This window comes from Setaria viridis, chromosome 5 (assembly GCF_005286985.2).
Source record: "Setaria viridis chromosome 5, Setaria_viridis_v4.0, whole genome shotgun sequence".
Taxonomy (NCBI): domain Eukaryota; kingdom Viridiplantae; phylum Streptophyta; class Magnoliopsida; order Poales; family Poaceae; genus Setaria; species Setaria viridis.
In genome coordinates this window covers 31206276-31277584 of record NC_048267.2, presented here as the reverse complement: position 1 = coordinate 31277584, position 71309 = coordinate 31206276, and the positions used below count along the sequence as shown (strand labels likewise).

The 71309-nt window shown below is 47.3% G+C and overlaps 5 protein-coding genes across 5 annotated transcripts; 3 read left to right on the top strand and 2 right to left on the bottom strand.

Annotated features, from left to right (window-relative positions):
• The first annotated feature begins 15383 nt into the window (after nt 1–15383).
• On the top strand, nt 15384–16822 carry LOC117858796 (receptor-like protein 52). The gene has a single exon (XM_034741928.1). The coding sequence runs from the start codon at nt 15394–15396 to the stop codon at nt 16609–16611; it is 1218 nt and encodes a 405-aa protein (XP_034597819.1). The 5' UTR covers nt 15384–15393; the 3' UTR covers nt 16612–16822.
• Nucleotides 16823–37010: 20188 nt separating this feature from the next.
• Nucleotides 37011–39212, top strand: LOC117855140 (uncharacterized). Its single transcript, XM_034737424.2, has one exon. It carries the CDS (start codon nt 37994–37996, stop codon nt 38933–38935), a length of 942 nt encoding a protein of 313 aa, XP_034593315.1. The 5' UTR covers nt 37011–37993; the 3' UTR covers nt 38936–39212.
• Nucleotides 39213–51060: 11848 nt separating this feature from the next.
• LOC117858355 (inorganic phosphate transporter 1-11) lies at nt 51061–53632 on the top strand. Its single transcript, XM_034741412.1, has 2 exons — nt 51061–52687; nt 52793–53632. Exons 1-2 carry the CDS (start codon nt 51519–51521, stop codon nt 53316–53318), a joined length of 1695 nt encoding a protein of 564 aa, XP_034597303.1. The 5' UTR covers nt 51061–51518; the 3' UTR covers nt 53319–53632.
• A 7422-nt stretch (nt 53633–61054) lies between these two features.
• Nucleotides 61055–62074, bottom strand: LOC140222724 (arabinogalactan protein 16-like). The gene is made up of 2 exons (XM_072293631.1): nt 61492–62074; nt 61055–61243 (listed from the first exon to the last, which is right to left on the bottom strand). Exons 1-2 carry the CDS (start codon nt 61595–61597, stop codon nt 61137–61139), a joined length of 213 nt encoding a protein of 70 aa, XP_072149732.1. The 5' UTR covers nt 61598–62074; the 3' UTR covers nt 61055–61136.
• A 542-nt stretch (nt 62075–62616) lies between these two features.
• On the bottom strand, nt 62617–65509 carry LOC117856426 (uncharacterized). The gene is made up of 2 exons (XM_034738797.2): nt 63924–65509; nt 62617–62996 (listed from the first exon to the last, which is right to left on the bottom strand). The coding sequence occupies exons 1-2, from the start codon at nt 65507–65509 to the stop codon at nt 62816–62818; spliced, it is 1767 nt and encodes a 588-aa protein (XP_034594688.1). The 3' UTR covers nt 62617–62815.
• Between the last annotated feature and the right edge of the window lie 5800 nt (nt 65510–71309).

Below are 71309 nucleotides of genomic sequence, written 5' to 3'. Positions count from 1 at the left end.
GATGGCCACCATCCTCCTTCTGGCACGAATGGTGAGGTGGGCATCCTTCAATTTCTTGGAGTGCCGATCCTCAGCCTCCTTGAGAGCCTCAACGGCAATGGCCTCGTTGCTTTGGGCGGCTGCGGCTCGAGCTTCGGCGGTGGCTAACTTCACCTGAAGCCTCCTCACCATAACCTCTGCGTCCTCAGCCCTACGAGTCTGCTGCTTCAACTTAGCAGCCTGGTCGTCGTAAAGTTCGTCCAAGGTGAGAAGGTAGGCAGCCATGTGGAGTACAGTGGGGTCGTCCTCGCGCTGTTCACGTCCTTCCAAAGTTCTCACCCAGGCCAGCCATACCGGGCGGTTCTTCTTGACAGGCGGGTAGAACCTCATCGGAGTGCGGTCGATGTGCCTCTCGTAGATCTGGCATAGAAACCGGAGGGCCTTCCAAGCTCCCACTTGATAAGTATCCTTGTGCCGGAAGCCGGTGGCAGTCACATTACAAGGCAGGATGTCGGCGTAGCGGCTACTCCGCCCGATGTAGATAATCATCTCACATCGAGGGGTTCCGCGATCCTCGAACTCCCTGCTGGTGTACTCCGGACGCTCGTAAATTCCGAGGCGGTCCATGCAGGCGAACAGCAATCTGGGAAAACCTGGCTCCTCCAGGCAGTGGCTGTTAAGCCATCCTTCTTCGGCCATCTGGAAAAGATCCGAGGCACAAATTAGTTTTGTAATAGAGCAGAGGTAGGCAGAAATTTTGTAAATCTTTTATTTTGGTCAAAAAGGGCTAATCCGGTCCTAAGGTCGCGTCCTATAGCCAACGACGACTCTGATACCACCTAAAGCGTCCCCACATAAGAAGATACTAAATGTGATACAAATATCAGTCCTAGGAGGCTGATAACACAATTATTCGACAGATAATTCAATTACCGTACAACTTCCGAGGGAGTGGGCGTGAGAGCCACGCGGTGATAAGAAGTAAATAAACAACGGCGGCTAACCAAGTGACTGTCAAAAGACAGCACTTGGGACTACCACGGCAGCAGCAGCATCTTGGAAAGACCTACACCACAGGCAGCGTTGGGTGCGGACACAACCTCTACTCAAAGTCTTCGGCGATGAAGTCCGGGTCTTCCTCTGTAGTAACGAAGCAAGGGTGAGTACGAACGTACTCAACAAGTCCAACCCCATCCACGGAGGGGGATACAAGCAAATATATGCATAGGATATATCAAGGAAAGGCTAGAGTCCATTTGCGGGAAAGCTAGATTTTTAACACATGCATGGGCTTATTTTCAAACGAGTTTTCGAAAAGCTGTTCTTTAGTAACCGAAACATGGAGTGGGGTTGATCCTACACAAAGGATCCAAGTTTTATCACTATGGGACTCCCCGTCCGCCATAGCACACGGCACAACTGCCGGACACTTCCAAAATCCAACACACACGCACACACACACGCGACAACCATGCCCAAGTGCTAGTTATGTGACCAAGCCATAACTCGTCCAATGCCATGGACACGGCTACCCGGATAGTTTTTAATCCTGCAGAGGTTGTACACTTTACCCACAAGTAGGGTACTGCAGCACGATCACCTTAGTGCCGGTGCGGATCCTTACAACGCCATTACCCACCTTAGTTGCGACTGGCTAGTCCTCCCGGAAGCACCCCAAGGGGTTCACGGCTCATCACCAAGACCGTAACCGGGACCTAAGTCACCAAGATCTTACTCCCTTTCCATGGGCTCCGTTGCTCACCAGCACCCCTGAGGACTAATAGTTTAGCTAGTGGGCTTTATGCTAAGCCGTTGCCCGTACAACGGTCGAGTGGTTGCACGATGGTGGAATTAGGCAAGATGACACATCAACTCGGTCCTTAACCATGACAAGATGGATATCTCCCGACATTGCTCAACCACCAAGGTACGAGCACAACATCCTGTCATTTCACACAAGAAACACCCATCCATCTCGTCTACACACCCCTTTCCGTCGAACCCGAAAAACCATCTTCCCAATTGAACACACACACACACACACTTATTTTCCAAGTAAACCATTGTAATAATGATAACAAGGAATGTTCATAACAATCAAGGGGTGGCTATCCAACCATGTCTTGCAATAAAATAAATTATATGCATTTTATAAAACATGCCAATAGATTGTGTTTGAAAAACTAGGTATTAAGTATGCATCAAAGGGTGAGATTGAACTTGTCGTCTTCAAAGCCTTCCGGGAGTTCCAGCTCGTGCTGCTGGTCCTCGGGCTCGGGCTCTCAGTCATACTCCTCCTCGGGCTCCTCCTCGGGTAAACCGCGATCTACGGCACACACAAACGGACACACAAATAAATAAAAGGAAAGCGGTTTTTAACCGTGAGCTCCGAATAGAAAACGTGAACGGAAAATAGGTAGAAAGGTTTTTTTTGGGAAATTTGGATATGGATCGGTGAAAGTATTCCGGAGGAGGACGTGGTCGACTTTGGGATTAATTGGGGGAAGTTTGGCGCATGAAATGACGAGTTAAGCATGGATTAGGGGCTCAAAAAGGAGGTTTAGGACTGATTTGCGAGGAACCAGGGACCTATTTATAAATATTTTCAGGAGTAGAGGGGCTGATCTGCGAGAATCTCTGGAGACTGGTGGAGGGACTCGTTTGCGAATAGGAAGAAAGAGGGGGTCAGATCGGAATTTTGGGGAATCTGTCCCCTTCTTCTTTCTTGGGCCGGCTTGGAGATTGGGTTGGAGTGGGGGGCGACGGCGGCCGGCCGACCGGCCTTACCGGCGGCGGCATTGGGCGGAGGAGGTGGAGGAAGGGGAGGGGGCTCCATTTTGCCCCTTACCTTGGGGAGTGGATATGGGAAGGGGGCGGCCGGCGATGGCTCGGGTGGCGGCGGCGCACGGGAGGAGCGGCGCACGGGCGGCGGCGTACGGGCGGCGGCGGTGCTTGGCGAGCGAAGGAGCAGGGCGGCGTGTGGATGGGTGGGGAGAGGAGCCGGGCGGTGATGCCCTTTTCTAGGCCGGCGAGGGTGGCCGGCGGCAGGGGACCAGGCGGTGGCCGGCAGGATGGCTCGGTCGGCACGGCACCGGTGGCGTGCGGCGGCGCCGGAGGGGAGGTAGGGGCCGGCAGGGCGGCGCAGAGCGCGACCGGTGGTGGGGCCGAGTGCTGGACGGCGCAGGAGGGGCGCGCATGGGGCCGAGGTGGCCGGACGCCGGAGCGGCGGTGCAGGCGACTAGGGGCCGGGTCGGGCGCGCGGCCTGAGGGAGGCGAGGGCGTGGTCGGCGCCAGGCCGGGCGGCGGGCCCTAGGCGCGCGGAGGCCGAGTGGCGTGGTGCCAGTAGAGGTGGCACCGGGGGGAGTTAAGGAGCTGGGGCCAGTTGTGCGGGCGCTAGGAAGAAGAAAGAGGAGGAGAGAGAAGAAGGAAGGAGGAAGAAGAAAGAAGAAGGAGGAAGAAAGGAAAAAGAAAAAAAAGGAAAGGGGAGGGGAAAAAGAAAAAGAAAAAGAGAGAGACCGGCGGCGTTCGCGGCACGCGGTCGGAGCACGCGCGTGGCGTCAGACGACGGCACACGGTGGAAAATACGGGCACGGGTAAAGATGATGGCTGTCGGCTTAGGTGCCGTGAAGGCAAAATCGCAGGGAAGATTTTAGATTTCCGGGAGCTCTGCGGTAAAAGATTTTAAAAGCGATTTTTAATGGGTGATTTTAGTTGGTGATTTTGCGGGTGTTACATCTTGCTATCCCCAAAAGGCGAACAACTCAAATATGTCTTACAAATCTTCTAGAAACTATCCAACAACGAAGCTGAATACGAAACACTTCTGCACGGGCTTCGCCTGGCAATCTCGCTAGGAATCAAATGATTGTTGGTCTACGGCGACTCACTGTTGGTAATCAATCAAGTCAACGACGTGGGATCACCACAAGGAGAATATGGATGCGTACTGCCTGGAAGTACGCAAGCTAGAGAACAAGTTCTCCGATCAAGAGTTCCACCATGTAGCGCGTGACAACAACATTACCACGGATGTCCTATCTAAGCTTGGATCTACTCGTGCTTAAGTTCCAGCACGGGTTTTCATCCATGAGCTAGACAAGCCATCCATAACGGAGCCGACACCATCAACAACCACCAATCGAGGTCACGACGCACCAGATCAGGAAGTTATGATGATCGACTTAGACTGGAGAAATCCTTTCATCGTTTACCTCAAAGAGCACAAGTTACCTCCAAACAAAGCAGAAGCAGAGCAGGTCTCACGGCACGACAAGAACTATGTTCTAGTCAGAGACAAGCTTTATAGAAGAGGCGCATCATCGGGAGTACTCATGAAGTGCATCTCACGACAAGACGACAAAGACATACTGGAGGAAATTCACAAACGCATCTGCAATAACCACACATACTCACGTACAATCATGGTCAAAGCTTTCAAAGTAGGGTTTTATTGGCCTACAGCTCTTGCTGACGCCGAACAACTAGTTCGCCGATGCCAAGGATGTCAATTCTTTGCAAAACAACAACACGTCCCTGCCTACAAGTTAATCACCATACCATCCTCTTGGCCCTTCGCATGCTAGGGCATCAACATGATTGGCCCACTGCCCACGGCGCCTGGAGGATTTAACCGAGTACTATGGTGATTGACAAGTTTACCAAGTGGATCGAAGTGAAGCTAGTAACCTGCCCCAAGGCAGATAGAGTACTCGACTTCCTCAATGAAATCATCCACCGCTACGGCTTCCCCAATCGCATTATCACAGACCTGGGCTCCAATTTTAACAATCACGAGTTTTAGGAATATTGCAAGAATAGCGGGATCGATGTCTGGTATATCTCTGTTGGTCATCCGCGGGCCAATGGCCATCTCGAGCGCGCTAGCGGGATGGTACTGGAAGCTCTCAAGAAAAGATTGCATGATATTGGAAACACGAAAGGGACAAGTGGCTCAAAAAACTACCCAATATCCTTTGGGAGCTCCGTACCCAGTCATGCAAACCTACAGGACAATCACCCTACTTCCTGCTCTATGGATCCGAAGCTGTCCTCCCCACCGACGTCATGTGGAAATCTTCAGTAGTCGAGCAGTACGAGGAGGGCGCAATAGAAGAAACAAGGTGTCTAGATTTAGACAGCCTTGAAGAAGCTCGCTGTGCAGCACTCGTCCAGTCAGCAAGGTACGTTGAAGGAATCTGCCGCTATCATGATCACAACATCAAGGAATGTTCGTTCAATATAGGCGATATGGTCCTCAAGCATATCCAAGACACCACGGGACTTCCCAAGCTAAACTCACCATTAGGCAAAATTGCCTACATGCATCTTGGAACAACAAGTCTGCAAAAACTTTTTGAGTTATTCAACTCACCAGATAAAATTGTTTAAATGCAACTTGCAAAGACAAGTCTGCAGTAAAATTCATGAGTTAGTCAACTCATTGGACAAATCTGTCTCTTGGCAGCTTGCAGAAAAGAAGTCATCAGCATTTCAGGAGTTACCTACACTACCTGAGATACCCTCCACTAGATAATTCTATCTAGTCGCGACTTGTAATAACAAGCTCGTAGTTCCAGGTGTTCAAGAGCACAACATCAATACAACCCAGAGAGGTTGTAAAGATAGGCTCTAGTCAAAGAAATCCTGAAGGGACTACTCGCCTGAGAGGTCTAACTACCAAAATGCTGTGAGTACTCGTACTCCACAGAAAGGAGTCACATCCTAAAGGCTCATCAGAGTAGCCTTGTGCGCAGACACTTACATCTACCATACGAGCAATCAGAGTAGATCGTAAGATGCACTAAAACAACAAGTCGAAAGCAATAAAAATTACAACAAGACTTAGAATTATTTATATTTCAGAGCATTCATATCATGTTTACATTACAAGAACTAATGTTTTGTACAGGACTACTCAAGGTCTAAATGATTTTCTACTTCTTCCTTGATAGGGTCCATCTCTTGCGGGTACTGCTGGAAGAGCTCATCTAAGCAGTCCTCCGCTATACCTTCTGCAACAGGAGCTAGATCAGCTTGTGAGTAGAAGAACTTCATGAAGCTCAACAGCTACTTAGAGATAGACTTTGCTATCCTCTGGACGTAGCCGATGAACTTTGCTAGCACTTCCTTGAGTATTTCAGATAGAGGGCGGGGCTCTACACCCTCAACTGGGGGCTCCACCATGTCTGCAATTGGCTAGGTTGCTTCGAATGTTTCCTTCAAAGCAAGTATCGTAGCTTTCAGCTCGGCCTTGCACTCCTGGAGGGTCTTCATGGCATTGACCAAGTTGACCTCACCATCTTCGCGCATCTTCTTCTCCTTCTTCAGGTGATGGTCTAGGTTCTCATATAATGTAGTCAGCTTATCAGCTGGTCCATCACCCGATAGTAGGAGTTCTTCCAGTGTGGTAGAACCATTTGACTTAAACTGACTTAAGTGTGCCTAATTATTGTTGGAACAGTAATTATCCAAAACGCACTTAAAACAGTTTAAATCTAGTAGCCAGTCGAGTGTTCCCAGGACGCCTCGAATCATCCATGACTTGAAGCTTAGCCATACATCAGGATTGCTTCCACGATGGGAAAGGATCAACAAACATTACATTTTTACATAAATACTGAAGGTGCGATTTATTACAAACCATAGATTGAAATAAATTTAAAGTGCAAGTTAAATCATTCTAAGAGTTTCAAATTTAAACAAGACTGGGAAGTCAAGTAATTAGACAACTAAGTTAATTACTAGGGTATTATGAGACTCACAAAATACCCTAGTTCTTCGGGTCTTCCTCTTCACCAGACTGTTGTGCATTGATAACAAAGAATTGCGGCGATCCGAACCGATTCACATCCTGCAGGAGATACCCGACTAGCAACCATGCACAACTGTCCGGGTTGCACATAACAACCTTTCTATTAGCCGTACCCAAAGATTGGGAATATGACTACTCGAACCCAGGGACGCACCCCCACATGGGACCCCATGTCTGGCCTGATCTCCATGTGAGTTTCAAGCTACGCCCCTGCCTTTCCACTGCACGCCAAGCATGGGTACGAAATATTCCCGATCAGAGAGCCAACTAACCTACCGTGCTTTGCTGGTCCCATACATAGTAAGGAACTAGGTAAAATCACTTGATCAAAGCTTAAGACAACGAACGAGCTTTAACCAAATTAACTTAGCAGACAGAACTACCATCTCTAGCTTCTGTCCACATTTCCAAAATTCCAAGCTATTTTCCTTGATTAACATGTATGACAAAATTAACCTTAGAGTTGAGTAACCAAAGTTACTTAAAGGATAGTTACTAATTAGTTGAACAGGTGGCAAAGATGTCCTCTATACAAGGTAGGATCATGCACAAGAGTGGTTTGCAATCAACTCCTAGACTTAATGCATCCATAAGAAAATAACCAATAGACGGACTCATGAATAATAATTTCTAAAATTAGATAGGCTTAGATGCACCGGGGCTTTCTTGGGATCAAAAAATGTTAGTTTCCTCGGAAAACCATTCAATGACTCCTCGAACTCCTAACGATCTTTGGATAAATCCACGAAATCCACTTCAGGAGCTTCAGATTCTACGATATGATGGAGGTCACAGTTAGAATATGCAAAACTTCCTGAAACACTGACTATACAACTTCTCTTCATAATAAAGTTGCAAGCCAACACTAAACTACTCATAAAAGATTAACCCACAAATTACTTTCTTAACTAACATAACTTAAGCCTTTTCTTTTATTTAAAAAAGTATTATAAATAATTTCTAATCTCAAAACCTAATTCCTATGGATTAATGAGCATTTGTGGATAATAAAATATTATTCAAAATTTTATACATTTTATAAAGGTTAACTATTTATTTAAATTCCTTAAATAAAGGTAGTAAATAAATACCTAATTTTATTATCTTTTCCTAGGGTTTAAGAATTTTAATGAATAAAGGAAAATAAAACAAACATAACAAAATTGGTTTCACTATTTTTGGACATTTCTATAAATTATACTGAGTCAAACATGAAAATTGGATTTAAAACTAATTTCTAAATACCTTAAACCATTTTCCCAAAAAAAAAACCCTGGAGACCTTTTTTCCTCACCCGCACTCCTTCCCAAGAACACAGACACACGGGCCCCCTGGTCAAGCACAGCTGCCTGGCCATTGACCACGGGCGCGCAGCGAAAGCTTGCTGGCGGCGAGGTTCCTGACGGCGGGACTAGCCGGGGATGCCCTCTAGGCTCTTGCGCATCCATTGGTGGTGCTATTGTCCAAGAGGACGGGCTGTGCACGGGCTCTCGATGGCAGCGGCGGGCACGGCCGAGACATGGCCGGTACGGGCGGCAACGATGGCAGCTCTCCAGCCAAAAGCTCGCTCACAAGCTTCTACAAGGCCTACACACGCGCTTAGGACTAAGAACCTGGGCGGAGAGGGGTGACACAAGGGGCTCACCGGAGAGGTGGCTACGGCGGCCAGCGGACATGAAGAAAGGCAGGGACAAGCTCGCCAGCGCAAAGCTGCAGAAACGAGGGGCAGGGAGCGATGATTAGGTGGTGGTGGAGCTTTGAGCACGAGCGATTAGAACGGGAGGCAAGCAAACTTGAGGAATCGAGCAGAGGCGCGGCTCTGTTCTTGCAGTGAGGAAAAGAGACGGACGACGACAACAGCTCAGTTTGTAAAGGTTGGAGGAGATGATAGAGGGTAAGCGACCAAGGTGGTGTGCGCGCAACACGTAGGGAGCTCCGGTGGCGAGGTAGTAGTTGCATGGCGGCTAGGCGAGGTAAAGCGGCAACACTATCAGCAAGCAGGCATACGGACTGCTGACCAAAGGCGGTAATAGGCAACATTTTTCTTTGAACCTGGCTTGTTCATCATCGAATTCCATCCAAACCGATCACCCAACTACCATAAGACTTTAACCAAAGTTGTAGAGGATCATGTGCTCTACATTTGATTGATTTGCATCGAGATCCACAGATCACTCCATCACCTTGAATTTCAGCCTCAAACATGAGCTAGGGTTATGTCAGTCTTGAAGTGAATCGCCCCTTCCATTCAGTTTCGTCAGAAACTTCAAAATTAGCCCGATGCTCCACTTTAAGTCCAAATTCAAATGTCCAAACTTAATTTATTTTGCCCAACATCTATTGGATCTTGTTAACCATATGAAAGGGGTTCCATTTTGCATATAAAACCCCAACTCTTACATACATTTTTTTCAAAAATCTCAAGCTAAAAATCGCCATTTTGCACTATCCTTAGGACTGAATGGAGATAGCCTTTCAGTCTTTGTCAGTTAAACTGACAGTGAAGGATTCCAACTTTCAGCTCCTAGAAAAATTTGAATCCTTCTCTTTCCTTGTCCATCAGCATGCTCAGGGTGATTACTGGTCATCATAGCTCACTTAGGATCCAAAGTTTTTTAGAGTGTAAATGAAACATTCTCCAGAATTGAATTTCAAAGTGGCCTACTCCACACCGTTTTCAGACTTAACTCAGTTTCAGCAGCTAAGCTGAAAATGGTACCACATTCAAACTTTGAACCCCATTTAAACTATGGATTCTTTGTTTTCTCTGGACAGCAACATACCCAATAGGTTCACTGTAGATCAGAGTCCACTTGGGTTTCAAAACATCTCCTAGCTTCAATGCAAAATCTTTCAGAATTTAATTTCAAAGTTGGCTAGATGTTACTGTTTTCAGACTTGAGTATTTTCAGATAGTGAATAGTAACTCAAGTCAATCCATCTTTGACTATGCAGTTGAGGTGTCTATGACCTGAATTTGACTTCAAACTTGATTCCTTTGAATTCTAAATACCTTCAACGCTTGATTTTACATTTTTGTCAAATTTTTCCAAATTTGAATCTTAAATTTGAATTTTTTGTCAAATTTGACTTTGGCCCATAATATCTCCTTTTAATCCAAATTTCATCATTAACCTCTTAATGCCCTTCTTAGGCTTCTAATAACACTAGGTGTTACATCCAGTCAATGACTTGGCTTGGAGATCCTCTTTCGATTCCTCGAGCACTGTAGGAATAATACACAAGAAGTTTAGTATTGCAAAGAAAAATTAGTACTCGAAGACCAAGGGAGAAGATCAATTACCTCTTAGTTGCTGGTTCAAAGACTTGTTGCAACTTTTGAGATGGTCCTTCTCCTCCTTCAACTGCTAAATGCGGTTCCTATACTTGGCAGCTTGTCCGTCATACTTCATCAGCAGTCGGGAGGAGTACTCCATCTCTTTGGCAAGCTCCTTGGCAAGGGCCTCAGCACAGAGTACTGAATCCTCATAGCCTTACAGCATCTGCGATTTCCACCGGGAGCACCTGATGACATCCTGCACCACAGAATACGTACTCATGTCATGGTCCGAGTAATGATTTCAAGTTATGGAATAAGCAGGATTAAAGCATACCTATACATATACACCAACACGGCAGTACATCTCCATCATTCTGGCCACCATTTCCATGTCTAGCAGCAGGTCGTAGATCAACTGAATGTCTTCAAGATTAAGTTCTTCAGCTGCCGGCGAGTCCCCATGTGTCTCAGCGTATGCCACGCTGAGTGGAACCATGGCACGACTTGTCGATGGACCCAGCTCAGAAGATGGGACGGCCGCCACGACTTCCAGCACTTCCGCTGCTTCAGTTTCTACCCCTGGCTCAGGGGCTACGAGAGTAGCCATGGTGCCAAAGGTAGTTGCCATTGCGGCCTCGGGCACTAGTTGCTTGGGGGCTGGCACTACAGCGTTAGTCAACAAAGATATTACATTATGTGTCAACGCTGCTATGAGAGATATGGCACCTGGGTTATTTAGCGGTGCAGGATGTTCTTCTAGCTGTGGACTTGTTTGAGCTGGGGAGACGTCCTGTACCGAGTGGCTACTACCATCGGTCACGAGCTTCAAGCTCGGCCCTCCAAGTTCCACATTAGAAGATTTCCTACATAAGACAAGTTCTCAGAGGCATACAACAAGTCGATCACAAACTGCAATTAGTACTCAAAAGAAGTAGCAAGACTTACGTTGAAGATCTCCTCAGCTTTAGACAAGGCTCCCTTATCAGGCGCGGTGGCTTGACAGTCAGGGACGGCTTCTTTGGCACGGCTTGTTGGGTCCGAGTGTGATCATCGCTAGCCTTCGATGCCGCCTCTGTTCCTCGAGTAGTTCTTGCGCCGGCAGGGCCTACCCCAGCAACGAGAGGTTCCGAATCATCTTCAATCTCGATGACCTCCTCGATGGCTGGCGGCTTGTGTTGCACGACTTCAGTAGTCGCCTTCTCCGCCTCGGCCACCTCCCCGACTACCTGCAAACCACCAAGGTCATATTGAGTAGACATGGTGGTATTGGATTTACTTACTGCGAGTACTCGATCCTTAGAATCTTGCCCTTCCTCATAAGTTATTACCACTGGGGGTATGTCTTCTGCAGTGAGAGGCTTCCTCACGGCACGCTTCGCAGCAACGGTCTATTTCTTCGGCGGAGCAAGCGCAGCTTCAAGATCATCTTCAGATACATGCTTCGATGATCCAGAGGATGACCCAGCCTTATCAAATGGCCGGTGTTGGTGTTATGAATCCGGCAGTCCGCTAGGGGGTTACCCAGGTAGTTGATTTGTAGGTGACGGCGGTCACGAAATAAGGAACTCGATGGTAATCACAAGAACACGATGGAACACGGGAGTTTTAGACATGTTCGGGCCTCCAAAGAGTAATACCATATGTCCTGTATGCGTGGATTGTATTGCTCGGTATGAGAGTCGATTTGATGATCGTTGGGATCATTGCCCTTAGGGGCGCCCTTAGCTGCCTTATATAGTCCGACGACCAAGAGTTACAAGTTAGTTTGAATCTAATCTACTCGGTCTTTACATGGAAAGCAATCTAAATCGGATTGCAATACGCGTTCCACAATGTTCGGGTAGATTTGGACAGTCTTGATGCCTTGTCGTGTACTCCAAGTAACTTCAAGTTCTCGACCCGCACGTCCTAGTCGGACGAGCCCACTTGTCAGGTCCGACTGGCATCTTGGTCGGTGGGGACCCGTGGGGTACTATATCCCTCAGCCAGGCCTTGTTTTCAAAGTCCCCAGCAACTTCAAAATCAGAGCTGCTAGAGGCCTCAACTTCTTCTTCTTCTTCCTCTCATCAGCTTCACTCTCCACACTTTGTACTGTGTGGACACGATGAGCAGCTTCGCAAATGTCTTCTGCCCCGGGAGGAGGAGGAGTAGAGCAATACAAATGTACATCTTCCTGCACAGACAAACAAGTTAGTACACCCGAACATTACCAAAATGAGTACTCGGGGGGCTGCGGCCACGAGTACTTATAGCTTTGGCGGGTTGGCAACACAGAACTCTCGCATAATGGTGGGTATTTCACCTGCATTCTTAAACATATGCCTCAACCGTGCCATGACTTCATCTGTGCTAAGTTCCTCGTGAGACATTCTTGATGGATCATTAACTCCTTAGTACTCATAACCCCAGCGGCATCGCAGCTACAGGGGTTGATTCCATCGCTTCATGAAGCTAAATGCTACTCCGACTCCTGTTAATCCTTCCTGCTTCAGCTTGGATATCCTGTCCAGGAGTTCGGATAGTTGCAAGCAGTCTCCATGGGATGGTTCATCCAACCATCTGTTGTTCTAGGTTGGGTGATGTCCAATTAACTTGGGGAGCTTGGGGTTGCCGATGTAGCATAATTTCTCATTCCACCTGGAATATGAGTCAATTAGCTCATAATCTAAATAGAGGCCCTTGAGCTTCTCCCTCATTTGAATTCCGGCACCTTTGAATACCTCAGTGTGTTCTCTCTTCGGTTGTGGCTTCACTCGGAACAACTTCCGGAACAGTTGGAAGTGAGGTTGGATCCCCAAGAAAGCTTTGCACAAATGCACAAAAATCGCAGCGTGCAAAATGCCATTGGGATTCAAATGTACAAGCTCCAATTTGTAATAATCCAAGAGACCCCGGAAGAAATCTGACGCCGGTAAAGCAAGACCATGCTCAATGAAATGCGCGAAGATTACCGTTCCTCTGGGTACTCCTCTAGTGGCCACGGGTTGCCGAAGGCGGGTCTCCAGTTGATGACATCTTTTTCTTGGACTAGGTTGGCAGCCACAAGATTCTTGATCTCCTCCTCCTTCAGAGTAGATCGTTTCCAAGCACACGCAGGGGATCGTTTCCAAGCACACGTAGGGGTTGGCGGCATAGTTTGGTTCGTCTTCTCGTACTTGGGTGTCAGAAGTTGAAGCTCCTTCTTCTTGTCCACCTTCTTCTTCCCTCCCTCGACCGCCTTGGATGCAGCTGTTTTCTTCCCCATTCTGAATGTCACGAGTGTTTTCTTTCGCATGCGCTCGAGAGCTGAGTGGTGGGGGATGGCGGTGCTAGCGCTCGAAGATTAGGTGGCGGCGGCGCTAGGGATACAGTGTGGAAGTTGAAAGAGCAGATGGCAAAGGTAAAATGGAAGGGATGTTTTCCTCTGTTATTATAACTGTGGCGTAGTAACAGGAGCCGGAATAAAGGAATATTCAGGTTTAATGGACCCGAAAATTTCGCACCTGATTGACAGTTACCTCAATTTTCAGAAGAGATAAGGTTATTATTCAAAGATGGTCACGTTGACCAAAGGTTGACCTTTATACCCATCAAACTAGTTGGTAAAAGGCTCGGGGCTGTGTGCCACGTGTCTATCGGCAAAAATGTTTTTTCTTTTAGGTTTTAAGGGGAAAATGATGCAAATTACAGATTGACCCTCAGCTTGATTCTTCGATTCAACCTAAGGTTTGGGGCTACTCCATATGGAGTGCGACTTTTGTCTCACTTCCATATAGAATTCAGAGATGAAGGATTCGAGACTAAGTTAAATGAGACTTGAGCACATTCTAGCCGCATGGCAGTGCTCGCGTACCTTTGAAGAGTGAACTCAATGAAGTACTCAAAGAGCACCAAAATTAGTTGGTGAAGTCTACAAAAGTACTCAAGACTACTGCATTTGGCTAAAAAGTACTGGGGGGCTTGTCGTATATACATTTATGGGCCCACCAGAAGGTTTGGATATTCTTACATACAGGGTTGGACACCGAGATGTCTCTGACATGGAGACTATGGCGCAGGACGGCATAGTATACGTGGCAAGACAGGAACTAGTCGAGGATCAGGAGAAGTACTCGTAGCATTCAGAGTAGGACTCACCTAGTCTAGTATTCTTGTAAAATAACTGACCTGTAACCCTACTCCTAGCAATATAAGGAGAGGCAGGGACCCCCTCCAAAGCAATTCAATCCAACCAACACACAGGATGTAGGGTATTACGCAATCTAGTGGCCCGAACCTGTCTAAATCGTGTGTCTATTTCACCTTCGAGTTCCTGATCTCAGTGAGCCCCACAAACCAAACACTACTCGGGCACCCCTCTCGGTAGGTTGTCAGGTCTAAACACCGACAGGAGGAGTTATGATTTGAAATTATTTTCATCTGGTTTTTCTTTGAGATTGATCAAGGAGTGGAGATCATGAGTACACGGAGTCAGATGCAGTTGAGCAGTTGTGAGCTATTTTTGTTGCACATTTTTTATGTTTCAAACGTTTGATATCGATGTTGCATATGGCACTTTTCAATGTTGAGATGGGTATATAGTTTGGTATTATGAATTCAATTCTTTTTGGTGCACATGATACATGTTTCAACTGAGTTTTGGCACTAAGCATGCCTTGTGGAGGAGGAATTCATTGGAGGATTGCTCGCGCTCAAGCTTGTGTGCCTAGATCAGGATGACCGGTGACCAACCACAACATCATCATTTTGTTGAAGCTGGAATTTCTGATCTGGTCCGGACGCTAGCAGCTCCATAAAAAATAAAGTTGGAAGCTGAGCTGACCACGTCGTGCCTCGCGCATACGCTCACACCAAGGATACCACGCTGTCGCCTATTTTTTTTTTATATATATAAGCGTAGGGCTAGCAGCTCCATAAAAAATAAAACCTTGTTTAGTTCACCCCAACTCCCAACTTTGGCACTATGCAAAAAGAAGATTTTCCATCACATCAAACTTGCGGTACATGCATGGAGTACTAAATATAGACGAAATTAAAAACTAATTGCACAGTTTTATTGTATTTTGTGAGATGAATCTTTTAAGCCTAATTAGTCAATGTTTAGATAATAATTCACAAATACAAACGAAATACTACAGTGTGCTACAAATATTGTAACAGTAATTTGACACCTCCAAACTTTTGGCAATTGTTAGCCAAAGTTGGAAGCTGAGCTGACCACGTCGTGCCCCGCGCACATGCTGTCGCCTATTTTTTTTATATATATATAAGCATAGGGCACTTATTATTTATATCCTCGTCCCTCCGCTCAGATCACACGCCGAGGAAGCTTACGAGAAAAATAATGTCAGGGTCGAGCACCAGCTGCCGCTCCCCCCTGCTGCTCATCTTGCTTCTCTACCCCCTTGCCGGCGAGTCCCAGCACACCGCCGCGGCCGGCGGTGAGTGCGACACGCTACTCGCCGTAAAGAAGGACTGGGGCAGCCCTACGCAGCTCGCGTACTGGGACCCCGCCACCGCCGCCAACCACTGCACCTGGAAAGGCGTCAGGTGCGCCGGCGGCGGGATTGTCACGGAGCTCTCCTTCCCGGGCCTAAACCTCACCCGCCCGGTCCCGGCGTCAGTGTGCGCGCTCAAAAACCTCACCCGCCTCGACCTCTCTTACAACACCCTTACCGGCGCCTTCCCCGCAGCCGCACTCTACGCCTGCGCGCAGCTCCGTTTCCTCGACCTCTCCAACAACCACCTCTCCGGGCCCCTCCCGGCCGACATCGATAGGCTCTCGCCGGCGATGGAGCACCTCAACCTCTCCACCAACCTCTTCATCGGCGAGGTGCCGCCAACGATAGCGAGACTCACGGCGCTCAAGTCCCTGCTGCTCGACACCAACCGCTTCAGCGGTGCGTACCCGGCGGCCGGGATTAGCGAGCTCGTCAGGCTCGAGATGCTCGCGCTGGCCAATAACCCGTTTGCCCCGGCTCCCGTGCCACCGGAGTTCGGCAAACTGACCAAGTTGAACTACCTCTGGATGAGCGGCATGAACCTCAATGGCGAGATCCCCGAGGCGTTCTCCAGCCTCACGGAGCTCAAGGTGCTCCGCATGTCGTCGAACAAACTCACCGGCAAAATCCCGGCGTGGGTGTTGCAGCACGGGAAGCTCGAGTACCTCTACCTGTTCGGCAACGGCCTCTCAGGTGAGCTGCCGCGAAACGTCTCGGCGGTGAACTTGATTGAGCTTGATTTGTCCATGAATCATCTCACCGGAGAGATACCGGAAGCCTTCAGGGATCTCAAGAAACTCACATTGATGTTTCTTTACCAAAACCAACTCACTGGATCCATCCCAGCATGGGTGTTTCAACACGAGAAGCTCGAGTACCTCTGCCTGGACGAGAACGGTTTCACGGGCAACCTGCCGCGCGATATCACGGCGACCAACTTGATTTTGCTTAATCTGTCGAGGAATCAGCTTACCGGAGAGATACCGCAAGGCTTTGGAAATCTAAAGAACCTGAAAAGGTTGTTTCTTCAGAACAACAGGTTCACCGGCACGCTCTGTTAGTAGCGAGTGGCTTGACTGAAGCCATCTTATTGCTATTTTTCGGTTGCCGTTCTTGTCCCTTGGAAACCGTGCTCCTAGTTGGGTGGGAGATAATTTGACTGGGAGTTGACGATCATGCATCTTGCCCAGTGGCGGAGCCAGTGGGCTGGCAGAGGCCATGCCCCCCTAATGATCCAAAATGTTTATAAAATTTCTACTTACTACTTAACAAGTACTCATCTAGCTAGGTCTTTTAATGATGTGTATTTTTAAAAATTAGACTAAGTATAGTGGAGATGCAACATTTATAGCAAAGGATGGTCCTTATAGCAGCTACTCCCAAAGCAGGAAACTGTCATGATGTATATTTATTTTATAACTATGTCCAATCAGTTAAGTATGTCTTTTTCACTTGACTTAGCTCGGCTCCTAAGTCTAATTCCTAGCTCCGCCACTGATGTAGCCGCCTTCAGAGCAGCTCAACCTTACCATGATGGATTGCTGGTGAAATTCACTCGTATCTTGTACCATCAGAGCAGCACAAGCTTGTGAAGGCGGTGGAGCTCACGGCAGTTACCCCTCTCCCTCCAACTCATTCCCGCAGCTCGAGCTCCTATTGCTGCCGCTTAAGCATGGACGTGGGAGGAGAAAAAAAAATAAAGGATCGTTTCAAAAAAAATAATAAAGGAGAAAATGATAGGAGATGTAAGACTGAAAAGTGGTCCAGAACTGCAGAATATCAAATGGTCACTGAATTAGTATCCATCTACCAGTATTTACTAGATACATAATAATTTGCTAAATACGTAGGTGGTCTTTTGAAAAGAAAACTCATACATGTCACTATGTACACCACGTCCTCCAAATATGCATGATTAATGAGCTAGTAATCATATTGCCATAGTCGGGTGAGTTTAATGGTCACAATTTACATTTTCAAAGTATGATGGTCAAACCAAAACACGCTAACACGTATTGGCCGGTCATGCATTTCACTTTTTTCCAAAAAAAAAAAGAGAAAGTCATGGAAACGTATTTCTTCTAATTAACCCTGCAAATGGTTTGGGCTGAAATAACTTTAACAGTTTGGATTTTACTTTGGGCTTTCTTAGCTTGGGTGCTGATGGGCCAACACTGCTAACAAATTCACTTGGTTTGGGCTCCACCTCCCTAGCAGTTTGGTGTGGTGTGGTGAGGGATAGTTATTATTGGAGTTCTAATGGGTCGTACCCGTGGGTTCCAACTGCTAAAGAATCCGCCGACCTCCGCCTCCGCCTGACCGCCTCCCTCCCTCGCCTCCCTCCCTCCCCCTCCCGAGATCCCACCGCCGCCACCTCCGCCTCGCCTCCCTCCCTCCCCATCTCGAGATCCCACCGCCGCCACCTCCGCCTCGCCTCCCTCCCTCCCCATCTCGAGATCCCGCCGCCGCCACCTCCGCCTCGCCTCGCCTCCCTCCCCATCCCGAGATCCCGCCGCCACCACCTCCGCCTCGCCTCCCTCCCTCCCCCTCCCGAGATCCCGCCGCCACCACCTCCGCCTCACCCATAACAGCACCAGGCCACGCCTCCCACGGTCCCACCCAACCTCGGGAAGATCCAGCAGTGAAGGCTCTCAAGATGCGGCGGCGGTGACGGCAGTGAAGGCGGCGGCGGCGGCGGTGAAGGCAGTGAGTTCTCTATCAATCATGTGAGTTCTCTATCAATCATGATCTGTGCAGCTGCGGGACAAAAAAAGAAGTAGGAAACTTAACTTTCAGTCCACGAATGTCAAGAGCGGCGCATCACTTCTGATGGAAAGTCTTCGATTTTGTGCTTAGTTTGCTAGGTAGCTATAGAATGAACTTCAGCTAAAGTATAAACTCTGATTCATTTGTCTTTATGGAATATGGATACCTGGGATGGGATGATATATCTTTTTTTATCAATATTTGAACAGAATCACAACAGGACATGCTGGCATCAACACTGAAATCTTTAATGGTGAATTTTGGATGTCCACTACTTCACTGTATATATATCTGCTTTTTACATATTGAATTGTAGTTTTCCTCGAGCAAATGAGAGCTAATTGAAATCTTCGGCAGATAGCTTACCTATATGTGTACATTCTTTTACATTCGTGTCGATGATTGTAACATAAAAATGGCTCAAGTTAATATGCATTCGTGCTTATGTGCTGTGTAGATGGGGATGGCACATCTGAGGAGTTTCTTTCAAGTCCAAATGAAGAGTCCTCGGACTGAAATTTGATTCTGGATTCCACTCCCGCATGGTTGGGCAGACAATCTATTGACATTTCTATATGCTGCTATAGGTATATTCTTGCTTTAGGTGGTAATTTACTTTGCAGTGGTTTCATGTATTACCATCTATGTCTGCCCGTGGTTGACTGGTGAATTGATTTATAATCAAATCTCTTCTTCTTGAACATATAACCAAACCTCTGAACATGGCTTCTAGAAACCTGCATATGTGTTTGTTTTAATTCTGGTTAGTATATCTGATTATGTTCCTAGTAATAGTTTCGGAAATGATGGCAGAATCAGTCCAGTTACTGCTGAAAGGAATTAACTCCTGGACTTAAATAATCAGTACTCAACCTGTACACAAGAAAGGCATTAACTTGTAACCATAAGTATAAATCAAATCTGCAGCTAATCATTTCTCTAATAAGTTCTGATAAGTCATAAAATTATTAGGGATTCTTCAACATGTCTCTTAACACATCAGAAAGCTCTGATGACTCTAATTCAACTCAAACACGTGCAAAAAGGTCCAAGGTGTGGGAACATTTTGAGCAGAATCTTGTGGAAGTGGATAATTATTTTAGAGTTGTTTGCAAGTATTGTCAAATGCAGTTAAGCACCAAATCTGGAACGAGTAGCCTTAGAACCCACATTTCTCAATATTGTCATGCAATTGGGGAAGCCGAGAGGAACAGATTCATAGCAACCTTAAAGAAGCCCATAGAGAATTTTGTGTTTGACCCTCAGTTTAGTCGTGAGCGTATGATAGAGTTTGTCATACATGCTGAAATCCCATTTAACAAGTTTGAGGATCCATACTTCGAACCATGGGTTCAGTCCATGCAGCCAACTCTAAGTGTTGTGGGACGACAAACTGTTCGCAATGATTGTCTAAAGAAGTACCAAAGAATCAAGCAAGATATTCAGAATAAACTTAAAAGCCTAGACTCCCATGTGTGCTTGACATCGAATTTGTGGACATCAATTCAAAACTTAGGCTACATGGTTGTAACAGCTCACTATATCACTCCTGACTTCAAGATCAAGAAGAAGATAATAAGTTTCAAAGAGGTCAAATATCCACACTCAGGGTTTGCTATCGAAGAAGCACTTGTCATCTGCTTGACTGAGTGGGGCATACGAAACAAATTGTTTACTCTCATAGTGGACAATGCTAGTAACAACAACACTGCATGTGACCTGTTGGTAGATACTCACAAGTATGAGTTGATGCTTGAGGGTGCACATTTGCATGTGAGATGTTGTGCGCATATCCTGAATATTTTGGTTCAAGATGGGATAAAAATTATTCATGAGGGGATAAAGAAGATTTGGGAGCTCTTGAAGCACATTGTCTCTTCGCCCTCAAGAATGCAAGCTTTTAATGAAATTGCAGTGGTGAATGGTCTTCCAACAAAACGTGGTATTGCTCTTGACATACCCAACCGTTGGAATTCCACCTTCAAAATGGTTGCAGAAGCAATAAAGTACAAGACCGTCCTGAATAGCTATGCAAATCAACATGCAGAAATTCCTCCAAATGAATAAGAATGGAGCACAGCTGATTCAATCTGTAAGTTTCTTAAAACTTTTGAAGAGGCTACAAAAGCAATATCGGCTCATAGGAAACCAACTTCATACATGTTCTTGCCTTTAATTGTTTCAATTCGGGATGCCTTGGATAACCCTTCTTGGCAGACAAGTGTGACACTACAAGACCTGGCTGCAGCCATGAGGATCAAGTTTCAAAAGTATTGGGGTAGAGATTTTGATGAGTCAAACCAGCCTATTGCTCGCAGAAATAAAAAGGATTATGATGTCAACCTTGGAATTGTTATGGCAGCAATGTTAGATCCGAGGGGAAAAGCAGAATATGCAGAGTTCTTCTACCAGAAGATTTGTAGCAATATAGATCAGATTGATTCAAGTGTTGATGCTGCTCTAGTTTGGATGAAAAAATACTTCCTGGAGTATGAGCAACGCTTGAGGAGAGTTAATCCATACTCTATTACATATTCAAGTGAGGGCAGCATTTGTGTGGGCTCACCGGTGCTTGCGAAAAAGCAGCTAGGATCAGAATTTGCAAACTTCAAGTCAAGTCGGAGAAAGACTCATCCACCAAAATCTGAATTTGACATCTACTTTGAAGAAGATTGTGTGGAAGACATTGAAAACTTTGATATTTTGGCTTGGTGGAAGGCACATGCTGAGAAGTTCCCAATCTTATCAGTTATGGCATGTGATTTCCTCGCCATTCCTCTTAGTACCGTTTCTTCCGAATCAGCCTTTAGTCTTAGAGGTAGGATTCTTGGGGAGTCAAAAAGCTCACTAACTCCAAAGATGTTAGAAGCCCTTGTGTGTGGGAAAGACTGGTTATTCAAGGAAAAAGATGCAGACAATGAAGGTATACCCTCATTCTATTTTGGCATGTGTGCATATTTCCATGTTCATTTACTTACTATATGCTCATTATATTGCAAGTCAACAAATTAGTGAAGATCAGACTAGTGAAATGGTCACCTTTGTCACTCCATCAGGTTTTACACAACACATACATCCTATTTTAAACTTCCTTTATTTCTGTTTTAACATGCTTTATTTCTGTTTAAAGACACACTGAATGGATGGACTCATATATGTTCTTTTTTTCACTGTTTGCTACTACATTTAACAGTTTGAGTGTTTTTTTAGTTGCTAAGTATCAGTTGATCTATATTTGCATCTTGATGTGCTGTAGGCCTCGTGTAGCTAAAAAGCCTGGAGCTTTTAGACACTGAAGTTGGGAGCAAAAGTCTCTCAGGTTTGTTTATGCTAGCAGTATCACAGGTTTGAGTTCACTGGTCTATTTGAGTCTTCTTTTTTTTCTTAAATAAAAAAGGAACAAGCAGGAGTTCTGCTGTTCATATATTAATAAAGAAGAGGAGCAAAGGTCTATTTGAGTCTTGAATAGTTGAATGCATATTACTAGTATGTTGAATTTAAGAGGAGGTCCATGTTTACTCGAAATAGTAGATATTACTGCTGATTCTGGCTTATATTGCAATTCACCCTGTGAGTTGGATGAGAACTTGGTCTATGCAGCTAATGGAGAGCTCATCAGGGTGATGCTTATTGCTTATTCTGGTTTTAAGTTAGTTGTTTCTAGTGTCCTGCAGAGGGGAGAGCAAGATGCTTGTAACATTATTTATCTTTTGGTCCCTGTACCATTGTTTGTGTGTCTGTTTAAGAGCTAATATAGAGATTGTTGTTACCATTGTTTGCGTGTCTGTTTAAGAGCTAATATAGAGATTGTTGTTAGGCATGTTGCCAGTTTATATTTTGATCTCATTTGTTTTGCCTAATGTCATATGTCCTTCTTAATTACTTGGTCTCATTTTGATCTGTGTTCCTCTCCAGTTTGGTCGCACTCTGCTGCTGCTGCGTGCTGGAGGAATGTTGTGGCCTCTTCTGAGATTTTAACTCTTAGCTACTCCTAGTCTTGGTACTTGGCATTCAGTCCCAAGCAATTGATGCTAGCACTATGGAGCATCGTCTGAGTATAGAACCAGGCAGTATTGTGTCTTTGTCTATGCTTTGTAATAAAGGCTTTTATGCATCCTTTGGATTGGACGTCAGGTTTTTGGAAGAACATCCTGGCTTACTGTGGAGTGTAGCACCAGCACCCGATCAGAGAACAAGCGTGAACAGCCTGTATATATATGTAACATAGGTCTTTGCAACTTGTTTGACTACTAGTAGCTATCTAATGGGTTCTTATTGGGTTGTAACCATATTTGGCAAGCAGTTTGTATAACTTATGCACTGAAAAGTTTGAGGTGGTATGGTGTGTGATGGTGGAAGTTTGATTTGGAGTGGGTTAAATTTATATATTTGTGAGAATGGGTTGGTGGGGTTACAGTTTGGGTTCCAACCCAATTAACAGGTTGACTTCTAATAAAGAAGAGCGGTGGTCAGAAATTGATCAGGGTATCTCCTCCAACGACCGCGTGTGCGGATTAGCATGACCCATGATACTCGTATGTAGGAGTAGCAGTCGATACCTTTTCCATGGCAGCTTCCTTCAAACGCCCGCGCTTTGTTGGCTTCCAGGTGGTGTTGTCTAGCCCACTTGCTCCTGACCGTTCCAAACCCTTACCTTTATATTCCCTCCATTCCAAATTATAAGTCATTTCAACTTTTTTCTAAATTATAAGTTATTTTAATTTTTTTGAGAGTCAAACTATTTTATATTTGACCAAAATTACGAAGAGAATCATAAAATTTATGGCACCGAATAGATATACTATGAAAATATATTTAATGAAGAAACTAATGGTACTTATTTGGTATCATGAATGTTAGCACTTTATTATATAAATTTGATCAAACTTAAGATACTTTGACTTTTAAAAAATTATAATAACTTGTAATTTGGACGGAGGGAGTATACGACAACACCGCGAGGATCAGGACCTGGACTCCGTATAACACACGGTGCAAGTGGCGCCATCGTGCCGGACCACAAAATTTGAGGGGCCTCCTAATCAGCGATTAGCCACACAAGTGCTTGTTACTTTCCACGAATCCACGTCCCGCCAAAGCAGACGCCGGAATCTCGCGACAACACCTGTGTTATTGGCCTCGCTTCTTGCTTCCTAGATATCTGGTCATCTTGTGATAAATACTCACCCTTAAATTCTATTAACCTTGAGTCATCACATTTGCAGCAAGGTTTGATTACAAGGAAAGCAAATTGTCCCTGTTTATTAGTTATCGTGAACTTCATCTTTAAACGTAATTTAGCTTTGTTCTATTTGTGAATCATAATTAGGGAGCTTCATTACTTTGATAGATCTTTTTGTTAGTATGAATCTTACGGTACTTCTTATAGTACTATGAAACACATAAAGTTACATAATAAAATTGAAATATGCTTTGGTTATTTGTTTTCCTATATATAGGGTCCCATTTCGTGTTTCGCACCGGGGCCTCAGAAACTTTGGTACGGCCCTGCTTGGAGCCAGCGCCAGAGCCGGAGCCGGCGCCGCTCCGTTGCGTAGCTGGATCGGGCCTCGACATGTCTCCTTTCGTGTGATGGATCTTAGTTTTGCAGCGCATTTGAACTCTGTGGTGCCGAATGTTGTGATTTTCTATGCTCAATTTGTACAAAACATGGCTCCATTAGGTTATAATTTGTGATTTTGGTGATTGAATAACAACATAGTCCTTGAGACTAATGGTTTTTCAAGCATATACCTTGTAGGTTTCATAGATCTCAAGAATGCAAATCAAACCATGACAAGATCTAAATAATGGTATATAGAATTATTCTATGTTATCCATGCGTCCATATGATAGTTAAAATCCATATGTCCAAATGATAGTTAAAATCCAGAGAAGCTGGACCTGGAGTCCTGGACGTGTCTACTTTGTTCGATCGTGTGATGTGTGATGAATCAAGTTGGGTTTGCAGTGCAGTGCGCTGTGTGGTGCCGAATGTTGTATTGTGTCACTTCGAAGCAGTAATTCTGAACGTCAAAAACTGGTGTTTGGAATTTTTTTTCGTTGGATGATGTTGCCATGCAAGTCCTTGTGTTTGTGTCCTCTTCACCATATGCTGGGGGGAAACATGGCGCAATACGGTAATTCCATGTTTTACTGCGTGGTAGACAACATATGTCACTGAGAGCCTACATGACTACATCACTGGCGGAACAGAACAGCTCGTGAAGGCCATGGAAGTGGAATGGGCCATCGGACACGTCTCGTCTGTAAACTAGGATACTATGGGGCCACAACTAAAGGCCCACAATTGAGGACGAAAAGCCCAATAAGGGCCATTTGCAAAGCGGTGTCATCGAGTGGGATTTCAGGATTCGGATGGCGGAGGCCGGGGGCGCCGCGGGCGTGTGGGTCGGCGGCATTGGAGAGAGAACCTGGCGGAGCGCGGCGGCGGCTCGCGGCCGCGGCGGGCGGCGGCCGGCTAGGGGCGCAGCGCGGGGCCTGGGCCCTTGCAGTCTCTGCATCCTGCTCCGGATCTCCCGAGCTCCCTGGTTGGCTCGGCCACTGTGCCAGCAAGATACGTTTCTGTATACCGACTCCCGTGACCCATCCCATCAGTTTCTGCTGTTGCTTACAAGACAAAAGTTCAGCTCGTGCTCCTTGCGTTTGCAGATGTTTGCCCATCTCACATGTCAGGCAGATGCATATTCGATCGTATCTTATCCTTAGGAAATTCAAAATCTATCTACTAGTGTTGGTTTATCTCGACAGATGGTCCATGAGCAACCATCCACTGATATGAAATTATAAGCAAGATGTTTAGCGGTCGTTTGGTGCTGTGTTGTCGCATGGCTTTGTCATTGATCATCCTTGGTATCACCATTAAGTAATGTCCTAGGATACGATGATTTTATTAGATCGAGTAAGCAAAACCAATATGCGAATGGGCAGCACGAGGAGGAAGAGACACGTGCAAGGAAGTGCAGTTCGTCAGTAAGACAGAAGGTCTGTTTCCTATGCATGATCTCTAATGCCAAAAAAGGCTTTCGGTAGCATTAAGTTTACAGTTTTTCTGTTCCTTTCTTCAGATATAGGCGAGCAAGGAAGTGTAGAATGGAGATAGTATGCATAAGAACCCTATACTATAGTAAGAGCTCCTTTGGTAGTGCTCCGGCTTCTCCTGCATCTCCTGTTGGAGCTCTACCAAACAAAGAAGTCAAAAACGGCTCCACGCATGGAGCACTAGAAGAGCCGGAGCCGTTTTGTATTGAGAAGCTGGAGAAAAAAAAATAGTTCCTCCCCGTTTTAGAAGGAGCCGGAGCCCTACCAAAAAAGACCTAACTTAGCGCAGAACTGCAGAAGTGCAGATCCAGTTAACTTCTCTTTGATCCAACAAGTAAATGAAACATAATGACCCTTAGGAATACTTTATTTTTAATTGATGACTTGTGAATGTCTAGCATACAAGCACCGTGAGTGGTATTCTGAGACACCCAGTGCCAGTTTTGGGCAGCATTGTAAACGGCTTTGCCTTCTTATCACCAGGACTCTCTAATATACTTACAAATGATGAAGGAACAAGATAACACGATAAAGTCAAATGTGCATCTTAGTTTGTGAAACATTAAGATGAAGAAAATGTATATGCTTTGTAGAAGGAAGCTGAGGGAGTATAAGTAGGTATATAAATGGGTGAAAAAGGTGAACAGCCTCGTGCAACAGTACATTGCAGTAGCAGATTGGCATATGCAAATCCAGGTGAACCATGATTGTGAATTTGACGAGTATTTTTATAATCTTCTTTTAGATGTAATTCAATAATATTTGCTGCCCATTGAGCTTCGTGATGCATCATGCGCAGTACTGTACATGCATATGGATGATGCATATACATGTCTTTACTAACTCTTAACATGTTCATGTAAAGTAATAAATTGCTGGAATTTTTGGAGGAGGCTGCCTTTACAATTGCTCTTGTTTGCAACATAATTGAATCGTGAACTAAAGCCTAATTGTTCAAGCAAGGGTTTCCTTTGGGGGTATTAGTTTAGTGCAATTTGATTTTACTTTGTTTGAACTCTAATAGTTTAATTGTAATTTACGTTTCTCAGCAAATCAACTAGCACAAGGATGTAACCCGATGCAAAGGATGGTTTTAAAATAATACAAGGATGTAGACTTGAATTTTCTTCCGGCTCATATCAATACCCATGTTGGCAGTGTAAATCTTAATTGTCAGGTCCTATGGGTGAAACCATGTTCCATTGGTGGCAACAATGTACTGGTCCATCTGATAGCCCATATGCTGCTGGTGGAGTCTGATGCTGACCTTCCTCGTGATTATCCTTTGAAACCACCAAAGGTATTGCAAGTGGTTAAGAATTTGTGTGATGATCTATCAGTACATTGTTTCAATGCATTTTCCCTCTAGTACACTGATAAGCCCGAATATTCAACATAATATATGTTTGAAGTTTGGACTCTATTGTGGGCATTTTTCTTTCCAATTCTCTTTGGAAGTGGTTGAGCGTCTTAGGCAGTAGTAGAATTTAATGCCCACAAGATGCGAACAAGACTATTGGTGATTGTGAAGCCATTACTTACACTGGCTGAAAACAATTCAATGCTTTAGGGTGAATTAAATTGTGAATGGAAGCCATTCATGTGAACTGGTTCTATACAATAGGCTAAGCTTGAGTTAGATTCTTATTTCCTCCGTTCCAAATTATAAGTCATTCCAATCATTTTATGTTTGACCAAAATTATAAAGAAAATCATAAAGATTTATAGCACCAAATAGATATACTATGAAAATATATTTAATAAAAAAACTAATGATATTTATTTGGTATCATGAATAGTAGTACTTTATTGTATAAATTTGGTCAAATTTAAGATGATTTTACTCTAAAAAAGTTAAAATGACTTGGAACGGAGGTAGCAACTATCAAGTTGCAATACCTTTGCATAAGGCATCTGCATCATCAATGCTAGTGTTAACATAGTTTTAGGGAGCTTTGCAGTGGGCTACTGCTACCTGTGTTCCTGTATTTCAGTAGATTCTTCCAGGGTTTGGTATTCTGATGTAGCAGGGTTTGGTATTCCGTGCAGTACTGTTTCTCATGGTTCGTCAATCTTTCGCAGCAGGGCTGAATTTTTTTCCGGGGGTTGATGTCCGTCTACTCCCTACTGACTGATTCAAACCTTGACGATCCTCTAGGCCCAGACATAGGCACATAGCTCATCTGTACAATACTGTTATACAGACAGGGACAAGTACGAGGATGACAGCAAGAGTATACTCGAAAGTATGCCATGTAAAGTCTTATCATTGGAGCCGACGTTGCCGGATATCATTCACGGACGTGTTTCTGTATGTATGGATTAAGTTTCTTCTTCTTTGTTGAATGGCTGTACGGATCAAGTTGGGTTTGCAGTTAACTGTGGTGCTGTTCAATTGTCTTAATTGTGTCATTTGATGGACGGAGTAATTCTGAACGTCGAATTGGGTGTTGGGTTTGGATGTCTTGATGTTGCCATTTCAAGTAAAAAGAAAAGAAAAAATCAATGCAGTAGTACTTGTTGGAAACTCCAATGGCTCATGTGCCCTTTCTCTTTTGTCGCTTAAGATCTTGAAGCTTTTCGCTGCCTGTGCTTCTCTGTTCCTCTTCCTCCCACAGTTCCAAACTCCAGCACCAGCAGAAACGTTGGCCATCAGTGCATCGGCGTGCGCTCGCCTGATTCGCAGCCGTACGTACTCCTCTGACGACTAATCAGCTGACTGCAATTGTGCTGCGGCTGAGCTAGCATACGGGTGAGAATTGCTGTGCAATTTTTTTATACCTTAAGATAAGGTTGCGTAATTATTTTTTAACTGAAATTGCATGAGCTGCAAGCTGCAGTCGAGCAGCTTGCGCTGTGTAGCTGCGGCAACAGCCGCAGCAGAAGCAGAACGCTGAGTACGCTCATAATATTTCTTCCGGCGTTTTAGAGAATCGAATCGATCGATTACTGTACTCTGCGTTTGCTTTGCGATGATGCGATGGTTGGTTCAAAACGCCAAAGTTGTGTTTACTTCGAGAAAGTAGTAGGTGAGGTCACCGCAGGTCTTTAGCTGTAAATTCAGGAATGTTGCCGGGATGCTGTGCTGTCCTCTGATCCTGCACGCGATACCCATGCGTTTTTACTGTGCAACGTACCAACTCCAATCATGCGTCCCCATTCTACGACAAGCAGCTGGCAATCCACAGAGTCCAGAGCGTTGAAGGTACAGTACAGTTCAATGTTCAAAGTTGCAAAAGGCAGGAAAAGGAAGAGAATTTCGACGCAGTCGCGCTTTTGCCTTCCATTTCGTTTCTCCTCTTTACTACTAGCGCACTTCACTTTTACTGTTACCTAGTGCAGGAATTGAATCTGCTCGGTCCTACCTAATGCCACCGGATGGCCTAAAGTGCCATGGAGCCTGATGACAGCGGTTGCCATATCAGTGATTAGCCCTTCGCTTAACTAAAGGCCGTGCGTCCATCCGGATGCAGGTGAGTCATCAGTTGTGGCTCTTGTTACTGCCCTGTGCTGCTGCCTTGTCCGGGACTTGATCCATTTCAGTGTTCGCAGCCACCCTGACCCGGTCATCACCATATGGCAGCAGAGACTGGTACTATCAAATCTGGATGCCGGAGCAATGTCGAACCTGAAAACGTGTCATGAAACCAAAAGGCAAGAGTGCAAGACCCACAGTACCGTCACGAAGCCCTACCCAGGCCAGGCCCAACTTTTGGAATGGCCCGGTTTGATGAGAGGGAGAAAGAAAGGGAGGTGGACGGACATGCATCTGCAGGGACTGTGCTGGCGCTGCAGCCTTGCGAGCGACGGAGTGAGGTGTGGTGTGGCCTCCCGTGCCCGGGCAATAATACCGGCGGCACGGGCGCTGTTGGTGGTTGCGGCACCCCAGAAATGAGCCGGTAATCATGGCGTGCCGCGCTCACGTGGCCGGGCACGGCCCCGCCCCGCCCCTCCGCCCCGTCCTGCAGCTTTCACTACCGGTGGCGTGGTGGAGTACGGTGGGCCGTGGGCGTGCGTAGGGCGTAGCGTGAGCGCCGGCCGGCGACGGAGATCGATCTCACTCAGGCTCTGGGGCTCAGCTCCACCCGTCGGTCGCGCGGGTTTGGTGACCCGGGCCCTGCTGCCCTGCGGCCTGCAGGTCTCCTGGGCAGGACGGCAGGCGTGGGATCCTCCCGTCCGGAGGAGGGGACGCCCGAGCTGCAGTGCAGTGTACTCCATGGCTTTTGACATCCGATCGCAGATGGAGGGAGATAGGACGCTGTACTGTGAACTGCCATTACCCTGATCGGTCACGTTTGAGTCAGGAGTCGATCTGGACAGTTGATGCGGGTACGGTACGAGAGAGAAACTCTGACCTACCCTCCGGTCAGGCCAGTTTAGCGCGGTTTTCTGCTTGCTCTGCGTCGTGGGAACGGGTCACGATTTCAGCAAATGAATTCGCGACTTTTCCCTGTCCTCTTCGGGGCCTCCCCTGGTTGGTACGTGGTAGGTGAACCAATCAGGGGAGCCCTTGTGCCGACGTTGCGTTCGATCCCGGCCAGGTAGGTCGACTAGGTTGACGCACGCGTCTTTCTTCCCCATCCCCTTTGGTCTCGTACCCCACGCTGTCAGCTAGCCAAACGCACTATCACTAGTTAGCCTTAACGAGGTTGCGTGTCTTGTCTATCATCGCTGAAGGGAGTGCTAAACATCAAACACCGCCGATCAGGCCATCCAACATGTCACCGCGATTGCCAAACTCGCGCTTCACGGCTATTTTTTGTAAAAAAAGGTAGCACAGCGTTCCCAAGTGCCCGCCAATCCCAACACGAGAAAACAAAGCGAGCTCGAGCTGCTCTGCAGCGAGCAGCTGGGGCAGGAAGCGGCTATCCCGGCGCGCGCCGCGCCGCCCGAGAGAGCCGCGACGAGGAGCGAGCAGCGCAGCAAGCGGAACAGGACGAGCACCGCCCCCGTAAACCACGCGACGCCGGCGCGCCCGCCCACGCCCATGCGGCCATGCTCCGGGCCGGGCGCAGCCGCAAGGCTCCAACGCGCGCTACCCAATCCACCAGGCCATCAATCCATGCGTCCGCCCCTCCGCCTTTTCCTTCCCGGCTTCCCCCTCGGCCCCTCACTCTCCCTGGCAGCCCGTGCACGGCTGGACCAGCGCCCGGCTAGCGGCATGCGGCACTGCGGCTGCGCCCGGCTGCGCGCAGTTCTTTTCCAAGGCGTCAGCAGACTCGTACTAGTCAGTCCCCATTCGTCCGTGGCCCGGATCGAGGTAACGGAAAGTACTCACGGGCCACCGGACACCGGTGTCCGGACTCCTGAGCGTACTCGCGTCAAAGCTGCGCCTCTCTGCACGGCGGTCCTCGCATGCCGTCCGCTTTGCCTGGCGTTTTTACGCTGGGCCAGGCATGGCCATATATGGCTACTGTACCCAGTAGGCCAGCAGCTACGGAAAAATATCTACTTTTGGAGTACTAGCTTCTACAATCCTACAAGTAGTCGTAGTACCTATCATGTCATCTCCATTGAGATTTGAGAGGGACTCGATTAGATGAATCATGTTTATACTTTGGCGTGTGTCCTTGTGCCGTGATATATGTGCAACAAATAGGAGTGTTTCTCGTCCATTTGACAACTTTTGTACGGTAACGAATGGGCATCAGGAGAGAAGGAAAGTTTGGAAAACATGTACGTACCTCAAACAAAATTGGTGGCCGTGTTGGAACTTCCTCGCATTGATTCTTCGGGCTGCTCTTCAAGGCGAGTGATATGATCAAAAAGCCTTTGTCGAGGGACATTAGTGCTTTGATGGCTGAATTTATTTGTTGTTGAAAAAATCTCGGTATGCCCGAGGGCATGTAGCACCGCAACGGAAGCTCCGGGTGCTTGTGTCGATGTGTTGGCGACACCTGGTTCTTTGCACTAGATGGACTATCTTTGGATGCTGGTGTCCAGTGATCTTCCGGGTCCAACAAATTAATGGAGAGTGGCGTCCCCTTTCAAAAATAAAATGCTATAGAAAAAAGTGGGAAATCACCATGAATTTAAGAACTTAGGAGTTGCAAAATACATTTATTGGTTCATGCTCAAGATATAAATTTTGTCCCATGAGGGTCCTACTACTGGGCAATAATCACGAGCGTCCCGAGCCTTAAACTCCACATTTTTAGTCCCATTAGGGCTTGCCCTCAAATAAATTTTGTTGCCTCTCACATGTCAAGCCGCAAAAGGGGATGCGCCTAGCTTTTGTTTGCCTATGAAGCCCTTTAGATTAGGGATGCTATCCAACATGTGTACTTTGTTGGACCAAGTGTGTGCATGGAGCCTGAGTGGGTGCGTGCATGTAGGGTTGGTATGAGTAAGCATATGTTCAAATCCTTACACATTTTGGTTTTGACCATCGACATCTCTTTGAATACTTCAAATTAACTTTTGGAAACATTACAGCTACATTCATCTTTAGACCACAGTAGTTATTTCAAAATATTACATGAAATATTTACTATATTTGAATGTATTCAATCCTATTAATTCATGGTCTAAGCAATGCCTTGATGACTAGACCTCAGCATTTTTGGCATAGACCCGAGCAGCCCGACTGACCAGCTCGAGGCCGTGACTCTCGTAGGGCTTAGCTTGGGCAGCAAACCACAAAGCTTGAAAAAGATTGGGCCGGCCTAAGCTATTAATTTTATTTATTTTTGAACTGGAAAGTGTGGCCTCACAAGGTCGTGGGTACGAAATTTATGCCTGAAACTAACCGGGCTTTTTTCATCCCAATCCGAACCTAGCCAGGCTCGCATTTTGCTAAATTCTATCAATGATCTTGTTGCTGGATGAAATAACAATTATTTAAAGACCAGAGGGAGTAGCATTTCATATGAACTTCATGAAAATTCCACTGGTTCTAAGTGGTGACTAAACGAATTACCTTTTCCTTGCTCATGAAGACAGGGTGTGAAAGTATGCAAGAGAGAGAGAAAAAGAAAAACATGAAACTGTTCCGAGCATGCACTTCATTGAAGATAGATGAAACTTTTACTACTATCACTTCATTGAAGTACTACTCCTGAGAGAGAAAGTTCCCGCACAAAGATCATCAGCACGTCAAGCATTAAATCCATCGTACCGAGCACATAAACACCCAAATTTAAAGCTTGAGCTGCCAAGATCTGGGGCGCGCTCGAGATCTAACCGTGCTAAATTTACTTAACCCCATGGTACGGTACAATTGGATGCATCCACTCCACACCGCTTCCATAGCTAATCTGCGCGGTGGGGAGGTGGAGTCCGTGGCTCCATGCATCCATGGGCACGGAGTGAGGCAGGAGCACAAGAATTTAAAAACCGTTAAAGCCGGAGGGCTGTACGGACGGGCAGGGCCACCATACCATACGGTTTGTCCCCTTTTCAAGCGTTTAAAGGTTGCTTGAACCATTTTTTTTTTGAAAAGGAAGAAACTTGATTTAGTTTGGAGGGACCTCAAACCGTAGTAGATAAAACTCGATGTGCACGGATGAGTTCATGCATCTAGCCTATCATCTGCACACCGACGATGGGCCTGGCCTTTTGTGGCGCAGCACAAGGCTCACTTTGTCAGCCAGTGATGCATGGTAGGGTACTCCCAGCAGGTTCCTCTGGCAAATGATAAAGAGTTTGCTTTGTACTTAGGCCCGGATACTATGCCTACACTTTAGTCCCTGTCACATCGGATGTTTTATACTAATTAAGAGTATTAAATAATGGAGCCTAATTCGCGAGACGAATCTATTAAGCTTAATTAGTCCATGATTTGATAATGTGATGCTACAGTAACCATTTGCTAATGATGGATTAATTAGACTTAATAGATTCATCTTGTGAAATTAATTTTATAATTAGCTTATATTTAATCCTTTTAATTAGCATTAAACATTCGACGTGGCAAGTGTTTTAACCCGAGGATCCAAACACACTCCTAACAGGCTAGGTCTGGATAAAGAAAGGCCGGCCGGGCGGTCTCGCCGCCCTGGCCTGCGTGTGCCACGCGTGTTGGGAGGTGGAGCCCTGATCACCACTCGCCCATCATCATCAGCTCATACACATTGGGACAGCGGCCTTCTTCCTAATCTTCCTGCTGTCCACCGATGTTAGCGATACCGGGACCTTGACCGTCCTATATGGAGTATCCTATTGCAACAAGCTCAAAAAAGACAGCGCTAGGCACCTACAGCTAGGCAGCTACTGCTAATAGGGATCCTACAACGACTAGTCTGCAACTGTTTCGAAGCTAGTGTGGACATATGTGCATGCACATGGACTGATAGACAAGTATTTTATGTGCAAGCATGTTAATGACGCAACCGAATGTGAAATGTTGAGCAACATACAAGTAGAGAGACATGCACGGACTGGCGGACATAGATCTTGCAGCGAGAAAGCAATGTCCTTACAAAGCAGCTGATTTCAGGAGAGTACTGAAATGGTTTATTCTTGGTCTTCTTGCCTGTGCGGGATTAAGAAGGAACCCTCTCTCACGCTCTTCAGATCCAAATTACGGCAGGTAATTGCTTTGCTTCGGCTGTAAGCATATTTCACTTGGTCTCTCTCTGTGACGATGATTGTGTTCACTCAGCTCTCGTGCTAGGCAGAAGGCGGAGATCGATTATGGAGCATGCATGGTTGGAGGCACGTACGTAAAAGCGGGCGTGGAACGTACGTGGCCGGGATATGGTACGCCATCACGCGTAAACAAAGAAAAGGCAAAGCGTACGGGGGCACAGCTTTGGTCCAGTAGTGTTTCGAGCTTGGGCCTGCAGGTGCAGTACGCTTTGTATACTCTTCTGGAATCTGGACTAGACTAATTAAGCAGTGCGGCATGCGCTCGCCATGTGAGCCGGGCGTGCACGCGAAAGCTAGATGAGAGAGCGATCGAGCACCTCAGCCGATGGAATGGAACACGACGGCACACGTGTATGGTCTATACGCGCACCGCACGGGTTCGGGGGGCATGCGCACAGGGTGCGGTGGTGGACCTGAGTGAGGCTCACGTGCCACGGTGCCACCAAAAGATCTCTGGGACGACGACGCAGTGGCGGTGGAGCCGAGCGAGCTAGAGGAAACCGTGCAAAATCCCAAACCCCTGCAGATCACCGCCCCGCCCGGACATCCGGTCGGCCGCCTAGTATCCTACCCAGTTTTCTCTCGCTCGAAGCACTCAGCATTTCGTAGTTTCCCCGGCCCGCACACCATCAATCCATCAGCCTAAAGGTACTAGTATTTGTTTCTTCCCATTTGCTTGCTTATTTGGGTAACTTCCCCTGTAGCAGTTCCTTTTCATTGTTCCCTTCGTTTTGAGCAGGATTTTTTTTAAAAAAAACAAACTTCCCAAATAATCTTGACTATTAGACGAATTTAATCATGTACATGCTTTGTGTATAGAAATTGTAGATCCGTAATTCTAACTTGCTTATTTGGATCCTTCTCTTACCTAGCAGTCTCCTTTCTTTTTCGTTTTTTTCTGCAAACAGCAGAGTTTTGTCGTGTGCTAGAGGCTTAGGCTGCATAATACGACACACCTGCAGATAGACCTGCTTGCTAAGCAGCCCATGATGCGCCCTCTGCCCTGGACCCGAACTACCGTGTCTAGCAATGACCCATATGAGGCCATGACCATGACCGTATAGTAGATGGTTTCAGTAGCAGTGTCACCGCTGAGTCACTCCAGATGCGTACAAGCAGGCCGAATTGTAAACTGGCTCGACAGTATCAGACTAAAAAAAAATCCAGTGGATTATTCTAGGCGCTCAAAGGCTAAGCTAAAGCGCCCCACGGCACCGCACGCAGGCATGCATGCATGTGTTCAAACTGCACGCAGATGCTGCTAAGCTAGCTATAGTATATCGGCGGTGCACGCTCGCTTGAATTCAAACGGGGACCGCACCATCCCCCGAATATACAAGACAAATAAAGCAGACAAAGATCTCTCTCTGAATTTAACTATCGGGGTGTGCTCACGACGTGGGTGCTCCGCGTAAGTTTGCTGTTTGCCCCCAAAGATATCATGATCGCAAACCTGCTTGCCGGCCGTTACTTGATGCTCGACTACGACCTTGTTGGTTTCCAAAGTTCAGGTTTCAGTAGCTCACGTTTATCTTATAGTTCTTTTTTTTTGAACTGGTCGGTGCATAAAGGCCAAAATACAAGCCGATACGAAGAGAAAACATTTGAAACATCTCTAATACTAATAAGCTATGAAAAAAACAAGCGTACGGTGAGCACAGGTCTACAAAGTGATTGTTAATGTATCCATTCCTTTTCTTTGCGAAGGCTAATGTATCCATTCTTGTATAGCAGAGGACGAATTAGCGCCAAACACGCAGAGGACGACGGGGGCGATGGGTGATGGGGCGTGTTAGTTTAATGGATCCGGGTCAGAGGCCCCTCTGACGCCGGTGCTCCGCCCGACGATTTGACCGGCCATTTCTTCGTTTCCTCCTCCCCCTCCTCGTTCACGACCGACCGCCATCACGTGCCGCCCCACCTCCCCTCTCCCGCACCCCGATGGCCGCCCGAGCCCACCACACCCCCTCCCGCGCGCACCCGTAGGGCCCTCCGTCACGCGTCGCGCCGCGACTGGCCGGGGCCACCTCCTGCCCGGCCACCGCGCGCCGAGGTGCCGCTGACCGCCGGACCCCGGCGCTCAGGGGGAGGTGGAGGTGTGGAGGAGCAGCAGGATCACGCGGCCGCGCGTGTCTCAGCGGCCCAAAAATATCGCGACGGGACGGGGAGCGCTGGCTGTCCGCTGCTCGGGGCTCTACTGGTCTACCAGACGGGGAGCGCGATCAGTGAAGGCATGGAGCTGATGGACGGGGAGCACGGGCGCAGACAGGCACAGGCGCCGGCTTGACGAACCACTGCCGCCCGCGCTCGCGCGTGATAATTACCGTCCATGACCGGAGGAACCGGCATCAGCGCCGCGTAGAACGAAGCCATCCACAACGGACGCCATTACGGCCGTGCTTAATGTCCCAAACAACCCGGGGAACGGACTCTGTCCTTGGCGTCCCAAGGACTGCTCGCGAGCTTCCTCCGGCATCCCGGTCCCGTAACAGTGAGTGGTGCACGGGCCCGGAGCTGACCGAGGCGTGGGAGATGTTCAAACGGGCGCGGAACACGCCGCTACGGAGTCAAAGCGTCCGGCTCGATCGTGCAGATGCAGTGGCGCCCATCCCATGCCCGTCTGGCCCGTCCCCGCAGCGTCCGTGGCCAGCTTCCACCCTCTTGCGTGCGCTGCAGACCTGCGCCGCGCGCACCAGCGGCCACCATGCCAGCCAGCCAAACATGGCTGCAGCCTGCAGGGAGGCAGAGCAGAGCAGCGCAGTGCAGGCTGCCAGGCTCGTGGAGTTCACAGTTACAGCTGCGTAGTGGACAGTGGTAAGGTAATTCAACGTCAGGCCCCCCTCGCCTCGCCTGCTCCTCAACTGCAGCAGCGAGCGAGCGAGCGAATGGCGGAGGAGCGAGCGAGCCGAGCCGGTGGTGGCGGTAGCGGCAGCACGTAGCAGGACGTCTCGGGGTGATTAATCTGGGCGGCGCGGGATTTGAAATGGAACCCAGCCCGTAAACCCAGGCAGCGGGAGTAAATGCGGTTGGCGGGAGGGGTTAACCGGCAGACTTTAATTACGGTTGTGGCCGGAGCCCGTAAACAAGAACTACCGCGCGCTGTCACCACCGTGGCGGAATCGGGCGTGGGTTCCAACCGAGGCTGTCGGGTCGGGGGATCCTTATAAGAGCGGCGGGCGGACAGCGGTAACCACTCCCCACCTTCCCCACTCCCCCAAAAACCTCCCCAAACCCCCAGAAACTCCCATCCCATCAGGCCATCACCTCCGCTCCTCGACCTCCACCTCAGTCGCCGCCGCCGCCGCCGCTTCCCCGTCTCTGCTCAGCTCACTGCTCTCAAGGTATCCTCTGCCTGCCTCCTCGTCTTTCTCCCACGCCCACACCGCTGCTGCCACCTCCCTTCGTCTCCGACCTTGTTCTTCGCGCTTTATTTCGCCTCTGCGTCGTCCCATTCCAGCTCCTTCCGTTCCTTCCTTCCCAGTACGAGTGGGACTCCGAGAGGGAAGGGAAGAAGAAGCTCCCTCCTCTCGCCGAGGAGTCACTCGATCTTTTTTTTTTCACGGAGCTCGAAAACCGTTAGCGATAGTACCCGGCGGGGGCCGCGGCCGCTGCCTCTGCGTCGGTACGAGCGCGCCAGGGGAGAGGACGGGGCGCGGCTTTACTGCTGCCTCTGCTTTCAGCTACTCGTAGCTGCTGCTCCTGCTCCTGCTGCATTTCTGCTCCTCTTTTTAAAGAGCCCATCTTTACTGCGGCCACTCCCTCTTCCAGTCTTCCCCTTCCTTCTCCCTGCGCCCGCCTGCCTTCCTAGCTCGCCTCCCTCACTCCCGACCCTTTGCTCTTTATTCCCCTGCCGATCCGCAGCGCAGGAGGGAATCCACTCGGCCGTCCGCTCCGATCGCCCTGCCGCTTCCTTTCCTGCTGGGGTCAGGGCTGCAGGGCCAGAGGAATTACTCGTCTTTCCTTCCTTGCGCGGCGAGGGCTAGGGGTTTAGCGCCCGCCGCGAGCTCGCTGTTCTGCCTTCGTGCCATGTCGCGGTCGCGCACGGTGCGGATCTTCTGGGACGACCCGGACCTGACGGACTCCTCCGGCGAGGAGGAAGGGTGCGGCGCACGGAGGGTCGGAAGGATGGTTCGGGAACTGCCGCCCGTGGCGGTAGCAGCGGCTCCTGCTGCTCCCTTGCCGGAGCAGTGCAGCGCCGGGGACGGCGAGCGCGGGAGGAGGGTCGCCGGCGGCGTTGGCCCAGGTGTTTGCAGCGGCGCGCGGAGGCGGCTGGCCAAGGGCGGGCCGGGCGCGACGAGCACCAAGTTCCGCGGCGTCCGGAGGCGGCCGTGGGGCAAGTTCGCGGCGGAGATCCGCGACCCGTGGCGCGGCGTGCGCGTCTGGCTCGGCACCTTCGACACCGCCGAGGAGGCCGCGCGCGTCTACGACACCGCGGCCATCCAGCTCCGCGGGCCCAACGCCACCACCAACTTCTCGGCGGCCAACTCCGGCTCCGGGGTCGGCCAGGACCAGGACCCGGCGACCCCCGGGTACGAGTCCGGCGCCGAGTCCTCTCCCGCGGCGTCTTCCCCGACGTCCGTGCTCCGCAAGGTCCCGTCGCTGTCCTCCCTCGCGGAGGACTCCAAGGACGATTCCGACGCCGCCCCTTGCGAGCCGGAGCCGGCTGCTGCCCCGGAGCGCCGCAGCCTGTCCGTCCTGGAGGAGGAGGAGCTCGGCGAGTTCGTGCCGTTTGAGGACGCGCCGGTGTACGCCACCAGCGGCTTCTGGGACATCCAGCCCGACGCGGGGTTCCTCTACGCCGAGCCGTCGTCGCCAGAGGCGTCGTGGAACGCCGCCGCCAGCTTTGGCCCCGCCTCCTCCGGCGAGGCGCCCAGCTGGGCCGCGGCGTCGCCGACGGTGCAGGAGAACGACTACTTCGAGGACCTGCGCGACCTCTTCCCGCTCCACCCGCTTCCCGCGATTTTCTGAAACGAACGGACGGGGAGCGCTATAGCTGCAACGGCTTCGTTCTTCGTCTACCGGAATGTTTTTTTTTTCTTTTTTGGACGTCGAGAGAGAGAGTGGTGTCTCGTGCTTGAGTAGTTGAGTGCACTGTGTACCCGTACGCCTTCCCCCGTGCCCTGTTTTTGTCGATCGAGTCGATGAGAAGTGTAACATGCCGCCGATGAGTACGTAGTAGTAGAGTTTTTGATGTGCCGGTACGAGTCTAGCTGGTCTATGGAGTATCGTAAAGTGTTTTTTTTTTTTTGCTGTGCCGTCAGATTTTGTTGTGCCTAGATGGATAGTAGTATGGAGTATGCAGCTGTACTTGTACTGCACCATCTGGATACTACTACTACCGGTGCAGTATCCATCCACGCCGCCCTTGTTTTGGCAACGAGCATGCCGCTGCCATTGGCCATGGAGCGGCGTGGTCCAGACGGCGGTGCTCGAAATGGGGAGGCCATGATGTGGTTGCGCCGTTTGCGCGGAAAGCCTGGTCCATTTCTGTGGCCGGCTGGGGTCCGCCGCGCCCGCGCGCCATGAGTGACGCGATCATCTGCCCGATCCGACGGGGCCGACCGGCAGCGTACACGCGCGTCCATCGGCGAAATCAAACGGTGGACTTACCGACCGACCCACCGCGCGACGGAGCCGGGTGCGTCTCCGCCAGTTCTCCGTGTCCGGCCGTCCGACAGGGCCAAGGCTTCCCTCGTAAGGAACAGGGACATTTACGCCGGGCGCTGTGAACGTTGAGTCCTCTGCGGGGCGGACACGGAGGCGTCGATCGGCTCGTGCCCCGTAGCGGCCTCCGTGAATCCTGTGACTCCGGCACGTACGTACAGTACCCCGCGCGGCGCGAGGGGCCGAGCCGAGACGAGGGGTGAGTGAATGCGCGCGGGGCGAGGCGCAGCGGCAGCGGCAGCCGCAGCCGCAGCGGTGGTCCTGGCTGCTGCTGTGCTGCTGGATCCTCCTGAATCCTGCCTGATGAGACGCGGTCGTCCTCGCTCGCTGGCAGGCCCACGACCACGTCGCGCCCCGGAACGGGAACACGTACGCTGGTGACCACACGGGGAAGACAACACAAAGGATAAGGGAAGGCGCAGGGCTAAAGAAAAAGAACGTGGCGCTGGAGGAGGAGGAGGAGGACACCCCGGCGCGGCGTGCTGCCGGCTGATGGATGGATGATGCCGCCGTTCCGTCTCTAGACCTGTGCAAAAAATCGAGCCGCGGCCCAGATACCCTCTCATTCCGCTGCTCGGATGCGATGGATGGGCCGGCTGTGGCGGGAAGCCTCGTAGTGCTCCGTGGGCTCCATGAGACCACGATGCCATGGCCGCGGAGACGTGGTGATACTGTACAAGCAACGTGTATTCGTTGCCAGTGCCGTGCCAGTGCCACCAGTCCACACCACCAGCTCCTCCATGCTGCACCTGCACGCGTCGACGACGGGCTCCTTGCGCTTTGGTGTGGGGTGGGTACCCGCCTACAAGCCCTCAGGTCTCGCAGGGCGCGGCGCGCTACGCACGCCGCTATACTGTGCAGGAGACCACGGGCAACAGTGCACGGCTGCCCGCGGTCGGGGAACTGGTACCACCGGCACCAGATCCGTCGCTGCTTCCTTCGGATCTGCCTTCAGATTTACGCCACAGCCGCTGCATGCGTGCAACAAATCCCACGTGCTCTCCTGCATTGCGTTTTAGTCGTACCGTTTCCTTTTAAGAAGGTCCTGTCCTAGTTAAGCGCTTTCGAAGCAGTCACATGCATTTTAACTTTCCCCGTATATCGCTTCCTCTCTAGTCTCTGTAATTCTTTTTTTTTAAAAAAGTACCCCTTCCATTTAGAAAGTAAGTTAATCTAGTTTTGTTCTAAATACATTTTTTTCAAATTTGACCAAGAATATATTATGATAATATACCTATTTGTATCATTAATGTCTATACTTTTCATCATAAATTTGATCAAAAATTTTAAAAATTTGACTCAGAATAAAGCTAGAATGAGCTTTTTTTTTTAAAAAAAATGGAGGGAGTATATATTCCAGATATGTCATCTACTCATTTACTCCTTCCGTGTGAAATTAAATTAGTAGGTGCATTAGAATTTTAAGTCAACTCTATACGACCTTTACTGACAATTGCCAAAACGTGTACAGATTAATATTTTGTATTTTAAATATCTTTTTAATATTGTAATAAGTTTCTAGCAATTGATGATGGTATATTTTAAATACTTTTAGCAATCGAAATATCACTAAAGCTTTCTAAATTATGACTTTTTTTAAATTAGGAAAAAGTCCAATTTACTACCTCAAAGTATGGGTTAGGTCCAAATAACCTCTCAAACAAACAAAAGGTTTACTTAACCACTTGCTTTTGCTAAACCGGGTCAAAACACAGCTTTACATATAATTGAAATCAATTTTGATGATTTGGCAAAATTAGAAACCTAGGATTGACACATGCGGGCCAACGTGGCATGTTGGTTTATGTCCATATCGCCCCCTCCCCTGTTGTGTGCCGCTGCCGTCCCATTCGATTGCTGCGCCCGTCTCTAGGCTTTTGAGCGCCGGTGGCCGTCTCTGTCCTCGTGTGTGGTTTCTGTGCCGGCGGCCAGATCAACCATGCGACTGCTCAAGGAGCGGACAAGGAAATTGGCAAGAAGCAATGCAGTCAGGTGTGTTTCCCTAGACATTGTGTTGTGAAAAATTCGTGTCGATGCGAAGCGAATAGACTCACAATTTACATGGCCACCGATGTGTCTGCATTGTACTAGCATTTAGTGTCCACTAATTCTTGGTTCCCTAACCAGATTCCTACTGATTTCCATTGATGCTAAGACCATCCGAAAGATATTGACCTACCAAGGAAGGAGTAAAGGAAACGTATACACCAAATATCCTCTCTCTACAACGAGGCAGGTGTCCACCAACGATGCACCATCTTGTGCTCTATTCGCTTTAGCTTATCAGCCGGCTTATCAGCCACCAAACAGTATTTTTCTGTCACAACAAATCAGCCGTTTCAGCTTTTCAGCCGGCTTATAAGTCCAGCCGAACAGGTCGCTTGTTTGCGCTCTGCAGCGAGGTTCAGCTAGCTGTTGTGCTGAGGCGCGGGCGGGAGCCCGTGCGACAAGCAGCAGGCAGCGGCGGGGGACGGCTGGATGCTGCGCGGGGTTTATAGCTGACGGGAGCACAGTGCGGCAGGACAGGGCAGGGCCAGCTGCCCCTCAACGGGTGCGAGCTGCGAGGGCCGAGGAGCAAGGCGAGGCTTCGCCGCCGCCGGCGAATCTTGGCAAAGCGACGGAGAGAGACACGGGTGAACTGTTGGAATTCAGATTAGAAGGAACTGAACTTTGTTATGCCACGTAGGGCCACCGACCTGTCATGCTCACTCAGCAAACTGGCTAAGTCAGCAGAACCAATTTCAGTTATATGTTAAAAAGGTGTGTTTTGACCCGGTTAAGGCGTTATTTGGACCTAGCCCATACTTAAGGGTGGTAAACTGGACTTTTTTCAAATTATAACATCTTTCTTGACTGAAACCGCGTCGCGGTCTCACCAAAAGATTACGTCACGTCATCGTGATGTCAATTAGAAAATATTGAAAATCTAAACCATTCCATCGCAATCAGTCGGTGGACGCAACAGGAGAGGCAGGGTCGGCGCACAAAGAGGAATTGCGTGACCGAGCGCTCTCTAGATCCTTCTGTCAACAATGTTATCCTAAATGCTAAACAGTAAACAGTCGGTCACCTACCATTTAGCTCTTTATTCGGACTAAACGGTCAATTAAACAGGTTAAACGGTCATTAAACATGCTAAATGGATGATTAAACCATACGGATAGGCACTGTGTAGCGTGTAAACGGCGTATAAGAGAACACTGTATGTCAAAGACCAATGGCTCAACGACTGCTCGCTGGCTCTCTGCCGCCTGCCGCACCTCCTCAGACGACCAGACACGCTGAGACGCCACTGCAGCTCCCTGCCTCTCCGTTCTCTACTACCTGATGGCAACGCTGCTCATGGAGTCATGGTGGAAGTGATAGTGCCCGACGGGGCTTTGCCACAGCCGCACTGCATCAAGCCACGACAAATCCCACACGGCAGAAGATTACAGCTGGGTGCAAATCTGCCACGCCTGGACCTCCAATTCAGATCAATGGTGCTGCGAATTGGCATTCAAAATGGGTTAATAGGGAATTTTCGAAAATTCTGGAAGATGAAGAAGTTAACAAGGGATTAGAGCTTAGGATCCTGCCGTCGATAGAATCTTGGAGGCAAGGTCAGCTCTATCCACGCCGGGCGCTAGGAAGTTTTGGATCTGATAGTATAAAACTCTTGTTTTTTGTTTTTTTTGTTTTGTGGTGTCAATTTGTTCAGTGTCAACATGACTCATATATATGTAGATACGTAGGTCTAGCTAATGCTAAAAGAATCAGATATCATGTCTAACTGCATAGGGTTGATTTGATTTGTGCAACTGCAAACATTTTGTGTTGGTTTTTTGGTGTGTGCCTATGTGTCAATTAAGCCTACGGGTTTCTAATTTTTCTAGTGTGGAATCTTGGAACTTGTAGGTGTAAAGTTTTGTATTCTCAATACATGTTTTTTTTAAGAATCAATTAAAAGCTAGAGATGTAGAAAATTCTTAAGGGCAAGATTTTAAATTTCTTGTATCTTATATACAAAGTATTTATGCATGACTTGAGAGTTTTAAGCATGCGCCACTAGTTTTCAGTATTCAAGTAGAAAGATCCGAACATGCAGGCTGAAAGTTTTGGATGCGGAATATTTCGTACGAAATTTAAAAGTTTTCAGTATCTTAGTAATAAGATTTTGACCTACAACCTAAGAGTTTTACTGACTTTTCCCTGTATCAAAGCCAATAACTTGTATGGCAACTATAAGAAGCATATGGTACTGAAGGCGAAGTGAAGGGTCAAGGTACTATTTTGCCAACTAAAAATTTTCAGCCTTCTAGAGCTCTCTCAGAGCTAACATTCTTTTCCAGAATTTGTTACCCGGACCTATGGAAAGGGAAAGACTGCACTTAGATATCCTGACTGTATTCATGCACTCTTTTCAACCATTCCTAGAAGAAGAGCGCTCAAGCTGAAGCATAATTTCATTATTTCGAGATTTATCATGGGTTTTTTGCGGGTTGTTTTTTAATCCATCTAATATTTAGGGTACATTTTAACTAAAAAATCTGTATCAATAGATGAAAAGTATTTTGGTAATAGGTCATTTTGATCCAGCCACATATTCACACAGCCACTGGTAGCAAGGTATAGCATTAGTGTGAGATTGAGATAGATCATGACTACTGTTCAAGGTTCTGATCGTTAGCTATATTTTTTCTTTTGTGGGGTTCACATGCTTATTTGCTACTAGGTGAATGTTACTGTTCTAAGCTATCAAGTTTTGTGAGATAGGTTGCATGGCACTTAAAGTGGATCATAATAAAATTGATATGGGGCTAGTAATAAGCATGTAGAAATTGCATTGGCATTCAAAATTTTTAGCTAGTAACATATCTGATTCATTTTGTGAACTTTGTTTTGGCACAGGTTCTCTGCTGGGGATTCACGTGATCTCTTTGGCACGGGTGAAGTCATAGCTGTACAATTTTCTTTTGGAGGTGAGTTCATGCCACCCCACACACATAAAGTAGTGTGTTTTTGCTGCTTGCCATGATAGTAATCCTGGAATGTGTAATATATGTGGTTTATTTTGGTTGAATATTTCAAGCATTATAATCCATATTTGGTGTTTCTAAGATGTCTTGAAAAAATATGTTATGTTATTTTAGGTTGGCAAAGTGTGTTTAGATAGTGTGATTACAATAGATGGTTGTCATTTGCTCACGGAAACTGTCACCATTAACTCCTAGAGAATTATAGCATATAAGAATATCACCAATGCTCCAAGAGATACCTTCCTTGCAGATAGTATCATTTTTTTCTACACTCCTAAATTATATGTGTTTCAAATTATTTAGCATTGGATTCATAATTTATTCATTATAGCATACAAATTTTCTGATATGGAATTTAAAAGTTAGGGGTCTATAAAATTTTGCATATATATCTTCAAAGCTGGGGTTATTAAAAGTTTTTAGGATATGTCTCGAAATACTTCTGAATTCATGTGTAAACTTATAGATCTGTAGTTAGAAAGTAATAATTTATCAATCACAAAGTGTTGAATATAAATTGAAAGACATGGAAGACAATTATTTAATCAAGTAGCTTGAATTTTTTTGAACTACAAATAGAAAGGTTTATACACATGGTCAATTAGATTGTTTTAAAGACAAATATAAAAGTTTCCAATATGTACATTTAATATTAGGAATTCTAGAAAGTTTTAGGTGTATTAGTGAAAAGCTTTTCATATTCTATTATAAAGTGTTGCATATGTAGCTTGAAAGTCAGGTAACAGAGACATTCTAATCATGTAGCTTAAATTTTTTTGAACTATGAACATAAAGTTTTTTAATTCCGAGTACAAGGTTGGAGATGTATGAAGTTTTCAGTACATATTTTCAAAAGTTTTGTATTCCCAATACAAAGTATTTTATATATTGTTTGGAAGCTAGAGATGTATAAACTTTTTAAGTTCGTGATTTAACTTTCTTGTATTCTACACATAAGGTATTCTACACATAAGGCATTTGATTTTATTATTTAGAAGCTATAGATGTAGGCAATTTTTAATACTTGATTACAAAGTTTGCAATGTTAATATGACAAAATTGCTACTTTCAGTTTTGGTTTGGGTCTGGGTCCAAAATTTTTAAATCTCATGTGACTTGAATTGTCCTCAATTTTCTAGGCTGAATGTTTTGAAATTTGTATATATCTATGTAGTAGGCTTTGCTTTGTGTTTTTAGAATTTATAAAAGCTGGTATAAAGTAACTACATTTAGAAGCTAAACATTTTGGAAGCATAAAACTTTTATAGTTCGTTGTACAAAGGTTATATGTTGTAGGTTCCTATATTTCGGAGTCCAGTGTTTTTTCGAATCATAAAGTTTTCTGAACTACAATACAACTTTTTAAAATATGATAATAGAACATTCTTAAATTGGGAGAGCAAAGTTTGAAATATCCTAGTAGAATGTTTGGCTAAGTTAGGAAAAATATAATTTGTGCTTGGACCATCAAGCTTAAAAATAATTATACAATGTACGTTTAAATTTCAAAATTTGGAATTACAAAGTTTTCTTATCTAAAAGTACAATGTTGGAAATGCAAGTAATAAGCCACTGAATTTAGAGTATAAAGTTTTATAATAAACTTTGGAATGTTTGAAATGGGTTAGTTCAATGTTCCAAAGGGGTTTTATGATTCAAATTTTTTTTCTATGATCTTTAATGGTTATGGATGTAGAAAGTTTTTGTATTGGCAGTAAAATGTCCCCTGCCTATTATTTGAAAGCTATAGGTGTACAAACTTTTTACAGAGTATTAGGTCTGTAAACAAGAATATCAAAATATGCTAGTACAAAGTTTTAGGATTTTGACTATATAGTTTTAGAATTACAAAATTTTATAGCTATAAGTGTGAAGTTTATTATGCGATGGTACAGAGTTCCTAAATTCATAGTGCAAAGTTTGGATTTACAAAGTTATGTACGATAATGATGGGTGCATGTACCAAGGGTACCCTGAGGAAGGGATTCTAGACAGCCACACACAAAAGGCTGGGGTCCAACCGCAGGAGCATATTGGAGGCGGCTCAGGAGACGCCGCGGCCCACCTTAGCTAAACCAGGGGTAGGGCCTGCAAGAGGCCCACAATGCCCCACCCACTCCTTGACCAAGGGTGACCGATGCCATACTTGTGCTGACCGCCCCACGTGGGGACATGACCTAGCGGAGGGAGCTGACCTTTAGTTGGGGATTTCGAGGCTGAGGCCACACCCTTCGGACCGCTTAGGACGGCTGACAGCACGAGGCCACACGCGGTCGTATGTGCCCACGCACCCCGACGTTATCATCGCCCTCGCCACCAGGGTGACCCGTCAAGATCAAAGCCATGCCACAACGCTAGACCCGGTACGGGCCCGCAGGCGAGGCGGGACCCAACGACAGGCGTTACGGCGTGGAGAGGCTGTGAGCGCACTAAAGAGGTCGGAGAAAGCTGGGATGAGCGGCACGCCCCATCCGGGCCGCTGACCAAATGCTCAGACACTCATGTTCAGTACGGACGTCAGCAGCAGCTCCCGTCCTGTTCATTGCCACGGGGTTGGCGGACGAGATAGGGGCACGCTACGAAGCAAGCCAGGTCGTGCGTAAGTGGCCCACACCGCACAGGAGCCACCGTACAAGACGTGCGGAGCTCACGACCGGCTAAGAGGACAGGATAAGGAAGCCCCCTAGTGCAAGACCGACCCGGCCATGCTACGCACCCCGACCTCTGAGGTTGGGGAACCCACCCCTTTCTCCAAACATTTTTTCTCGATCCCTGGTCTATATAAAGGGAACCGAGCCTTTCTTCCTCCTCTCTCGCATTCACACACACCCCCACGCATCGCACGAACGCTTGCTTACAAGCATCCCATTATAAGTCCAGTGCACTTGATCCAAGAAACACGACTTCTGCCGAAACTAGATGTAAGAATCTTTTCGAACCAGTATAACCCCTTGTCTCTTGTGTGCTAGCCATCGGAAGTGAGGAGAGGGCGGCTTACGATCACTAGTCGGCAGTATGAAATATCGACAGATAATGTTTGAAGTGTGCAAGTATTCAGCATTTGAATTTAGAGTGTAAAATTTACAATAACAAAGTTTATATTTAGGTATGCGATGTTTGAAATAGGCTAGTAGAAAGTTCCAACATTCATAGTGCATTTGCTTCCTTTTTTATTATTTTTCTGTGTTTACGACAAGGTTAAATGATATACGTGGAGCAGTTTTAGGTCCTGTTTGGGAAGGGGGTGTTAAAGTTTAACACCCCACTTTTAACACTTTTTAACACTTTCCTATCCAAACACTTGTGTTAAAAGTGGGGTGTTAAAGTTTAACACCTCATTTTTCATAAACACATGGAGGGGGTGTTAAAACTTGCTAAAGGTGTTAAAAGTGGTCCCTCTCTTCACTTTTTCCCAGGTTACCCCTTCTCTCTCCTCCCTCTCTCTCCACCGGCCATAAATGAGGGAGCAATGGAGTCATTTCCCACCAAAGGTGTTAAAGTTTAACACATCATCCAAACACCGCAATATGTTAAACTTTAGCACTCTATTTGAGGGGGTGTTTGGTTCCACCTTGCTAAACTTTAGTTGCTAAAGTTTAGCAACTTTTAGCTGCTAAACTGCCAAACACCCTTGCTAAAACTTGTTAAAGTTGAGTTGCTAAAGTTTAGCACTTTAGCAAGTTTTTGGTTACTAAAACTTGCTAAAAGGTGGGCCGGACAACTTGTACCCCTCATTTATTGCTTGTCTCCCCCTCCTGCGCATCTTTAATAAGGGTAGATAGGTCTTTTTACAGCTCATTAAATGTCTTTTAGCAAGAGTATTCAAACAACTTTTGCTAAAGTTTAGCAACTTTTAGCAACTAAAGTTTAGCAAGAGGAACCAAATAGGCCCTGAGAGTGTTAAAACTTTAACACTTGTTAAATTTTAACACAGGGTATCCAAACAGGTCCTTAAATAGAAATTCTTTTTCAAAGGAAGACGCAAAACACCTGCTTGTCCGGCTATCTGTTGACCTATCCATGCAATGAAAAGGATGATACTCTTGTAGATAAAAAGAGAATACTAAACACGCATGCAAGTTTTCTTTGTATATTTTCTTGTCCAACTATAGAACTTTTGCACAAGAGTTACACTTTTTTTTCTCCTTTTGATTTTCTCAGAGTATCACCGTTGGTTTCTGTCATTGAGGATACAGCTCGTAGATGAAGATCATGCCAATGTTTGGTGCAGAGGGTGGTCAAGCAGTTTGTTTTTGTGTTGTTAACATGGCAGCCCATAACTTGTTTACCCCCTGCTCCCTTGTCTTTTTTATAATTTTTACGCTTCAATTTGCAATATAAAAGAGTTAAACATATCGGGCATTTTCTTCGTGTAGAGTTAAAAATTTTCTTTTTTTTCAAGGAAACAGATTGTTATCTTTGTAAAAAAAATTAAGGTTACTTTAATGTCCACATGTATATGTCCACATGTATATGTATGTCAAACAATCCTCCGCTTGTTTATTCATTCTCACACCCACTGACCCACTGTCCCGAAAAAGAAATTAGATGCGGATCAGAAGGAGCACGGGAACTGAGAACCGAAGAGACAATCGCTGCCACGAACGTTTGAAGCCTGGCCAGGCAGCTGGTCGGAGAAGAGAAAATTCACATGTTTTGAAGCCTGACCTGGGAAATGGGAACCCGCGAGTAGCAACAGCTGTGGAGGGAATAAAAATACTCGTTGCTATCTATTACGTATGCACGCGCGTTGCTAGCTACTGGCAACGCTCGTTCGTCGCAACTGCCCCGCGGCGAGCGATCGCCCACTAAGGGCCCTAGAAAGAAGAAGAATGAACGCATAGAGGATTCGAGGCATAGTCCAATGCCATTTGTTTTGAACGGGCCTTGTAGTTAATAGGCAGGCCGAGAGATTCCACAGCCCGGGTTCAGCCCAAACATAGCAACAATTCTTCAGGCCCAGTGATGCATAGGGAGCCGTGTTTTTCGCCAGTGTTCTTTCACTGGGCCTGAATAGTTGGCCATGTTGAGTCGCTCCCTATGCAAGAAATTCCTTTCCATTATACAGCTGTTCTGGTAAACAAAACTACATGTACAAGTTATATACAATATATATTTTTATTGAAAGGATGACATACAAAGTAAAGGAATTATGATTTTAGATTTATCCTAAATAAAACTTCTGTAGATTTTACTAAATTTATAGAAAAATATATAAATATCTGTAACCTCGAACTAGTTTTATTAGATACACTATGTAACATATATTGATAGTGCATTTATTTAATATCGTAGATGTTAATATATTTTATATAAACTTAATTAAAGTAAGACAGAATAAAATTAAAACAACCTAAAATTTAGAAACCGCGAGTAAACTTTCAAACTTAGGCACCGTTTTCTTCCACTGACTTATTTTTAGCACCCGTCGCATCGAATGTTTAGATACTAATTAGGAGTATTAAACGTAGACTATTTACAAAACCCATTACATAAGACGAATCTAAACGGCGAGACGAATCTATTAAGCCTAATTAGTCCATGATTTGACAATGTGTTGCTACAGTAAATATTTGCTAATGATGGATTAATTAGGCTTAATTAGGCTTAATAGATTCGTCCGTTTAGATTCCACTTATGTAATTGGTTTTGTAAATAGTCTACGTTTACTACTCCTAATTAGTATCTAAACATTCGATGTGACACGTGCTAAAAATAAGACACGGGAAAAAAACGTCCCCTTATTCTCTCATGATGTCTTGCTTTAGGTGGACCCAGACAAGTGCTAAAGACAAGATCATGCGTCCTGCGTGACGAAACAAGAAAATGTCGGTTCGTCCTGCATCTTGCATGACAAAATAAGAAATATAAAATGTCTCAATATGTTAATCGGTCAAATCAACTAGCTGACTACACGACGCCGATTAATCACCTGTTAATTCAACTAACACTACCAATGCAATCAGACTAACAGCAAAACAAAAGGTTTATTGGCCGGTCCAATACCCAAACCATCCTGTGCCAAATAACTTAGCTTACGCACTAATCATATCTTCATTAGCGGCACGGTTAACATTGGACCAATCAAACCAAGTTATTTACTAAAAAAACCAACATACTCAGCAAACTAATCATTTAGCAACCACATTAACGTAGTCAGGCCTGTTAATTAGTTATCTAAACAAATGCCTATGCCTACCTTGGTTAACTGGCCAAATAATATCTGCACAGATACATGCTTCAGAATCACGAGCAAGTTGAGGTAAAAGACAATGTAACTTGGATATTCTGTTACCGTAGCATCCTGCATGATTTATGATTTGGACAGTTGGCCTGTAACTGTGAGGAAACCATATGGTGCCCATCGCCAATCGGCAGGCGGCAGACTCGCTGTCGAATATCCCGGTCGAAACGACACGATTGCTTCTTAGTTGACTACGCGCGTCCGGCTAGCGACGAACGATCCCCAGCTGCGGTCTCCCGGTTGATCGCACGAGACACAAGACCGCAGGTCCGTATAGTATCCGTCCATAACCACTGCCCGATCCATCACAAGTTCACAGCCTCATCGATCTCGCTCTCGGGGCGTAGATCGAGCATAGTGCTCGAGCGGAATATGCTGCCAACCAGCACGAGACAGGGGACGCGGATGACGACGGGGTTCGCCTCGTTGCAGACGCCCCCCTCTCGTTCATCGACCTTGTGATGGCCTCCCCGGTTCCTACCGGGCACGTCGCCGGCTATTTGAGCCCGAACCAGCAAGCAGCCAAAGCACCAAGAACACGGATCGATCGAGCCGCACTACTCGCACCCACGCGCAAACACCCCTGCCGTCGTCGGCGCCTGACTTGTGTGCGGCGGCGATCGAGATGGCGGACGCGCCGGCGGCCGGGCCGAACCTGGCGGTGCTGGACGCGCTGGACTCGGCGCGCACCCAGATGTACCACATGAAGGCCATCGTCATTGCCGGCATGGGCTTCTTCACCGACGCCTACGACCTCTTCTGCATCTCCACCGTCTCCAAGCTGCTGGGTCGCCTCTACTACCCGTTCGATAACCTCAACGACTCCGACGCCTCCAAGAGCAAGCCCGGCACGCTGCCCATGAGCGTCAACAACATGGTCGTCGGCGTCGCCCTCGTCGGCACGCTCGTGGGCCAGCTCGTCTTCGGCTACTTTGGCGACAAGCTCGGCCGGAAGCGCGTCTACGGCATCACGCTCGTGCTCATGGCCGCCTGCGCCATCGCCTCGGGCCTCTCCTTCGGCAGCTCCCCCTCCGCCGTCATCGGCACGCTCTGCTTCTTCCGCTTCTGGCTCGGCTTTGGCATCGGCGGCGACTACCCGCTGTCGGCGACCATCATGTCCGAGTACTCCAACAAGAAGACGCGCGGCGCCTTCATCGCCGCCGTGTTCGCCATGCAGGGCGTCGGGATCATCTTCGCGGGGCTCGTGTCCATGATCGTCTCGGGCCTTCTCCTGCACTACCACCCCGCGCCATCGTTTGAAGAAGCAATCCAACAGAACCCCAAAGACCCCAGGGCGTCGAACCAGTGGCCGGCGGCGGACTACATGTGGCGCATCGTGCTGATGATCGGCGCGGTGCCGGCGGTGGTCACGTTCTACTGGCGGATGAAGATGCCCGAAACGGCGAGGTACACCGCGCTCATCGAGGGCAACGCCAAGCAGGCGGCCAGCGACATGGAGAAGGTGATGGACGTCGAGATCCAGGCCGAGCAGGAGAAGCTCGCCAGGTACAAGGCGGCCAACGACTACCCGCTGCTGTCGGTGGAGTTCGCCCGCCGCCACGGCATGCACCTCCTCGGCACGGCCACCACGTGGTTCCTCCTCGACATCGCCTTCTACAGCCAGAACCTCACCCAGAAGGACATCTTCCCGGCGATCCACCTCACGAGCCCCGCCAAGGAGATAAACGCCCTGACCGAGGTGTTCCAGATTTCAAAGGCCATGTTCCTCGTCGCGCTCCTCGGCACCTTCCCCGGCTACTGGGTCACCGTCGCTCTCATCGACAAAATGGGCAGGTACGTGCTTGATTCATAGCTACTAGCAACTACTTGCTTCGGATTTTATTTGAAACAAAATGAGTCTACACATACACATCGATATGATGGATCCAACCACTGCAGGTACCTGATCCAGCTCATCGGTTTCTTCATGATGTCTGCGTTCATGCTCGCCATGGGCATCATGTACGAGAGCCTCAGGAACAAGCGCACCACGCTCTTCGCGTTCTTGTACGCGCTCACCTTTTTCTTCGCCAACTTCGGTCCTAACAGCACCACCTTCGTGCTCCCCGCCGAGCTGTTCCCGACGCGCGTGCGCTCCACCTGCCACGCCATCAGCGCCGCGTCGGGCAAGGCCGGCGCCATCGTCGCCGCCTACGGGGTGCAGAGACTCACGCTCACGGACGACGTGAAATACATCAAGATGGCGCTCATCATCCTCTCCATCACCAACATGCTCGGCTTCGCCTTCACCTTCCTCGTCCCGGAGACCATGGGCCGGTCGCTCGAGGAGATCTCCGGGGAGGACGGCAACGTCGGCACTGGATCCGGCGCTCCCGCCGGCCCGGGCATGGGCGCTGCGGACGTGAGCAGGGACGACAAGATGCCTGTTTCTAGCACAGAGTGGCAGAGCTCCATGCATGCCTGATCGGTGCCTCCAGAGCACACATTATACCAAACTATAACAGTACGCACGTAATAATTGTTGCCGGTTTGAACAGCGTGGGAATTAAGGAACAAGAATAAGAGCAACTCTTATATGTTGCCAGCTTCTATTAGGTTGAGAGAGAGTTCCATGGAGTTTGAGTGTGTATGCATACAGTTGGCTTTGCAAAAAATGAGTTGACAAAAATCAAGAGTATTCTGTAGTACTTAAATTGTAACTTATGTATGTCAAGGACTCATACATTACTGTGTATTTGTGGTGCTAAAACAACCAATCGTTGTATAAGCAATTTTTTACCCTCATGGTTCATGACTCCTTGCTATGTTTTTTTTTCCAAATGGATCTATCTATTCATTCATCAACAAAGTTATGTCACTAAATTAGTAAATATGTCGAATTTTCAAACGTCGGATCTCAACAAATTGCTCAGATTGCAAATGGCTCACATATAAGCCTCCTCAAACCTATCCTCTTATTAGCTCCTTCCGCGCCGCCCCCTAACACCACTGGATCTATCTATACACATGCAAATGCGCCGCGTCCCCACCTTGTTGGCGCCGCCCCTGGTGCCGGCACGGACCGTCTTCCCCATCCACCGGCCGCAGACATTCCTAACCCTACCGTCGCCTACCCTGTCCCTTTCTTTCCTTCCTCTTCCCCTGACTTTGGTGTTCCTGCTTTCCAACGCCACCTTCCGGTGATGGGGGTGCCACCAGATTTGCCGCCCTAGCTAACTTCTTCGAAGTTCTAACTGTGGTCCACCGATGTATTGTCATCCCGCCCTTGTGACTTCCATGATTGTTGGGCTGCCAGGTTCTTTGGGCATCTCCTCTATGGTTGCACGCCACAAATCCTCCAAATCCGAGCCCCTAATCCTAAAGCTCGTTGGAGTTAATGGAGGTGATGCCGCCGGGCACGGAGGGGATGGACCTCAGCATGAATGTCATCGCCATTCTGAGGTAAAATTCGACAGATTTCCTAAGCAAATATCTAGTGTAATTCTTTTATATTTCTTAATAGGCATGTCTCCTGGATAATATACTAATTTTTACATAAGTCATTTTTAAATCCAACGATCTAAATGAATGCCTCATTTATAACATAATTCTTCTTTTTTTTTCTCCTACATCTCTCCCGCGCCACCGCCACATCTCCTCTCTTCACCTCAACGAGCTATTTATGGTGCCAATAGCCTCACCTTGACGCCTCCTCGCTCCCTAGGCCGGCTCCTTTTCCCCGCCTGAGCCACCTCGCAAGTGTTTCTTGTAATCTTGTTCGACTTCGGTGGCTCGAGCTCCCTCACTACCTCCTTAGCCCACCGATGGGCTCTCACCATCGCAGTCCCACTCGCCTCCCGCAAAACCGCTAGCCAATGAACATCGTGGTACGCTCTACAACCACTACCACAGGTAAGTCCTCAGTTCCCAAATGCTATAATGCTAACCTAAAGTGTTTGTTAAAAATTTGGCTGATTAATAGATAAACAACCGGTCAGTCGATTTAAGAGGAATAAACCTCATTTCTAATTCGTAAGACCTCCTAGCTGTAACTATATTGTAATTTTTTTTGAAACTGTGGACCCGGCAGAGATTGCCGGGTTTGTATTAATTAATAGAGAAGAGAGTTACAGGCCTAGGTCAAAAAAACCAAAAAAGGCGAAGATCGTACAGAAATTAAAGTGAATTTACTTTTACAAAACAATCACTCCTCTATGTGCCAGATATTGCCCAAGTCCTCGTGCGCCTGCTAAAATCCAACATCGTGCTTCCTCCTTAATTTTGTGAAAGAGTTGGTTCAAACTTTTAAACTTCTACTGAAAAACTCTTTCATTGCGCTGCTTCCAAAGTTCCCATGACACAAGAATGATAAGGGATCTTAAACCCTTAAGAGGCGCACCAGGCATAGCCCCTAGTTATGTCCACCATTCGGTGACGGATGAAACTGCAGACCAATCTGGTCTGGGGATTGGTCTGGGTGGTACGTGGGTGGCCGTCCAATCGAAAATTTTATCCCAAAGTCGAACTATGTAGCGGCAATTTGCTAGCAGGTGTAGCAATGTTTCATCATGCGTATGACAAAGCATGCATACTCTTTGATTCGGCCATCCTCTTGTAATTAGTCGATCTGTTGTCCATAGCCTGTTTCGGAAGGCTAACCATGAAAAGAATTTGCACTTTGGCAACGCCCACATCCTCCATATGAGTTGCTCCATATCAGACGATGCTGAATTTTAGAATTGTGCGCTATATGCCGATGCCGTCGTGTACTCGCCGTGTCGAGTAAGATTTCATGTTATGGAGTCTGGCACGTCCGGGTTTAGTGGGATTGTTCTCGTTCAGTCCCAAAGGATAACTTCAGTGTAATCAGTTCGCTTGACAGGTATATTTGTCCGTTTTCAGCTTATTAGCTAAAAATCCTGCAGCTTTGGAACACGAAATAGATCGGGGTCGAACCTTTGAAGAAAATCCCCCACTTAGGGCCTGTTTGGCTACCACCTCATAAACTTTAGGAGACTCATAAAGTTTATGAGCCCATAATTGCTAGTCCTAAAAATTAGGAGTTGGGTGTTTGGATGAACTCATAATTTTTAGGATGTTAGAGGGAAAATGACCGTTGTACCCCTAATTAAAGGAGCAACTGCCGGCCCTTTCTGCCTCTGGTTTTGGCGCGAGCAGCAGGCGCGGCTGGTTTTGGCGCGAGCAGCACTTCTTTTGGCCTCTGCCGCTGGCGCAGATTGGTATTGCCGGTCTTTTTTTTTCGCCAATTTTTTTGTTTTGCCGTTCCTTTGCTGCTCCTTTGCTGCCGCCTTTGTTAAAAATAACGTAGTGCAATGTCAAAAATAGTAAGCACAGTCCATCATCATTGTCATTACAACTCAAAAATACAAAACCTCTACAATCTATTGAACAAACCATTAGCTATACTATCACGAAATTCGTTCATATTTTGATCTCCGTCTGCCTCTTCGGTATTTCCCTCATGACCACCAATGCTTGATTCTTCGGTGAAAGGAACAAAATTTTCATCACGATCACACATACCAAAGGCCCTATCCGCAAGATCATTCTCCCTAATGAAATTGTGAAGTGCCATACATGCTACTATTATTTTGCTTTGCTTTTCCATTGGAAAACTTGGTATTCCCAATAAAATCCTCCATTTCATCTTCAAAACTCCGAATGACCTCTCAATAACATTTCTAAGTGATGAATGCGCGTAGTTAAAAGTCTCCTTCATACCTCTTGGATTTGGGCCACTCCGGAACTCAGGAAGGTGGTACTTCGTACCTTTGTATGGTGCAAGATACCCCGGGCGGTTCGGATATCCAGAGTCCACTAGATAAAACTTCCCTATAAATACAAAATAGAATTTGGTAAGCAATTTTGGGTATACAATTTATTTTTAAAATATTAATGAGAAAATTTACCTGGAGGAGGGTGTGGAAACTTGTCACCATATTTATTTACGGCATCAGTGAATACTCTCATATCATGAACTGATCCAGGCCATCCACTAACAACAAATGTGAATCTCATGTCGAAATCACAAATGGCCAGCACGTTCTGTGTAGGGTATCCATGTCTGCCCGTATGCTGCACCACCTTATTACTTGGCACCACAACCGGTACATGAGTCCCATCTATAGCTCCTATGCAATTGTTGAAATATGGGGCATACCTAGGGTTCCTCAACCTCTGGTGAATTGTTGTAAACCCGGGGTCTTTTGGCCTAATTATATCTACAGCTAGCCTAATAACACATGACAAAACCAAATCAAATGTGCGGCTTATTGTTTCCAATGACCTTACAAACCGATCCGCAACTTGTCTTAGTGACTGGGGTGCACCATTTATCCATAAGAACATAGCTAAAGCCTCCATCGTTGACATTCTTCTAGTTCCCCTCAAACCATAAGACTCAACCAACAGGTCATGAAGTTGGTGAAATAAAGTGCAAGACATCCTAAACATGTTGTAGCATGAGGTTGGATTTGATAGTGTCTCTTGCACCCATTTTATGCCCGGTACAGTAGGTACTCTAGGTGACCCTTTGTGGTAGTAAGTGTCATAGTACATACCAAGCATAATTGAGGACTCCATGATCTCTCGATTCCTCTTTCGACGCATGATTTCCAGCTCCATGAACTTGCATGCCATACTAATGAATTCATCGTCAGAATCTCCTTCACCATCATCCTAAGTCACCATTAACAAAACAGCCATACATTAGTCAAATAGCCACATTATTACTGTAGCCGAGCCATGTTCAGAAATTTAAAACATACTTGGTCAGAAACTAAACATGTCACATATTCAAACATGTCACATATTCAAACAGCCACATATTCAAACAGCCACATATTGAAACAGCCACATTATCAAACAGCCACACATAGAAATAACCACACCTCTCAACAACCACAAATTTAAACATGTCACATGATCACATCTTCAAACAGGAACTTATTCAAGTTCAAGCAGCCGAAATAACATTAGTAGTGAAACCAACAGTTCAAGGTTGTAACAACCACAAATTTCTACTACTACATTCTAATCTAAGTTCATTTTCTTGCACCATCTTTTCAAGAAAGCCATCCTAGCCTCTGCATCATCAAGGTTGATCCAGTATTCTCTGTTGAATTTGTCCTTGCATATGTCCCAACAAGCAAACATCTCTGCACTATCCTTTCTTGCACCACACTCTACTGCTAATTGTTGGCATCTCTTAACTTCATCTGCCACTGGATTGGTGTTCATCTTCTGCCTCTTATCTTCAGTGAATTTGGCAATTGAAGCACTAACAGTCCTGAAAATACTATGGGTCACATCATCCTTTTCTGCTTGCTTGTTGAAGTAGTTTGTCACAGCAGTGATCATTGGGCTTCTACTTTTTTTTGGAGGGCTAGTACCAGTTGATTTTGTGCTTGCACTGGACCTCTTCTTGGTGTTTGAGCTGACAGGGCTGTCATAGCAAGAGGCAGGTTGAGCATCACAATCCTCTCCACCAACTGAAGGGTCTCCACCGTCATCATCTGCACCATCTTCTTCTTCTTCCTCCTCCTCCTCCTCCACTTCTGGAATGTATGCTGTGGTTCCATCTACTGCAGTTTCATGGAACATTTCTTCCAACTGATCTAAGTACTCTGGAGCACCATGTTGCAACTTCCTCAACTCAGGTCGTTTCTGCAAGTGACAGTTCATTCTAAGTCAGGAGCACTACATTTCCTGGAAATTAAAGGGTTAGTTCAAAAATTATGTCTCACCTCTGTGTTTTGTTCCCACCACCAATTTGGAGCATGCACTGTCCCATCATCATGTCTACCTAGACCTGACTGGCTCTGTAGGGCTCTCCAAAAGGTATACAACCTTTTCAACTGATCTCTTCTGTTCCTAAACTGCCCAAAATCATGCCTCAAACCAGTAGCCATGTAGTACTTGTCCTGAATTATCTTCAACCCTCTAGTGGTCATGTTGCCTTTGGGACAGTTTCCTTCTCTAATTTGCTCAACTGACAAATCACAGAATATTCCAGTGTTCCTTTCTGTCCACTGTGCTTTGTCATTTTTAATCTATTGGATAAAGAACAGTGAATTCAACAACCAACATTTTCAGGAACACACAAAGTACATGAATTTATTTAGACGTAATACATGAAGCAACATTTTCAGGAATATCTAACACTTTCAGCATGTCACAATGTGAATAAGTCACAGATTCATGAAGGCACTAATTCATCTAGCCACTCATTCATCTAGCCACTAATTCATGAACTTCTGTCATGCATCTAGTCACAATTCAATCCATTCATGAAAATTTCAGAACAACTTGCACACCTAATTCATACTATCAAGTTCCACAGCTAATTTCATTCCTAATTTCAGAACAACTAATTCTAAATGGCAAGGGGCTTCATACAATAAATTCACAGAATTTACCTTTGAGGCAGGGAACAGAACTTCGACAGATGCATCATCAACAACATTTTGTTCATATGCATCAAAAGCATCTTCTGCAGGGACTGAATTTCGTCCACCACGACCACCACCTCGACGGCCTCTTCCACGACTTGCACTTCCAGAACCACCACCGCGAAACAAAGATCTTGCACGGCCTACTCCACCTCTGCTACCAGGCCCCCTGCTGCCGCTCGGCATCCTGCTGCCGCCTGCACCTTGACTGCAGCCGGCCGCCTGGCTTCCGCCAGGTCCTAATGTGTCGCCGGCACCTCTGCTGCCGCCGGCCGCTCTGCTGCCGCCGGCCGCTCTGCTCCCGCCGGCCCCTTTGCTGCCCCCAGCACCACGTCGAGGCAGGGGTAAGCCAAGAGTACGGCTAACGCGGCCCCGGGGAACCTCATCTCCCCTAAGGTACTCTGAGTATATGCTCAGATCAGCGTACTCCTCAGCCTGGGAGTTGAGGTCCAAGTTCTCCAAGCCGTGACGGGGGGCACTGGAAGACTCGGACTGAGAGAAAAAATCGATTTGGCAGGGGGGAATTTGTGGATCGGGCTGGGGGAACAATTCCTCCAATCCGTCGTCGCCGTTGCCCGCCATTAGGAAATGGGGAGGACGAGGTGGGGAACTGGGGAGGAGGCGTCGGGCAAATGGGGACGACGCGCCGAGGGAAGGAGGCGGCGGTGAAATCTGGAGGAGGCGGGCTCAATGGAGACGCGGCGGCCAAATGGGGAAGACGCGCCGCCAAATGGGAAGGAGGCGGCGACGGAAGGAGGCGACGGCGACCGGAGGAGGCGACGGCCGGCTGAGATGGCGGCGGGAAAAGGTGGAAGAGGCGGCGAGTGTAGGAGGCGGCGGGCAAGGGAGGAGACGGCGGCAGCGTAGATCCGGCCCCGGAAGGGGACGGCGGCGGCGGAAGAAGCACGGGGACGGCGGAGAGAGGAGGAGGCAGCGGCGGAGGGAGGAAGAGGCGGCGGCGGAGGAAGGAGGAGGCGGCGGAGGGAGGAGGAGGCGGCACCGTAGATCCGGCCCCGGAAGGGGATGGCGGCGGCGGAAAAAGTACAGGGACGGCGGAGGGAGGAGGAGGCAGCAGCGGTGGGAGGAAGAGGCGGCGGCGGAGGAAGGAGGAGGCGGCGGCGGAGGAAGGAGGAGGCGGCGGAGGGAGAAGGAGGCGGCGCAAATGTGTTGTGCGGGAGGAGGAGGAGAAGCAGATGGGCAGTGCGCGGGGGAGGGGATAGGGGTAAAGGTGGAGAGAGAAGGGGAGGGGTAGGAGGGGTAAAGGTTGGGTTGGGACCACTTTTATGAGAGAAATGGAAGTTTTATGATGGTTTCTCCTCCTAATGAAAACAGTACCCCTAAAGTTTATGAATACACTTTTATGACACCAGTTTGGATGCACAACTCATAAAAATGACCTAAAAGTGAACTCCTAAAGTTTATGAGGTGGTATCCAAACAGGCCCTTAAGCAAATGATATCACTAGTCCTACGTATGCTATTTATGTCGCGAGTAATACTAATACACCTAAAAAAACCTACAAAAATTATCACCCTACATCCCGATGTCGATTTACAGTCGCCAGTTAAAAGATTTCACATGGATACATTGGACGAGATTGATTGTTGTCAGCGTCAGAATTCTTATAGAACCTTTGGTATGTGTTGCATTACTTCTTGAGGCTACGCCGGAGGTGACCGGATCGAATTACTGAAAGTTCGTAAAAAGCGTAGAGGTACCAAGGATTGCACGCATAGCTTTCCTTTCCTGATTCTGGAGCAAACTGGATCAATTAATCGAACACCATTAATTACACCTTAATCAGCGCCAAATTCGAAAGTAAATGATTGATTTTAAAAGAGCTTGTAGGCGGAGGAGGCGTCCAAGGGGTGGATGAGGTAGGTGAGGACAAGCGCCACCAGCATCAGCACGTAGGCGATCCCCTGGTCTACACTTGTTCCTGCCAAAAACCATGAACAAGAGATACCAATCATCATCATCACCATCATCATCATCAGAAGAAGAAAAAGAAATCCCTGTCATCAGGCTGACAGGCTCTTCTTCAATTCGACGCAAACAACGTAGCTGCATAGTGCACTCCTCCCACCTGCATCGGGTACTCCTCCCAAAACCCTCCCCAAGAAAGAGAAGCATGCAGCAGCGAGACTAGAAAAACAACGGTGAAGAGAAGGGGTGGAGATGACTGACCGTCACTGGCGGGTGCTGAGGCGGGGGCCTGGGCGTTGGCCGCGGCGGCGAGCACGGCGACGACGGCCATCACAAGGACTACGGAGGCTCTCGAGATCGGCGCCATCTTTGGGGGGGCTGTTCCTGTTTGTTCTCCTCGCGGGAACGGGGTGGCGGAGACACCGATCAAAACGACGGGCTGCTCCGGGTGCCCCTCCCTCTCGCTCGATCTGGGGGGATCAGGACGAGAAGGAGAGAGCGCGGCGGCGATCGGCGTTTCGACGACTCGGCGGTGCAGGAGGGGGCGCCCCGATTTATACAGCCCTATATCCGGATGGTCGAACGCGAACAGGCATGCAGGCCGAGCCGAGACCCGATCGAGAGGGGACGGAAGGCCTCGTTCCTCGCGCGCTCGGATTCAGGTCACGTTCGGTATCTTTACCTGTCGATCGGTTTCTTTTACCTGGGATGACGATGACTGACGAAGCCTCGCCCGTCGCCTATGTTTAGCATCCGGCGGTTGGAAACTTTGGAATCTGCACCCGCGTCCAGTGTACTATGCCTGAAGTTGTGCAGTGTAAGCAGATACAAGCCTACGAGGCTACAACATGGAGAGCATTTGCGCGCAGCACACAGAGCGACGATCGCAGTACCAAAAAGGTGAGACGATGAGCTCAAGAACCGTACAAATACAAATCTCTCTGTATTTGTTGGTGTCAGTTCACAATGTTGATGCGCCATGTATGGCGCATGAACCATAGACATGTTTCACCTTCACTCGGCCCCTTCATAGAACGGAGAGGTATTTCAGACTGACAGACTGAACTCAGGCAGCTGTCAGAACAGATACAGAGCCACATCCGGTTCGCACGGCCAGCAATCAATTCCCCCCCCCCCCCCCCCCCCCCCCGGTATAACCAACCAAACGAACTCACAGAGAATTAACACCAACGTTGATCCGAATCCGAATTAATTGCCAGAACCAAGAATGCAACCAGCAGAACAGTCGATCTGCCGATCCACAGACCACAGGATACAGCAAAATCATTTTCTCTGTCCTACAGATTTCCAGCTCATACTCTTTATCACCTCATCATCAACATCTTAACATGGAAACTAAACGAAGGACATCAATGAGCTCAAACAGTATGATCTTTTAAGTGCAATGCAATTAAAGAAAGAGAGTTACTGCAACCCTGCAACTGCTAGTCATTCTAATCGTTATGATGACTAGTTTCAGCATGAGCTGTATAGTACATCACAACAAAACATTGTAACCCCTTCTAGATGATTATGGTAGGGAACTAAGGATATTCTAACCTTACCATGTACTGTTTTGTCACTTTCAGCGGAAGTATGGGTCCTCTTTGTTCCTGTAAATACTGAACAACTGCTCGGAGAATCCCATTGCTACTCTGGCAAGTAAGTCAACGCCCCCAGAATCACGCTTTGCTAGTTCCTCAGCGGTTCTTTTCAGCGGCCCCTGAAGGTTGCCATCCAAAAGAAATTCCGCCAACGAAGCCGCCCTAAAGTAGCAGCATCAAACGATTATAACTTCAGAAACCACTATGGCGAACAAAGTACTGTGGCATTGTTAGACACATAATATTACTATAAATGTCGTTTAATAACTAAGTCAGCATGAATAAATATATTAACTTTGGCAAAGCGTTGCCAAGCTGAATCACAATTTTACTAGATAACGTAATGCATAGATATCAGAATGTTGTAAAAAATATTGCTAGAAATAGCACTGCAATGGTCTTTTATACAAGGGATTGAGCAATGGATCTCAAGGAAAAGGTTTTATACTGGGGAAACACCAGAATCGTAATTTAACTAATGGTCTAATGATGCTTTGCTGAGTTTAAGATTCATGCATAACGGCAACCCATGCCATTGCTTGACTAAATTACAGGATATCTACTCATAGCCATTAAATATTAAACTAGAAACTAAATACTACGCTCATAAGCTCATTCAAGGGGATACACATTTCAAAGTTTAGGATTTCTTTTTGGCATCAGAACACAGTTTGGAAACTTGAACTGAACTGGAGACATCACTTACTGGTATAACCAAATACAAGGCCATTGCTCACTGGTACCACCATACCCATGTTGGAATTAAATTCTTACTGAATTCAAATAAGAATGGCCATTGCTCAAAGTGAAATACAAATTAAGCAACTAGAAAGCTCACAAGGTCCACGACTTGCAAATTATGTGATTTGTGCTTGATCTTGCCTTCAAAATTCCATATGAGTTAAACTTATATGCATGTTAAAGCAGCTTGTTGCTGAATAAAATACAATTCTGAGACAAGCTATAGTACAAAGTTAAAGCCTATGCCCGCTGCTGTCATGCAAAAAACAATATAAGTGTGGACACAAATATGGTAATTATTCTAAAGCACATGCCTTTTAACCTCGAGGGAACTCAATTTCAACATACCTGTGTACATCGGATTTGTTGACTACAGTATATCCATCTTTTCCTTCTTGAATTGATAACTTCTTTTGTCGGAGAAGAGCACAGGCAGCTTGCATACAGATCTCATTATTTACTAGACATGAGGTATACACTTCTGAAGCAGATTCCCAGTTCCTTGTAACTTCTGAAGGCAATGAACTCTTTACTGGCATTTTCTCTGAATGCAGCGTGAGCTGGTTATTCGGCTGCAAGGAGGTGGGCCTCTCCGATGGCATTTGCTCTGAATGCAGCGTGAGCTGGTTGTTTGGCTTCAAGGAGGATGACACCTGCTTATCTGAGGTCCTGAGTCTGGCTCCATCACTAACCTCCCTATTCTGAACTGTACCGAGCTTAACATTTTGCTGCCCGATGCCATTAGTTCCTTGCAACACATCTGTCTTGAGCACTTGGCCTTGTGTTTTCTGTTGCTCTCTAATATCTCTCGCAACCATACAAGCTTTCTCCCCAAATCCATTAGTTTCCAGTGGCGCCTTCATCTTGTGCATTCCACCATTTGTTTTCCCCTGCTCTCTGATAGTATTGAGAACCAAGCTGACAGTTGCATCCAGCGCAGAACCAGTGTTCTCCTTGGGCGTTTCAGCACCGGCTCTCGCTGATTCTCTCACCTGAAAGGGCGGACCAGCAGCAGAACCTTGTTTGCCACCAATTCTTGCTCCGTCTTCAGCACCATCGGCCTTGGAGGATTTCTTCTGGGAGTTGTTCCCAACAGCGGAATCGGTGGGCGGGAGAGTCGGCATTGCCCTGGAGAGTCCTCCGGCCTCCCTCGATTGGCAAATCCTCCCTTTCCCCTGCTCGACAGCTGCCACCTTTAGCTGCTGAGAGGCACCGCCTCTCTGCCCCGCACTTGCCTTGGGGGCTCCCCTGTTTACGGGAGGCCTTTCCGGCGGATGATCCCCCAAAGAAGGTCCGACGGAATTCGCCTGCACATCTCCATGCCCCTTCTTGGGTTCGCCATTAGGCACGGGTTGAGGTCCCCGCCGCTTCTTCATAAGCTGGCTCAGCGGGATTCTATCATCGTCGTCGTCGGGCGAGCCCACGGGCGCGTTCCTCTTGCAAGAAACCCCAGCGCGGCGCCCCTCCCGGCCCTCGGGCGCGGGCCCCTTCGCCTTGCAAGAAACCCCCGCGGCATCCGGGCGGAATTCCCCCTCCTCCCAGTCATCGTCGTCGTCGCCGCCGCTGTCGCAGAGATCGATGACCTCGTCGCGCCCGTCGCCCCGCGGCGCCGGGGCCGCGATCGCACCACGGGAGGGGAGCCTGATTGGCCCGCGGTGCGCCGCCTGGAGCGCGTGGTAGTTTTCCCGCAGGGCCTCGAGCTCCGCGCGCGCGTCCGCGAGGCCCGGCTGGACCTCCGCGAGCACGGCCTGGGCCTCGGCGAGCGCGGCCTGAACCTCGGCGAGCCTGCGGTCGCGCGCGTCGAGCACCCGCGCGGCCGCGTCGTAGTCGGCCCTGCGGATGGTGGTGCGGAGGTACGCCACGAGCTGCGGGCCGGAGAGGCGGTCGAGCGCGGCGTTTCGGTCGGAGGCGTCGGCGCCGGAGCCGGAGGACATCGTGCCGGCGGGGCGCCGGTCGGTGGTGCAGCGCGGAATGCCCTTGGCTGGCCGGGGGCACGGCACGCACGTAGGAAGAAGAAATCGGGGGGCCGCGGTGTGGTGGATGGGGACTGGTTGGGGTTTTTGGCCTCGAGGGTCGGGGGTCGGGCCGGAGTTGGTGGAGTGGTGGAGGGACGTGCTCCAGCGGAGTTGGGGCTGGGGGTTTCTCGCCTCGATTGTTTCGAGGAACCGAAGCGAAACAGGGGGGACAGAGACGGCGGCGGTCGTACTCGTAGCATGGGGGTGATCCTTCGGCTTCCTTCTTCTCTGCTGGCTGGACCAAGGTCCAAAGACTCAGGACTGGGCTTTGACCAAGGACGAGGGAGCATCTTCTTCTTCTTCTTCTTTTTCTCGGTGAAGAAGCAGCAATCAAGTGCAACCAATCATGCAGCCATATGCTAAAGAAAATAAAGGAAAACAAAAAACGGCATGCGTTTCGGTTGGTACCAACGACAAAATGTTTTTTTTTTCTTCCATGAGAACATGTCAAGCTAGCTTTAGTTTCTAAGCTAAGTTAATGGGATATCCAAATATCCATTTCATTATTATTAGCAGAATTACTTTTGCAATCTCTCAATAGTCTCATCACAATCCAACTACCATATTAGGAGAGTCATAACTCCTCCTTTATTTAGGGGAGAGTTAGGGTGAATTTTTGGTTGTCTCAATAATTAGAAAAGGAAAAAGTAAACGAAGTCTGTTGGAGCACTGTACTTTTTACCAACTCTTCTAATAAACTCTACTCTAACGGAGAAGACGTACCATTTAGGCCTAGCGACAAACGGCCTGTTCGGTTCAGCTTATTCAGCCGGCTTATCAGCCATCAAACAATATTTTCCTCTCACAACAAATCAGCCGTTTCAGCTTTTCAGCCGGCTTATAAGCTGAAGCGAACAGGAAAATGATTTTTTTTTTTGCGGTATGCACCCGACTAATTTCTAGCATGATGTTTTAGTTCCAAAAAATATTCTTGTATGTTGAGGTCTTTCCAATTCAAAATATATGTAACGGTTCAGTTACAACTATGTGGTGCACGTATACTCCCACAGCAACCGACAAAAACTCTATGCCATCGCCTTTTCAAAATATGAATTTTCTTGGACACAAATAAGAAATAAGGAAAATATCCAAATGTGATATTTTTTTCTGTCTTTGAAATAACACTTATATTAAAATATTATGTTTCCAAAATAACTAAATATTATTTGTAATAAACCTTATAGCATGTATCTAGCATCTACTTGAAGGGATACAAGTTGAATACTCTAGCTACAATAAATTATATCTACTGCGTTCGTCCAGGAAACTAAGGGGGTCATGTATCCTTACCACTAGACGCACAACACAACGGAAGAAGAGTTGGAGCAACCGATCCAATATAGATGTGCATCGGCATAGAGGAAGTAGTCGATCACGATCGCCTCATCCTCATCCAGCAGCAACCTCGTGCCGTCGTAGCCGATTAGCACAAAAGAAACACCTTCACGGAGTCCACACGTACAAGAGAGAAATACTTTTGCGCTGGTGTGCTAGCACCGCGCGCGCGGCAAGGGTCTCGGGATTAGGTCGAGAGGAAGTGGCGGCTAGGGTTTTATGGCGTGGTGGGATAATACGTCCCTAGCCCCACCCCTCATATTTATAGAGTACATTAATAGGCTTCCATGCTGTAGGTCCATTTATACCCTAATTCCTTGTGGATCAATTATCATGTGGACCTTTATTCTCAATTATCACATCACAACACTAATAGCACCTATCTTACATGGCCAATCCATGATTGTTTTCATTTATTAATTTCTATAAAAATGGATTAAAATCTGGGATCGGACCCAATTCCAAAAAAGGTAAAGTCAAGCTTGGCTAGAGGATAAAAGATGGTGCATTGCATCCAACAGCGCTTGCGAAGCATCCCAATCTAGCCTTGTTGCTTATCACATTCCCAACGGCTCAAAGACAATTGTAAAAGAGCCTCTAGGTTATTGATTAGAGCACTTGAGTAACACCTAGCATGCTCGGATTCGACTCTTCGTGGAAGCAAATTAAACGGATCTAGAAATTATATAAAAAGTAGGTAGGAACTTCCCTACTAACTTCGATAAAACAGGTCAATGACAATTCATCCACAACGTTTTATACATCAAAGGGGCGTTTCATAAAAAAAACATGGAAGGGGTGATGCTTATGTCATTGCATCTAGATCTCTCTCAAGTTTTTTTTATGGACACGTAAAGTTGAAAAGTGTATCCAGGCTCTCTCTAGTGACCAAAAGACTAATGAATATATTAAGATATGTAGGCAAGGTGTGTAAAAACTTGTGATTGGGTATGATATGCAAATTCCCAATGATCATGATGTATGCGTACAAGAGGGGAAGATTTAAATTCATTTTCTATTTTGAAATTGAGTTAGTTACGTCGTACTATAAAGAGAATAAGAGGATGTGCATTGATGAATCCGTGGATGTTAAAGTGCTCAAGGATCAATCTAGCTATCCATGACACGCGCGCGCGCGCACAAATACATTGAAAGGATGGTGCATAAATCATTGTAGCGAGATCTAACAGATTTCTCTGGGTTTTTTTTACGCAAATGTAAAGTCTACTCTATACACACGGTGGTCAACAGCACGTGCATCATGATCGGTCTCTAGCAGAGAGGCCATGGCCCACGGGGCAACCGACGGCGACGACGGTCGTCCACGCTGAACAGCACAACAGCTAGAAACCGATCCTACCGTGGGCTGAGACTTAATTGGGCTAGGCCTTATAGACACAAACCGAAACCTTACGGCCCACGTGCACATTTTATTTTGGGCCAGACCGCACACCACTCACTAGGACGACGTCACATGATTCTGTCATTCAGACAAATCCAGGAAAAAAAAAAGGTCGCTGATGGGTTTGTTGGAACTGGACTGGACTGGAGCGTCTCTTATGCCCTCCCTGTGCGTGCTCCCCAGCTCCGGTGGAATGTGAGTTGATCGCGCATGAACCAACTGCCAACGTTACGGAGCACATGACAGATCTCCCTGCTCTCGCCGTAGAGGGCAGTCTTGCATATATGGAGACAAAGACAAAAGGCTTCCCCGGAACAGCTAACCGATGCGGCTCTAGCGCGCATATGTGCACATGCACCTCGTACAGAGTCCAAGCATGGGCGACGGAGGCATGCACAACGGGCGCTGCAGCTAACATGCTCGCACAGTGCCATCTTGTCTCGCACCCCGTACAGACTACAGAGGCAACGGATCGGCACCCCACAGGCCACCAGGGTCACATGCTCCGTCCACGTCCCCGTTCCGTTGCAGGTGGCGAGATCGACCGATCGATCGATCAGCGCTGCCGAGATCTGAACCCCCAATCGGAATTCGGAAGGAATATTGGGTGAGGGGCAGTGTGATGCCACGCCAGTATGGATGGATCCGTTCCACACCGATTTTTATCTGTAGCTCCTCCACAGTCCGCCTCCCAAAAAGGAGTCAGCTCTCCTATATAGCTCCCAAGTTGCAATTTTTCTGCTCCAAGGAAACCAGCATCAGAGATTTTCTTTTTTCTTAAAATTCTACAACAGACAAATTCCTACGTGAGAACTGCTTCGGTACTCATCTTTTAACTTTTAGCACAAATCTTAAAGCAGCCCACCAACTAATTAATTCATTTTCTTAATTAATTTTCGCATGGGCCACAAATGGGCCTGGCCCTACCCTTGTCCAGCCCATGCTCCCCCAAACTCATGATCCATTCTCATCCGCTTTCCCGCTAGTCCGTTCCTCCGATCCCCTTCTTCGGAACCGTTTCGTTTCACATGCTGGCGAGCGCTCCACGGTGGTGGCGGCGCCATCGAGCAGTACTCCACGGAGGCAAGGCCATTCATGCCATCCACTCCCGCAGGCACCGTTTCGTTTTGCGTGTCTGGTGAGGTGAAGGCGGCCGCGGCGGCAAGTACGGCAGCAAGGTCATTCGTGCCATGGCAGGCAGCCAGCGGCTGCAGGCTGCAGCTAGTGCTCCACGACGGCACATTGCTAAATGTCATCCGAATCAGATGCAACATGACAATCTCGACCAACTCCCACGAAGAGCGAGCATGGTGCGATTGAAAGTAAACTACTGTTACCAGTGTGAAATTTCCCTGCATCTTTGTCCCATTCCAACGCTAACTTCATATACATATACTTGAGCACAAACAATGCACAAAGTGTGTGACGTCCATCAGGGCGCGGCAGGTGAGTTGAGGAGTGCGGTGCGTGATCTCGTCTGGTTTAGATGTAAAATGAAACAACACCGACGGCGGAGCCCTCAGGTCGATGGCATCGAAACAAAATAACACCGACGAAGGGGATCGAGGGGAAAGGAAGAGACGAGCAGCGAAAGTGAATGGGGATGGATCATGGTGTCGCGGGCGTGGGCTGGGGAAGGGTCATGCGAAGCCCATTTGGGACTAATATGAAATTTAATTAAGAAAATAATTAATTAATTAGTGAGTTACTTAAAGATTTGTGCTAAAACTTAAAAGAGGAGTATCGGAGCAGTTCTATGTCCAAACAACAATCTCTTTATTTTATGAGTCGTCATACTTATCAACGTTGTCTACATCAATTGCATACTTGCACGCACCGCATCATGTGGTTACATTACAAATTGTTACTATCAAGCTTAGGGGGCTTGAAAAAATAAAGGGAAAAATTAGTTCCTATCAGATGCTTGACTGCTACATGCGCTTCGTTAGGTTGCACGGATAATTCGATACTACACGGATACGTGATACTTCGATAATCCGATATGCTATTTTTCTAAGCGCCCTTTTCATATTCATCATCATGCTCCGGATACATATGCTCCAGATACATATGGTTCTCACGTTGCTCATCTGACGTACACAAAGGTATACCTGTCACTGGAGAGGGAATGGACAAACTCACTTTTGTTCACGCTCAAATCTAAAAATAATTATTATCCACTCTTTACCCTCTCCAATCCCACACATATTCAATGGATAAATTGTACCCTCCATATTTTAATAGGTATATAATTTTCTACCGATACCCTCCCTATTTAAAATGGGTGTGGATTTGGTGTGGGTATATGGATAAATCCCTATTTAAAATGGGTGTGGATTTGGTGTGGGTATATGGATAACCAGTGAGGCAGACACAGAGGGTTACAGTTTATTACTATTATACGCAGATAGCAGATGAATGCTATGGAGTCCACGGAGCTGAATCCCAAAATATTCTTTCCTGGGCAAGGCAACATGAACAAAAGCAGAGCCGCGCACCATCTGATGGACGAAAATGAAGGAGGCCGTCCTCGTCAGGCCCCAACATTGCTCCACAAACGTGACCAATGATCATGGCATTCAAAAAAGAAACATGACCAATGATTGTCTGCACAAGGAACAGAGTGGCACGGAATGCTGCCGCTCTTCATCCCACCTTCCATCGTCCTGAGAAACTAAGGGGACGTTTGGTTCCCTTTACTTATTTTTAAGCAAGTGTCACATCAATGTTTAGATACTAATTAGGAGTATTGAACGTAGGCTATTTACAAAACCCATTACATAAGTGGAGGCTAAACAGCGAGACGAACCTATTAAGCCTAATTAATCCATCATTAGCAAATGTTTACTGTAGCAACACATTGTCAAATCATGGACTAATTAGGCTTAATAGATTCGTCTCGCCGTTTAGCCTCCACTTATGTAATGGATTTTGTAAATAGTCTACGTTTAATACTCCTAATTAGTATCTAAACATTCGATG

Coding starts and splice junctions, on each gene's coding strand:
- LOC117858796 (XM_034741928.1), top strand. CDS start 15,394: ATGTCAGGGTCGAGCACCAGCTGCCGCTCCCCCCTGCTGCTCATCTTG.
- LOC117855140 (XM_034737424.2), top strand. CDS start 37,994: ATGTCGCGGTCGCGCACGGTGCGGATCTTCTGGGACGACCCGGACCTG.
- LOC117858355 (XM_034741412.1), top strand. CDS start 51,519: ATGGCGGACGCGCCGGCGGCCGGGCCGAACCTGGCGGTGCTGGACGCG. Junction 52,688..52,792: donor CTCATCGACAAAATGGGCAG/GTACGTGCTTGA, acceptor CAACCACTGCAG/GTACCTGATCCAGCTCATCG.
- LOC140222724 (XM_072293631.1), bottom strand. CDS start 61,597: ATGGCGCCGATCTCGAGAGCCTCCGTAGTCCTTGTGATGGCCGTCGTC. Junction 61,244..61,491: donor CTCAGCACCCGCCAGTGACG/GTCAGTCATCTC, acceptor GGTTTTTGGCAG/GAACAAGTGTAGACCAGGGG.
- LOC117856426 (XM_034738797.2), bottom strand. CDS start 65,509: ATGTCCTCCGGCTCCGGCGCCGACGCCTCCGACCGAAACGCCGCGCTC. Junction 62,997..63,923: donor AACAAATCCGATGTACACAG/GTATGTTGAAAT, acceptor CTGCTACTTTAG/GGCGGCTTCGTTGGCGGAAT.